This window comes from Eleutherodactylus coqui, chromosome 12 (genome assembly GCF_035609145.1).
Source record: "Eleutherodactylus coqui strain aEleCoq1 chromosome 12, aEleCoq1.hap1, whole genome shotgun sequence".
Classification (NCBI taxonomy): domain Eukaryota; kingdom Metazoa; phylum Chordata; class Amphibia; order Anura; family Eleutherodactylidae; genus Eleutherodactylus; species Eleutherodactylus coqui.
The window spans coordinates 99098753-99170841 of NC_089848.1; the positions used below are offsets into that span (position 1 = coordinate 99098753).

Here is a 72089-nt window from a genome sequence, read left to right on the forward strand (position 1 = left end):
ATCTCCCACAAGTTGGATTGGTTGGATGGGCACTTCTGGCGTACCATACGGTCAAGCTGCTCCCACAACAGCTCAATAGGGTTCAGATCTGGTGACTGCGCTGGCCACTCCATTACCGATAGAATACCAGCTGCCTGCTTCTGCTGTAAATAGTTCTTGCACAATTTGGAGGTGTGTTTAGGGTCATTGTCCTGTTGTAGGATGAAATTGGTTCCAATCAAGCGCTGTCCACTGGGTATGGCATGGCGTTGCAAAATGGAGTGATAGCCTTCCTTATTCAGAATCCCTTTTACCCTGTACAAATCTCCCACCTTACCAGCACCAAAGCAACCCCAGACCATCACATTACCTCCACCATGCTTAACAGATGGCGTCAGGCATTCTTCCAGCATCTTTTCATTTGTTCTGCGTCTCACAAACGTTCTTCTTTGTGATCCAAACACCTCAAACTTGGATTCATCCGTCCACAACACTTTTTTCCAGTCTTCCTCTGTCCAATGTCTGTGTTCTTTTGCCCATCTTAATCTTTTTCTTTTATTTGCCAGTCTCAGATATGGCTTTTTCTTTGCCACTCTGCCCTGAAGCCCAAAATCCCGCAGCCGGCTCTTCACTGTAGATGTTGACACTGGTGTTTTGCGGGTACTATTTAATGAAGATGCCAGTTGGGTACCTGTGAGGCGTCTGTTTCTCAAACTAGAGACTCTAATGTGCTTATCTTCTTGCTTAGTTGTGCAACGCGGCCTCCCACTTCTTTTTCTACTCTGGTTAGAGCCTGTTTGTGCTGTCCTCTGAAGGGAGTAGTACACACCGTTGTAGGAAATCTTCAATTTCTTAGCAATTTCTCGCATGGAATAGCCTTCATTTCTAAGAACAAGAATAGACTGTCGAGTTTCAGATGAAAGTTCTCTTTTTCTGGCCATTTTGAGCGTTTAATTGACCCCACAAATGTGATGCTCCAGAAACTCAATCTGCTCACAGGAAGGTCAGTTTTGTAGCTTCTGTAACGAGCTAGACTGTTTTCAGATGTGTGCACATGATTGCACAAGGGTTTTCTAATTATCAATTAGCCTTCTGAGCCAATGAGCAAACACATTGTACCATTAGAACACTGGAGTGATAATTGCTGGAAATGGGCCTCTATTCACCTTTGTAGATTTTGCACAAAAAACCAGACATTTGCAGCTAGAATAGTCATTTACCACATTAGCAATGTATAGAGTGCATTTGTTTAAAGTTAGGACTAGTTTAAAGTTATCTTCATTGAAAAGTACAGTGCTTTTCCTTCAAAAATAAGGACATTTCAATGTGACCCCAAACCTTTGAACGGTAGTGTATATACATGTATATATATATATACACTGTATGTGCAAATAGTTAACTGAGCTTGCTTTTAGATGAGAAGGCTTGTTTATGTAAAGCTAGAGCTTGTGTTTAGTTTTCAAGGTCAAGCGATAACAAAGCAGAGAAAGAATGCAATAATAACCCTGGATAATATCTCTGCTTGCTTAAAGGGTTGTCCCGCGCCGAAACGTTTTTTTTTTTTCAACACCCCCCCCCCCGTTCGGCGCGAGACAACCCCGATGCAGGGGTTAAAAAAGAACACCGGAGAGTGCTTACCTGAATCCCCGCTCTCCGGTGACTTCTTACTTACCTGCTGAAGATGGCCGCCGGGATCCTCTCCCTCCGTGGACCGCAGGGCTTCTGTGCGGTCCATTGCCAATTCCAGCCTCCTGATTGGCTGGAATCGGCACGTGACGGGGCGGAGCTACACGGAGCTACACGGAGCCCCATTGAGAACAGAAGAAGACCCGGACTGCGCAAGCGCGGCTAATTTGGCCATTAGATGGCGAAAATTAGTCGGCTCCATGGGAACGAGGACGCTAGCAACGGAGCAGGTAAGTGAAAAACGTCTTATAACTTCTGTATGGCTCATAATTAATGCACAATGTACATTACAAAGTGCATTAATATGGCCATACAGAAGTGTATAGACCCACTTGCTGCCGCGGGACAACCCCTTTAAATGGAATGGAGGCTTGAAATGAATTTAATTAATTATACCATCTTAGTAGGCAGGAAATATAGCAATTTCTAAGGTATATTCTTACTTATACAGGGGTTGAAAATGAATGTTGCAAGGTCCCAGCATATGTGTTAATTATGAGTTCAAATGCAGGCAATAGTTAAACTAAAACAACTCTATTCAGTCTGTGTTTCATATTCCTAGAGAGATAACAGATGTTTTGAAAAGGTGGGGGCTTTCAGACTTCACGTTTTGTTCAGGGTCAAATACAGAGGAAGAAAGACAAGGGGGGCTTAAAGATACCCACGCATTCTAAAATACTTCAGCGTTTAATATAACATATAATAGCTTCAGTAAATAAGAAAAATAGAATGTCTCAGTCACTCAGCAAATTTTTTTTCACATAATTTGTCAAAGATAGCGCTCATTCACAATCTCATCTCAATAGAATCATGTACTTTATAACATTATAGCACTCACCTCAATGTTTTTCAACTGATGTATGTTTGTTTGTCAAACTTTTTTTGTCTGTGCATCTGTATGTACTGGTACACCTTCAAAGGGGGTGACGGAGCAGACTTGAGCGCATGGATGGATGAGAGTTAATGACTGGGGATAAAAGTCCCCCCCCATGCATGGGACTTTGCTTGGTTGAGATGTGGACGTGTAGACTGTTAAGCTGAAATGAGCTGTGAAAAAAAGACGCACACAGCCAATATCGAAGGGGTGGAGCTAGATGATGTAAAGTACGTAATGTTTCATCTCTCTTCTCGACAAGGGAGGGGGTGAGGATCTTGAGCAGCTAGTAAAAGTTTTTGTTTTGTTTTTTCTCCTGTTTCAAATTTGATAAGACATTGCAGGCAGGATCAGACTAAGGGCTTAGTCACACGGGCGTTTATTGCCGCGATTTGCGCATGCGCATGCGTCCGGCGACTTTTTAAAACCATTGCTTTGCAATGGTATCGGACACATGAGCGCTTTTTATGCGCTCGTCCGATAAATTAGAGAACAGAAATCGCAGATCGCACCTATCTGCGATCTGCGATTCCTGTTCTCTTCTCTATATGCGCTCAACGGGGCCGGCGGCAGCAGCGCCGACCCCATTGAGAACATATAGAAGACAAATCATTCTTCTCTGCCACAGCTGGAACAGCTGTGGCAGAGAAGAACGATGTTTGCCCATTGAATTCAATGGAGCGGCAATACAGCCGCTCCATTGAAAGCAATGGGCTGCCGGCGTGCGCGGGGTTAATTGTCGGGAAGGGGTTAAATATATAACCCCTTACCTGCAATGCATCCTTAAATGTGAAAAAATAAAAAAAAAGGATGTTCTCACCTGCTCCCGGCAGCTGGAGATCCCGGCGGTCGGCCTGCAGTGGGTGTGAAGGAGGTGTGACTCAGGCTTGCCCCTGATTGGCTCAGCCTGAGCCAATCAGAGGCTGAGCTCAGTCACACCCATTCATGAATTCATGAATGGGTGTGACTGAGACTTGCTTCTGATTGGCTCAGCGCTGAGCCAATCAGTGGCAAGCCTGAGTCACACCTCCTTCACACCCACTGCAGGCCGACCGCCGGGATCTCCAGCTGCCGGGAGCAGGTGAGTACATCCTTTTTTTTTATTTTTTCACATTTAAGGATGCATTGCAGGTAAGGGGTTATATATTTAACCCCTTCCCGACAATTAACCCCGCGCACGCCCGCAGCGCTTGCATTCAATGGAGCCGCTGTATTGCCGGCTCCATTGAATGCAATGCGCTGGACAGCTCCAGCCCGTTTCTAATGAAACGCGGCTAGGAGCAGATTTTCGGGCGATTTTTGGGCCGATTTTTCGGCGCCGGTCACGCGATTTGCGCATGCGCATCCGTCATGCGATGCGCAAATCGCGTGAAAAAACGCCCGTGTGACTAAGGCCTAATAATGAATTCACTTAAAGGATCTCACATTTCAAATATGAATAGATATTTTGTAGGTTATTCTTCCCTGGTGTAACTCATGTCTCTGTTATTGGTGCTAACATTTTACAGGCCTTATCTGCATCCATCAAATCTTTTTACAATGTTGTACTAACTTGAACCCGGCTACTATTTCTTCAAATTGAGTACCCTGTTTCAAAGGGGGGGGAGGAGAAGGCATAGGTGATCTAGGTATTGCAAGTCAGCCATTTTTTAATTTTTTTTGCAAGCCATTTTTACATTTTTAAATATTTTGCAACAAGATTCTGATCTATTTGAAATAGAATATCAGCCTGATTGTCTAGCAGTGATGCAACAAGAAAATTTAAGTTTTAAAAAGTTAATGAAGCCCTTATTAACAATACATATTTTGAGTTGTTTTTTATAGATGGTACCCAGGGTGATTGACGACTCCACACTGGATATGCAGTCGTAACACAACATGACACGGTAAAAGCAGAATGTCTCCGCATGTCGCAGTACAAGAAGCGGAACTAAAAAAGCCCTCACTGAGGCGTGTAGAGTGGAGGAAGGTAAGGCGGCAAACATTTACACTGACTTCCGGTATGCATTTGGCATAGCTCATGATTACGGCCCAACATGGAAGGCCAGACAGTTTTTTACCTCAGCAGGACAGCCAATTAAGAATGATGCAGCGGTGCAGTCTCATGGAGGCCCTACTTCTACCTGACAAGGTGGAAAGCTCACACCAATACCTACACCGGAGAAGCAAGAGGCAACGCCATCACAGACCACACAGCAAAAGCAGCGGCCCTCAAGCCGTGGAAGAAAAGAAGAATTTAACAATAACTTTGGACTTTGACTAAACCTTGGACATTGATATGAACTTGGACTTTGATAATAACTTTAGACTTTGATAAAAACTTGGACTTTGATAAAAATTTGAACTTTGATATGCTAAAGACTTTACAGTTATGAGCCAGCAAGGAAGAAAAGGAAAAATGGACTAAAAAGGGACGGCATATGGTGAACAGTCAACAGCACTTGCCTACCACGGTCCCTGTGCCCCATGATGGCCCAGCTGACGCACGGAAAGACGCACCTCTCAAAGCAGCAATGATGTCAACGCTTGAACGAGGACGGGTGGCTCCTGGGTTTTCTGTAGCTGCTGCATCATTTGTCCAGTTTTGCATGATCTTTGCCGTAAAGCAACAGGGCAGAAGTAAATTTGCCACATCACACTTGCCTAGACCACTGTACCCATTTCAGAGATTGCAAATTGGCTACACTCAGCTCCCACTTGTTGGGAAGTATGAATATGTGCTTGTTGTTGTTGATGTCTTTTCAGGTTGGAGGCCTACCCTGTTACCAAAGTAAATAAGCAGGTAACAGCACAGAAGCTCATGAATGAGGTAATCTGCAGATATGGGGTGCCGGAAGTGATTGAGTCAAACAAAGGTAAACACTTCACAGGTGAAATAATGCAACACATCATGTCTGTTTTGGGTATATTCCAGGCTTTTCATACACCCTACCATCCACGGAGTTGTGGGAAAGTAGATACAAAAGGCAATGAAGAAAATGGGTAAATTTTGAATTGAGTGTCTTCCATTAGTTTTTCTTTTTCTTAGGAGGGTACATGCCACAGTAGCTGAGTTTGGGGAATGATTCTCTTGTTAATGTTGAAAGGAAGAACCAGGCAGCATTCACTAAAATCCTCTTCTTTATTGAATAGTCATGAGGAAGCAAGCAGCCACGTATCGACCCTGTGCTCAGGTCTTTATCAAGCTTGATTTTAGTGAATGCTGCCTGGTTCTTCCTTTCTACGTTGCTGATCAACGGTGGACCCAGGGAGTCGGGACCCTAACTGGGCTATTGCATAGTGCCTTGCACCAGCGGTGTGGCTGAATCTTTGGAGTGCTGCTGTGTTTCTTTTTCCTCTTGTTAATGTTGTCATAGGTCTCTCCAAGGAATTGTCAATAATGCATTCTGTAGTCTCTGCTTTTCTCCCAGGTCCTACAGATGAGTGTCACAATCTGAAACCAGGTGACAGGGTCTATGTAAAAAAGTTTGAGAGAGAGACCCAGTTTAAAGGTCTTTACCAGATGTTGTTCACCACCCCAACTGCAGTCAAGCTCGAAGGAAAGCCCACTTGGATCCACACCTCGCACTGCAAAACGGCCCTGTATATCCTTTACATGCTATAATGTGGTACAATTCCTCTAACACACACACCTTTGACTACTGTACACTAGCCCCCTGAACAGATTTTTTTCAGAACAAATTAGTACAATCAATAAGACTACACTGAGGGTGAGAATCCAACACCGCATTGTGCTAAGAGGGAAGTTGAGACACCAGGTGGTAACTTTGATCCACATGTATACATAGATGCAATAGGAGTGCCAAGGGGGGTGCGAGATTAATTTAATTCTAGAGATCAGGTTAAAGCAGGTTTTGAGTCCTTATTTGCTATTGTCACTGTTAATAATAATGTAGATTGGATGAATTATATCTATTACAATAAGCAGAGGTTTGTAAACTACACTAGAGATGCTTTGAAAGGGTTAACTGACCAGTTAGGGCCCACTGCATCCATGGCCCTAGAGTGGCCCTGGATATGATTTTAGCAGAAAGAGGTGGGGTATGTAATTTCCTGTATGTGTATTTTCCCTTTGATCAAAAAGAGTATGAGTAAGGGACTGGACAATGTGACACCAACGTTTCCCTTGTTTGAAAAAGATGAAGAGCCAGTTCCGATAATGCCAACCACGTACATTACCAGAAGAATGGAGAGATGTACTAGTACTGCGCCGCCTCGGTCTCATAAGATGGACTGTCAGTGGAATTCCCATTTGCCTAGGGTTAGTGCAGGAGACCTTAGGTTCCGGCAAGGGCACACCCTGCGGGGGGGTTAACTTGTACAGATAGAGGGTATGGATGCCCGGAAATAAGCCCAGGGAATCCATGGCCTCCTTCTGAGGTGAGGTAGGGATCCCCCCCCCTTTTAGGAGTAGGGACTTACGGGCAAGTGGAGAAACCCTGACGCAAGGGAGAGACGACAGAGGAAGAGTGCAAGGTCTGATGCTTGATCTCCATATAAGTTTTTAGGGGGGTTTGTGAGGGTATATGTATATATTGCCATATGTTCTTTATGCTTTTAGACCTGTATGCAAGTTCTATTCAAAGTTAAAATGAGAAAAACTTATATGTCGCCTTACATCAGATATTCCAAAGGCCTTGCAAGGCGAAGACAAAATGTATCTTGAACAAAATGTATTTTAAACACAGCAAAGAAGAATCGGACGAAGGACACGTACTTGGCTGTTTTCCCGGAGGCGCCAGTATTAAGATAACGACTGTTCAACTATGTACATAACTTTCACTGTCTCAGGCCGGAAATCCGGACTTCCCATATATGGTTATGAGCCCATCACCCATTCCTGGTGATGAGACAAAAGGGTATAAGAGCTCATGTAATCTGTAATAAAGCAGCAGCGCAGTCATATCCCCGTGTGAGAAACTATACCAGACCTCCGTGTGGTGTTTTCTTCTTTCCGCCGGCAGCGGGGCAAGTGGGGTGGGCCTGATTGGTGCTGTACTAAGAATTTTACCCTGACAGCAGCACGTCGCCAGCAGTCAGTGTCGCGCGGCACGGCAGCACAGCGGTGGGCAAGCGTCAGCAGGCCGTGCTGAAACTACTCAGCTTAGGAGAGAAGAGGCACACGGCCCACGAACTGCTGCAGGGTCTGACAGAGCAGACCGACCGCTGGCTTGCGCCGCTGAGCCTCCAACCGGGCATGGTCGTGTGTGACAACGGCCGTAACCTGGTGGCGGCTCTACAGCTCGGCAGCCTCACGCACGTGCCATGCCCGGCCCACGTCTTTAATTTGGTGGTTCAGCGCTTTTTGAAAAGCTACCCACGCTTGTCAGACCTGCTCGGAAAGGTGCGCCGGCTCTGCGCACATTTCCGCAAATCCCACACAGACGCTGCCACCCTGTGCACCCTGCAACATCGGTTTCATCTGCCAGTGCACCGACTGCTGTGCGACGTGCCCACACGGTGGAACTCTACGCTCCACATGCTGACCAGGCTCTATGAGCAGCGTAGAGCTATAGTGGAATACAAACTCCAACATGGGCGGCGCAGTGGGAGTCAGCCTCCTCAATTCTTTACAGAAGAGTGGGCCTGGTTGGCAGACATCTGCCAGGTCCTTGGAAACTTTGAGCAGTCTACCCAGATGGTGAGCGGCGATGCTGCAATCATTAGCGTCACCATTCCTCTGCTATGCCTCTTGAGAAGTTCCCTGCAAAGCATAAAGGCAGACGCTTTGCACTCGGAAACAGAGGCGGGGGAAGACAGTATGTCGCTGGATAGTCAGAGCACCCTCCTGTCTATATCATAACACAACATGACACGGTAAAAGCAGAATGCCTCCGCATGTCGCAGTACAAGAAGCGGAACTAAAAAAGCCCTCACTGAGGCATGTAGAGTGGCAGAAGGTAAGACGGCAAACATTTACACTGACTCCCGGTATGCATTTGGCATAGCTCATGATTACGGCCCAACATGGAAGGCCAGACAGTTTTTTACATCAACAGGACAGCCAATTAAGAATGGTGCAGCGGTGCAGAGTCTCAGGGAGGCCCTACTACTACCTGACAAAGTGGAGAGCTCACACCAATTCCTACACCGGAGAAGCAAGAGGCAATGCCATCACAGATCACACAGCAAAGGCAGCGGCCCTCAAACCGTGGAAGAAAGAAGAAAAGAAGATGCTGACAGCACAAGTCAGAGACAAACTTTGGACATTGACTAAATTTTGGACTTTGATAAAAACTTTGGACTTTGATAATAACTTTGGACTTTGATATGCTAAAGACTTTACAGTTACAAGCCAGAAAGGAAGAAAAAGACAAATGGACTAAATATGGGAGCAGCAGAAACAGGACAGCGTATGGTGAACAGTCAACAGAACTTGCCTACCACGGTCCCTGTGCCCCATGATGGCCCAGCTGACGCACGGAAAGACGCACCTCTCAAAGCAGCAATGATGTCAACGCTTGAACGAGGACGGGTGGCTCCTGGGTTTTCTGTAGCTGCTGCATCATTTGTCCAGTTTTGCATGATCTTTGCCGTAAAGCAACAGGGCAGAAGTAAATTTGCCACATCACACTTGCCTAGACCACTGTACCCATTTCAGAGATTGCAAATTGGCTACACTCAGCTCCCACTTGTTGGGAAGTATGAATATGTGCTTGTTGTTGTTGATGTCTTTTCAGGTTGGAGGCCTACCCTGTTACCAAAGTAAATAAGCAGGTAACAGCACAGAAGCTCATGAATGAGGTAATCTGCAGATATGGGGTGCCGGAAGTGATTGAGTCAAACAAAGGTAAACACTTCACAGGTGAAATAATGCAACACATCATGTCTGTTTTGGGTATATTCCAGGCTTTTCATACACCCTACCATCCACGGAGTTGTGGGAAAGTAGATACAAAAGGCAATGAAGAAAATGGGTAAATTTTGAATTGAGTGTCTTCCATTAGTTTTTCTTTTTCTTAGGAGGGTACATGCCACAGTAGCTGAGTTTGGGGAATGATTCTCTTGTTAATGTTGAAAGGAAGAACCAGGCAGCATTCACTAAAATCCTCTTCTTTATTGAATAGTCATGAGGAAGCAAGCAGCCACGTATCGACCCTGTGCTCAGGTCTTTATCAAGCTTGATTTTAGTGAATGCTGCCTGGTTCTTCCTTTCTACGTTGCTGATCAACGGTGGACCCAGGGAGTCGGGACCCTAACTGGGCTATTGCATAGTGCCTTGCACCAGCGGTGTGGCTGAATCTTTGGAGTGCTGCTGTGTTTCTTTTTCCTCTTGTTAATGTTGTCATAGGTCTCTCCAAGGAATTGTCAATAATGCATTCTGTAGTCTCTGCTTTTCTCCCAGGTCCTACAGATGAGTGTCACAATCTGAAACCAGGTGACAGGGTCTATGTAAAAAAGTTTGAGAGAGAGACCCAGTTTAAAGGTCTTTACCAGATGTTGTTCACCACCCCAACTGCAGTCAAGCTCGAAGGAAAGCCCACTTGGATCCACACCTCGCACTGCAAAACGGCCCTGTATATCCTTTACATGCTATAATGTGGTACAATTCCTCTAACACACACACCTTTGACTACTGTACACTAGCCCCCTGAACAGATTTTTTTCAGAACAAATTAGTACAATCAATAAGACTACACTGAGGGTGAGAATCCAACACCGCATTGTGCTAAGAGGGAAGTTGAGACACCAGGTGGTAACTTTGATCCACATGTATACATAGATGCAATAGGAGTGCCAAGGGGGGTGCGAGATTAATTTAATTCTAGAGATCAGGTTAAAGCAGGTTTTGAGTCCTTATTTGCTATTGTCACTGTTAATAATAATGTAGATTGGATGAATTATATCTATTACAATAAGCAGAGGTTTGTAAACTACACTAGAGATGCTTTGAAAGGGTTAACTGACCAGTTAGGGCCCACTGCATCCATGGCCCTAGAGTGGCCCTGGATATGATTTTAGCAGAAAGAGGTGGGGTATGTAATTTCCTGTATGTGTATTTTCCCTTTGATCAAAAAGAGTATGAGTAAGGGACTGGACAATGTGACACCAACGTTTCCCTTGTTTGAAAAAGATGAAGAGCCAGTTCCGATAATGCCAACCACGTACATTACCAGAAGAATGGAGAGATGTACTAGTACTGCGCCGCCTCGGTCTCATAAGATGGACTGTCAGTGGAATTCCCATTTGCCTAGGGTTAGTGCAGGAGACCTTAGGTTCCGGCAAGGGCACACCCTGCGGGGGGGTTAACTTGTACAGATAGAGGGTATGGATGCCCGGAAATAAGCCCAGGGAATCCATGGCCTCCTTCTGAGGTGAGGTAGGGATCCCCCCCCCCTTTTAGGAGTAGGGACTTACGGGCAAGTGGAGAAACCCTGACGCAAGGGAGAGACGACAGAGGAAGAGTGCAAGGTCTGATGCTTGATCTCCATATAAGTTTTTAGGGGGGTTTGTGAGGGTATATGTATATATTGCCATATGTTCTTTATGCTTTTAGACCTGTATGCAAGTTCTATTCAAAGTTAAAATGAGAAAAACTTATATGTCGCCTTACATCAGATATTCCAAAGGCCTTGCAAGGCGAAGACAAAATGTATCTTGAACAAAATGTATTTTAAACACAGCAAAGAAGAATCGGACGAAGGACACGTACTTGGCTGTTTTCCCGGAGGCGCCAGTATTAAGATAACGACTGTTCAACTATGTACATAACTTTCACTGTCTCAGGCCGGAAATCCGGACTTCCCATATATGGTTATGAGCCCATCACCCATTCCTGGTGATGAGACAAAAGGGTATAAGAGCTCATGTAATCTGTAATAAAGCAGCAGCGCAGTCATATCCCCGTGTGAGAAACTATACCAGACCTCCGTGTGGTGTTTTCTTCTTTCCGCCGGCAGCGGGGCAAGTGGGGTGGGCCTGATTGGTGCTGTACTAAGAATTTTACCCTGACAGCAGCACGTCGCCAGCAGTCAGTGTCGCGCGGCACGGCAGCACAGCGGTGGGCAAGCGTCAGCAGGCCGTGCTGAAACTACTCAGCTTAGGAGAGAAGAGGCACACGGCCCACGAACTGCTGCAGGGTCTGACAGAGCAGACCGACCGCTGGCTTGCGCCGCTGAGCCTCCAACCGGGCATGGTCGTGTGTGACAACGGCCGTAACCTGGTGGCGGCTCTACAGCTCGGCAGCCTCACGCACGTGCCATGCCCGGCCCACGTCTTTAATTTGGTGGTTCAGCGCTTTTTGAAAAGCTACCCACGCTTGTCAGACCTGCTCGGAAAGGTGCGCCGGCTCTGCGCACATTTCCGCAAATCCCACACAGACGCTGCCACCCTGTGCACCCTGCAACATCGGTTTCATCTGCCAGTGCACCGACTGCTGTGCGACGTGCCCACACGGTGGAACTCTACGCTCCACATGCTGACCAGGCTCTATGAGCAGCGTAGAGCTATAGTGGAATACAAACTCCAACATGGGCGGCGCAGTGGGAGTCAGCCTCCTCAATTCTTTACAGAAGAGTGGGCCTGGTTGGCAGACATCTGCCAGGTCCTTGGAAACTTTGAGCAGTCTACCCAGATGGTGAGCGGCGATGCTGCAATCATTAGCGTCACCATTCCTCTGCTATGCCTCTTGAGAAGTTCCCTGCAAAGCATAAAGGCAGACGCTTTGCACTCGGAAACAGAGGCGGGGGAAGACAGTATGTCGCTGGATAGTCAGAGCACCCTCCTGTCTATATCATAACACAACATGACACGGTAAAAGCAGAATGCCTCCGCATGTCGCAGTACAAGAAGCGGAACTAAAAAAGCCCTCACTGAGGCATGTAGAGTGGCAGAAGGTAAGACGGCAAACATTTACACTGACTCCCGGTATGCATTTGGCATAGCTCATGATTACGGCCCAACATGGAAGGCCAGACAGTTTTTTACATCAACAGGACAGCCAATTAAGAATGGTGCAGCGGTGCAGAGTCTCAGGGAGGCCCTACTACTACCTGACAAAGTGGAGAGCTCACACCAATTCCTACACTGGAGAAGCAAGAGGCAATGCCATCACAGATCACACAGCAAAGGCAGCGGCCCTCAAACCGTGGAAGAAAGAAGAAAAGAAGATGCTGACAGCACAAGTCAGAGACAAACTTTGGACATTGACTAAATTTTGGACTTTGATAAAAACTTTGGACTTTGATAATAACTTTGGACTTTGATATGCTAAAGACTTTACAGTTACAAGCCAGAAAGGAAGAAAAAGACAAATGGACTAAATATGGGAGCAGCAGAAACAGGACAGCGTATGGTGAACAGTCAACAGAACTTGCCTACCACGGTCCCTGTGCCCCATGATGGCCCAGCTGATGCACGGAAAGACGCACTTCTCAAAGCAACAATGATGTCGACGCTTGAACAAGGACGGGTGGCTCCTGGGTTTTCTGTAGCTGCTGCATCATTTGTCCAATTTTGCATGATCTTTGCCGTAAGCAACAGGGCAAAAGTAAATTTGCCACATCACACTTGCCGGGGCCACTCTACCCATTTCAGGGATTGCTAATTGGCTACATTCAGCTTCCACTTGTTGGGAAGTATGAATATGTGCTTGTTGTTGTTGATTTCTTTTCAGGTTGGAGAGACCTACCCTGTTACCAAAGTAAATAAGCAGGTAACCGCACAGAAGCTCATGAAGAGGTAATCTGCAGATACGGGGCACTGGAAGTGATTGAGTCAACAAAGGCACAAACTTCACAGGTGAAATAATGCAACACATCATGTCTGCTTTGGGTATATTCCAGGCTTTTCACACACCCTACCATCCGCGGAGTAGTGGGAAAGTAGATCCAAAAGGCAATGGAGGAAATGGGCAAATCTTGAATTGAGTGTCCTCCATTAGTTCTTTCCCAGGAGGGTACATGCCACAGTAGCTGAGTTTGGGGAATGATTTTCTTGTTAATTTTGTCATAGGTCTCTCCAAGGAATTGTCAATAATGCATTCTGCAGTCTCTGTTTTTCTCCCAGGTCCTACAGATGAGTGTCACAATCTGAAACCATGTGACAGGGTCTATGTAAAAAAGTTTGAGAGAGAAACCCGGTTTGAAGGTCCCTACCAGATGTTGCTCACCACCCCAACTGCAGTCAAGCTCGAAGGAAAGCCCACTTGGATCCACACTTCTCACTGCAAAAACTCATGATCCTGTATATCCTTTACATGCTATAATGTGGTACAATTCCTCTAACACACACAAGTAGCCACATACACCTGTAACTACTGTACACTAGGCCACCTGTTTCAGGGATCAGAACAAATTAATACCATCAAATGTGCAATATGAAGACTACACTGAGGGTGAGAATCCAACACCGCATCGTGCTAAGAGAGAAGTTGACGCTCCAGGTGGTAACTTTGATCCACATGTATACATAGATGCAATAGGAGTGCCAAGGGGGGTGCCAGATGAATTTAATTCTAGAGATCAGGTTAAAGCAGGTTTTGAGTCCTTATTTGCTATTGTCACTACGGTATTAACAAGAATGTAGACTGGATAAATTATTATCCCTTTAATCAAAAAGAGTATGAGTAAGGGACTGGACAATGTGAGACCAACATTTCCCTTGTTTGAAAAAGATGAAGAGCCAGTTCCGATAATGCCAACCACATATGTTACCAGAAGAATGGAGAAATGTACTAGTACTGCGCCTGCCCCGATCTCCTAAGATGGATTGTCAGTGGAATTCCCATTTGACTAGGGATAGTGCAGAAGACCTTAGGTTCCGGCGAGGGCGCACCCTGTGGGGTGTTAACTTGTACAGATAGAGGGTATGGATGCCCGGAAATGAGCCCAGGGAATCCATGGCCTCCTTCTGAGGTGAGGTAGGGATCCCCCCTCCTAGGAGTAGGGCCTTACGGGCAGTGGGGAAGCCCTGACGCAAGGGAGAGGCAACTGAGGAAGAGTGCAAGGTCTGGTGCTTGATCTCCATATTAAGTTTTTAGGGGGGTTTGTGAGGGTATATGTATATATTGCCATATGTTTTTTATGCTTTTATACCTGTATGCAAGTTCTATTCAATGCTAAAATGAGAAAAACTTAATGTCACTTTACATCAGATATTCCAAAGGCCTTGCAAGGCGAAGACAAAATGTATCTTAAACACCGCAAGGAAGATCCGAATATGAAGGCCGTGTGCTTGGCTGTTTTCCCAGATGCGCCGTATCTAGATAACGACTGTTCAACTACGTATATAAAACTTTCACTGTCTCAGGCGGAAATCCAGACTTCACATATATGGTTATGCGGTGAATTTGAGCCAATGAGACCATTACCCATTCCTAGTGATGTGACCAAAGGGTATAAGATCCCATGTAATCTGTAATAAAGCGCGCAGTTATGTCCCCGTGTGAGGAACTATACCAGACCTCCGTGTGTGGTGTCTCTTCTTTACCGCCGGCAGCGGGGCATTGGGGTGGGCCTGATTGGTACTGTACGCAGAAATTTCCCTGACAGATCCCCCTTTGTAGCTCTACAGTTATTCAGTTCCCCTTTGCTGGCTTAATTAGTAAAATAAAAAAATGTAGCATACTCACCTCTTTGGCTCCACCCAGCTGCTCCTGTCAACATCTCATGGGTCTTTGTTCACTGCTATGAAATGTGGTCACATGATCGGATCATATGACCACTGCAGTCAGGAAGTTGCCTCCATATTTGGCCCCAAAGCTATTAAGTCCCCCTGTTACGTTTGTGTGAGCAAATAAGCACAAGGCCCACACGAACGTGACAAAGACAAGGACCTAAAACGGATTACAGACTGGACATGCTGACAAAAACACCAACTGGACAGTGAACTGCATTCCGCGGACTGGACTCATGGACAGACATAACTTAGGACAAACGGCCAACACATTCGCCAAACATCCATGCACGCTAAAGCAGATGCAATAGCTGAAATATAAATACAAGCGATTAGTTCATGAATTGGCCAAGTCACTTAAGCCGCGAGCCCAGCGATCAAGTGTCTTCGTATCTTGCGATCCCTACTCTAATGAGACGCATGGTCCAGTAGCACCATACACAGCTCACACAGCAAGCAGCAACAGCAAAGACAGCAGGACACAAGTCACACAGCAAGCTGCAAGACAGAAGGAAATATGACTGCTCACCCTGGACACCAAACGGACACTGACAGGAGCTGGGTATGTATGTGAGCAAAGACTCGGGGAATTGGCTAGCAGGAGATCTCCAGACCCAGCCAGCACAATCATGCCACACCTGTGGAAATGTGCTCCTAGAAACCATAGTACTACAGGTCCCAGCAGCACAACCTAACAGTATCTTCCCTTTAAAAAAGGGGCCTCTGGACCCTTTGAGCATAAAAAAAAATTATGCAACACTTTCAAACTGTGCACGTGTACAGGATTTATCTATAAAGCCCCTGACACTAAGCAAAGATGGTAAAATGGGAGAGAGTAACAAATAGTGCACTTTGCTTTAAACTACTGGCCTTAGTTACAGAAGCCTGCAAGGAAAAAAAAAAACGTGCACTAGTCCAGAGGGGAAAACATGACAACCCTCCTCTTGACACACCGACTCATAGGACTTAACCATACGGGCCTATTACTGGATATACAGCAGGAGAGGGCCAAAAATACAGATACATACAACAGGGTTCTGCAGCAAACTGTTAGGCTGGCCATTTATTATGTCCGCTGGGCGCACCTCGCCACAGCACGGTCATCGGGACAGAATTCAGACTGCAAAACGCAGGACATGTAACAGACAGAGCTGGAACTCAGAACACAGAATTGGATACTGACCCTAGGCTGCAGGGAGAATGGCAAGGCCCTACCTAAAGGCGGAGTGAGTGTCTCGATAAAGGCGGTCCCGTGCTGAAACCTCGTACCTGACGATCCCTGAAAGGGAGGTAAACGGAACCAGGCGGAAACTGACCGCAAAACAAAAACAAGACAGGCAAAACAGACCAAACAAAGCCCTAACATCCATCTACCAACGGACTAGGGGACAGGTTACGGATCAGGCGTCAGACAACCAATGGATGGGTGGATCAGACATAGGCCACAACACACACAAAATAGTGCAACACACAACATAATAATTCATACTAACACAATGAACACCTAACATAATGCCCCCCAGTTTCACAAGAGGGACATTCTGTTATGTTCCTGTGGGCAAATAAGCACAATGCCCACACAAACATGCCCAAAAACAGGGATATCACAAACACAGGGACCTAACATGGATTACAGACTAGACGTGCTGAAAAAAACACCGACTGGACACAGAACTGCATACCACGGACTGGACTCACAGACAGACATAACTTAGAACAACCTGGGGATTGGCTAGCAGGAGATCACCACACCTAGCCAGCTCAATCATGCCACACCTGTGGGCTTGTGCTGCTAAAAACCATAGTACTACAGGTCCCAGCAGCACAACCTAACAACCCTTTTGTGGACCCACAGCATATAAGGTTCGCTTTGTGGCCTCAAAGCTATTAGGTTCCTCTTTAAGGCCCTGTAATGGGTCAAGGGAAAATCACACTTAACACCAGGAAAGCAAATGAATAGTACAGCTAATTATAAATACCTACTGACTACCAGCTACTTGTATCACTACCTTACTCCAAAGTCAGCAATAACGTCACGTTAATACTGGGTACCTTTGTACTCAGAAGTAAATATCACACCTCAAAAGATTATCATAAAAATAAAAAATGTCACCATAATAAATTTTAAACTGCCAAGAAAGTCCACAATTTAGTAGCCATGAACGACAACTTCCAAATGGTATGTTAGCCACAGTCATTTGGAAGAGATACTCCCATATCATCACAGTCCAGAGTAATCATGTCACTGTGAGCTGTACAGTCCGTAAAACAATTGTCCCTCTTAGTGTGACCCAACTAGCTAATTGGAGACTGGTCTCTTACTTGTCTCAGTTGCTATATAGCTCAAGGTGGTGGAAGTCTTAACCTGGTTATTATCCTCCTCAGTAGTCACTGGGAGTCCCTGTCTGTGGCAGGTTCCTGAACTTGGGTGATCTGACAGCCTGTTAAACCAAAAATATTTGACTGCTGCAGTTCTCAGCTTTAGCAGTAGAGATGAGCGAGCATACGCGCTAAGGACAATTACTCGATCGAGCATTGTCCTTAGCGAGTAGCTCCCCGCTCGGGAGAAAAGGTTCGGGTGCCGGCGCGGGTGACAGGTGAGTTGCGGCAGTGAGCAGGGGGGAGCCGGGGGGGAGAGAGGGAGAGAGAGATCTTCCCTCCGTTCCTCCCCACTCTCCCCTGCAGCTCCCTGCCTGCCACCGGCAGCCAAATCTTTGCTCTCAAGTGGGCAGGTACTCTCTAAGGGCAATGCTCGATGCTCGCTCATCAATATTTAGCAGTCATTAACAATCAGCACAGCAGACCTGTTTCCTCAAAAGTCTTAATCAGCAAAAACCACTGCTGCTCTGGTCAGCCTCCCTATATAGATACTCAGAGCCACCTTCTAGAAGTTTCCAGTACATTCCTATTGAGCATGCTCTGTAAAATCCATAGAATATAATGCCTCCATTGGTCTTTATTGACCATAGTCACTGCCTGTACTGGAGATCTTTCTAGTAACCAACTTTAATATTGCAGTCTATCCATTGACTTTCATAGGGTTGGATTTACACTAATTGTAGCAGGAATAGCCCCTTTTGTGGCCCACACCTATTAGATCCCCTTATGTGGCCCCACAGTTATTAGGTCCCCCTTTGCTGATAAAATAAAAAAAATGGACCATACTCATTTTTTTTGGCTCTACTGGCTACTCCAGTCACCTCCGCACCAGTCTCATCTCTCCTCACAGCACCAGATCACATGCCATGTCTAGGAATAGGCTGCAGTGGTCACATGGTTAGACTACACTTTCATAAAGGGAATGGAAACCCAAGGGTCTCAAACAGGAGTGACCGGGGTGGAGTTAAAGAGGTAAGTATAGTACTTTTTTGAAAATTTTATTTACTACTTAGATGATATTTCCAATTGGCAGGCCAGGTATTGGGCAACCGGGAAAGGAGGGCCAAAACGCATAGGAAATGTAGGGGACTTGACATGTCTGTTTGAAGTACTGCTTTCAAAGTATTTCTCTACAAAGTGACACACCTGGATGCCTAATTTGCAGGGAACTTCAACACAGCCTCATTTACTTAAAGGGTTTTTTCCGAACCTAGGCTATTGATGAGCTATTCTCTGGATAGGTCATGAATAAATGATCAGTAAGGTGGGCCCCCTGGGACCCTTTCTGACCAGCTGTTTAAAAAGTCCATGGTGCTCAGGCAAGTTCTACAGCCTAGTTACTACTTATCAGGTACAGTGCTGTACATTTTGTAGCAGCTGTTGTGGCTATAGCAGTTCAATCCCATTCACTTGAATGGGACTGAGCGGCTCTCAGACCATGTGACGAAGAGAGCTACAGTCTCTTCAAATAACTGATCTATGGAAATCTCAGTCAGCGGACCGACACCAATCAGATACCGATGATCTATGCTGACGACAGCTAATCACTTTCCTAGTCCCAGAAAACCCCTTTAAGTAGAGTTGAGTTACAATTACCAGCACCATGAGTTGCTTAGAGCATCCTATTAGGGTTCCCCCACCATGAGGCAACCTGAACCTGTTGCCTCAAGCGGCAGTCAGCAGGACCTCAGAGTGGCGGCATCAGAATTAACCCCCAGCTGGTAAGTCACTGGCCTGGCAGGTAATTAAGTCTAAAGGCTGGTGCTGGTATTTAATTTTTCCTATTCATATTAATGGCCTCTAAAAGATAATTGTCAGCTGCCAGGCGGCTGGGCAGCGACCCAAGATCATAAAGCATTCAACTCACTCCATCTGTAGCTCTGGTCTGGTAGTTGCTGCTGCTGTAATCAGTCTGTGCCCCCTGATCTCTCCCCTCGACATCTGCTTTACTACATTCAGTTGTCATCCTGTACCAAGTGCAGATGCCAAGAGAGAGGTCAGGGGTCACAAACTGATTACAGTAGCAGTGGCTGCTGGTCCAGAGCTACTATTGAGTGAGTTACATGCTTAATGGTGTTGGGTTGCTGCTTGACTGGAAGTTAACTAAAGGGGACGCTATTAATAGTTGGGCCACTAAGAAGTCACTATTACTACTAGGGTCACTGTGGGGGTCACGGTTACTACTTGGACCACTAAAGAGGCCCTATTACTACTGTGGCAACTATGGGGGTCACTATCACCACTGGGGCCACTAATGAGGTAATTATAACTACTTGGATCACTGTGAGGGGCACTATTACTACTGGAGCCATTATAGAGTCACTATTAACCCTTTCCAACCCACTGTCTGACGTCTGAAGACATGGTGATTTAAGGCCGTACAGCTCCAATGTTGGAAGACGTCCGTCGAGGTTCTCTTACTGTATATTGCCAGCCTCTTTGCTGTCGGAGCCTATCCAACGTGTCACCTTATGCAGTACTGGCTTTAGCCAGCATATGGCGCCGTTGTATAATGGCAGAAAAGGAATAAGCCCCCTAGGAAAACCAGGATACAAACTGGATTGGAAAGGGTTAATACTAAGACCACTAAGGGGGACACTATTACTAGTAGAGCCACTATGAAGGTAACTATTACTATTCAGACCGCAATGGGGGATTACTATTACTTTTTTCTTGCAAGGACAGGCGGCATTTTACTCTCTGCCGTAGGCATCAGAAAGGGGCACTCCTGCACCCTCTGCAGGAAGTGAGCCAAAGGAACATCTGTGCAGACGTCAGACTGATCGTAATATCCTAGTGAAATGCCATAATGTTGGAAGAAAGGGAATACCCCTTTAAATGGTAGAATTTCACTGAAAAGCAAATAAAAATAAGACACAAATACAAACTGATGAATAAATGATCATCGCTGAGCACCTCGGTCCCCAAACAGACAGCAGGTACAGGTGAGCGGATATTAACAATGAGCTCCAAACTTCCAAAATCTTGTAATAAAATGAAATATTTTACATTACCGGCTTCCACTTTGTGTTTCCTGCAGCTTTGCATTTTTCATACAGTTCTCAGTGGAAATGTACAGAATCTATATTTGATGTGTGCCTCCTGGTAGACAAATGGCACTCGACGCCGACGCCGTTGACGCTGCTTCTTTCTTGTCATTTTATTAAAAATAAATTACAGCAGCAAAGAGATTACTCTTATGTGGAGGATGTTCTTTGTCTGAAGTGGAACACAATGAATCTAGGGGTGACAAAGACGAGTTCTTTAATAAGCAAACTTTTGGAGTCCAGCTGAGATCTAGGGAGACAGCGGGGTGCAGAAAAATCCAAAAACATAAGAGCATTTGTTTTATCCCCTTAATTTTGTTTCTTAAAGCCAAAGCCTTGATGTTCTGCTTTTATCTCGGTGTATGGTTTATGCTGATAATAGAACCAATATCCCAGGGTACATTTAAAAACAACCCTTAATCCATAGAGCGTATTATAATTGTGTTACTATGAAAATAAAGTTAATTTGTTAAGTTTTAATAACCCAATAGGCACTTGTAAAAGCCTTAAAGTGAGTGTCTTCATGTTAACACCATTTCACTCTCTATTCACCCCCTAGTGGTGGATGGAGGCAGACAACATTTTGTCAGTTGGAGAAAAGGGAATTCATCCATGCTCCGTCGTGCCCTTACTTTCAAAGAGCACATGAAAGCCCTTATTACCTCTTGCCAGCTCTAATTCATAAACATTTCCCACATATCAACTTTCCTCAATTTCATGCCAACAAAAATGGTAGTGTATGCCCTCATTATCTGCCACGTAGACTACGGCAACATTATCCTCTAAGGCCTCCCTCACACAGGGCGCTTTCAGCAGCGTTTACAGCCCTGTTCTAAATGCTGTACAAGGCTCCCATTCATTTCAATGGGGCTGCTCACACAGGGCTGAAAACGCTGCTTTAAAAAACACTGGGTTTGAAAGCGCTGCATATTCTATCTTTGGCCATTTTCAGCTGAGTCTCCCATTGAAATGAATGGGCAGCGTTTTCAGCTGGGCTGAAAACACAGCTGAAAAGGCAGCGTTTTGCAAACGCCCTGTGTGAGGGAGGCCTACCGCCTTCCATCTAACACTCTTGCAACACTCAAACCCAACCTCATCTTATGACCCCTCTGCTAATAACTTTGCTGGTTGTCTATCCCGTTGTGCAAAGAATCCAATTCAAGACATAATCAATGAATGCAAGGCTGTCCACAACCCGTCTATGATACTGTGATATTAGATCTATGATCTAATATCACAATGCCTCCCAACATGTAATCTCCTATATTAAACCTGTCCCCTCCATACATCTCTGACCTAATATCCCGATACCCCAACATTTAATTTATATACAGCCTGTCCCCCCATACATCTCTGACCTAATATCCTCATACCTCCCCACATGTAATCTATATACAACCTGTCCCCCCATACATCTCTGACCTAATATCCTGATACCCCCCACATGTAATTTATATACAACCTGTCCCTCCATACATCTCTGACCTAATATCCTGACACCCCCACATGTAATCTATATATAACCTGTCCCCCATACAGCTCTGCCCTAATATACCGATACCTGCCACATGTAAACTCGTATATACAACCTGTCCCCTTCATACATCTCTGACCTAATATCCCAATACCTCCCCACATGTAATCTTTATACAGCCTGTCCCTCCATACATCTCTGACCTAATATCCTGATACCTCCCCAGATGTAATCTTTATACAAACTGTCCCTCCATACATCTCTGACTAAATATCCTGATACCCCCCAGATGTAATGTATATACAACCTGTCCCCCCATACATCTCAGGCCTTATATTCTGATATCTCCCACATGTCATCTCCTATATACAACCTGTTCCTCCATACATCTCTGACCTAATATCCTGATACCCCCTACATGTAATCTATACACAACCTGTCCCTCCATACATCTCTGACCTAATATCCTGATACCTCTACATGTAATCTATATACATACTGTCCCCCCATACATCTCAGACCTAATATCCTGATACCCCCCCACATGTAATCTATATACAACCTGTCCCTCCATACATCTCTGACCCAATATCCTGATACCTCTACATGTAATCTATATACAACCTGTCCCCCCATACATCTCTGACCTAATATCCTGATACCTCCCCACATGTAATCTATATACAACCTGTCCCTCCATACATCTCTGAACTAATATCCCGATACTTCCCCACATGTAATCTATATACAACCTGTCCCCTCCATACATCTCTGACCTAATATCCTAATACCTCCCCAAACGTAATCTATATACAACCTGTCCCTCCATACATGTCTGACCTAATATCCTGATACCTCCCACATTTAATCTATATACAACCTGTCCCTCCATACATCTCTGACCTAATATCCTGATACCTCTACATGTAATGTATATACATACTGTCCCCCCATACATCTCAGACCTAATATCCTGATACCCCCCCCCCACTTGTAATCTATATACAACCTGTCCCTCCATACATCTCTGACCTAATATCCTGATACCTCTACATGTAATCTATATACAACCTGTCCCCCATACACCTCTGACCTAATATCCTGATACCTCCCCACATGAAATCTATATACAACCTGTCCCTCCATACATCTCTGAACTAATATCGCGATACCTCCCCACATGTAATCTATATACAACCTGTCCCCCCATACATCTCTGACCTAATATTCTGATACCTCCCACATGTAATCTATATACAACCTGTCCCTCCATACATCTCTGACCTAATATCCCGACACCTCCCCACATGTATTCTCCTATATACTACCTGTCCCCTCCATACATCTCTGACCTAATATCCTGATACCTCCCCAGATGTGATCTATATGCAACCTGTTCCCCCATACATCTCTGACCTAATATCCCAATACCTCCCCACATGTAATCTCCTATATACAACCTGCCCCCTCCATACATCTCTGACCTAATATCCCAATACCTCCCCACATGTAATCTTTATACAGCCTGTCCCTCCATACATCTCTGACCTAATATCCTGATACCTCCCCAGATGTAATCTTTATACAAACTGTCCCTCCATACATCTCAGACTAAATATCCTGATACCCCCCAGATGTAATGTATATACAACCTGTCCCCCCATACATCTCAGTCCTAATATTCTGATATCTCCCACATGTCATCTCCTATATACAACCTGTTCCTCCATACATCTCTGACCTAATATCCTGATACCCCCTACATGTAATCTATATACAACCTGTCCCCTCCATATATCTCTGACTTAATATCCTGATACCTCCCACATGTAATCTTTATATAAACTGTCCCTCCATACATCTCTGACCTAATATCCTGATACCCCCACATGTAATGTATATACATCCTGTTCCCCCATACATCTCAGACCTAATATCCTGATATCTCCCACATGTAATTTATATACAGCCTGTCCCCCCATACATCTCTGACCTAATATCCTGATACCTCCCCACATGTAATCTTTATACAGCCTGTCCCTCCATACATCTCTGACCTAATATCCTGATACCCCCCACACGTAATGTATATACAACCTGTCCCCCCATACATCTCTGACCTAATATCCTGATACCCCCCACACGTAATGTATATACAACCTGTCCCCCCATACATCTCTGACCTAATATCCTGATACCCCCACACCTAATCTATATACAGCCTGTCCCTCCATACATCTCTGACCTAATATCCTGATACCCCCACACGTAATCTATATACAGCCTGTCCCTCCATACATCTCTGACCTAATATCCTGATACCTCCCCAGGTGTAATCTTTATATAAACTGTCCCTCCATACATCTCTGACTAAATATCCTGATACCCCCCAGATGTAATGTATATACAACCTGTCCCCCCATACATCTCAGGCCTTATATTCTGATATCTCCCACATGTCATCTCCTATATACAACCTGTTCCTCCATACATGTCTGACCTAATATCCTGATACCCCCTACATGTAATCTATATACAACCTGTCCCCTCCATACATCTCTGACCTAATATCCTGATACCTCCCACATGTAATCTTTATATAAACTGTCCCTCCATACATCTCTGACCTAATATCCTGATACCCCCACATGTAATGTTTATACATCCTGTACCCCCATACATCTCAGACCTAATATCCTGATATCTCCCACATGTAATTTATATACAGCCTGTCCCCCCATACATCTCTGACCTAATATCCTGATACCTCCCCACATGTAATCTATATACATACTGTCCCCCCATACATCTCTGACCTAATATCCTGATACCTCCCCACATGTAATCTATATACAACCTGTCCCTCCATACATCTCTGACCTAATATCCTGATACCTCCCCACATGTAATCTATATACAACCTGTCCCTCCATACATCTCTGACCTAATATCCCGATACCTCCCCACATGTAATCTCCTATATACTACCTGTCCCCTCCATACATCTCTGACCTAATATCCTAATACCTCCCCACACGTAATCTATATACAACTTGTCCCTCCATACATCTCTGACCTAATATCCCGATATCTCCCCACATGTTATCTCCTATATACAACCTGTCCTCTCCATACATCTCTGACCTAATATCCTGATCCTTCCCCACATGTAATTTATATGTAACCTGTCTTTCCATACATCTCTGACCTAATATCCTGATCCTTCCCCACATGTTATCTATATGCAACCTGTCCCTCCAAAGTTCACCAACTCGTAGGGCCATGTTGGTAGAGGCCATGTAAAAGACGTCAGACTGGTCTGACCGGAGTTTGAGTTTATTTTGTGGTGCCAAACTCGGCCTTGTGTCTATAGCCGCGAGTAAGAGGCATTGGTGGAGCCTATACCGATTTATGGTCACCCATTCCTATTAGCTGCCTGTAGTCTGGTCACTGTTAAAGACGGGAGAGTCCAGATCCTTCTGATCATTATTGGCAACATCCCCATCCCGTTTAAAAAGTACACAGCCGTGGCTCAGGTGTCCTTGCTTTTGCCTGATGACGTACTAGAGGCAGACCACATTCAGCAGGGGGGCCCAGTCTATCCAACCAGAGGTCAGTAATCTACCTCCCTGGTTATAGGAACTCCACATGTGGGATGATCAGATCTCTTCGGGTGACATTTAAGGGGTCAGAGACGTAGCCTTGGAGAAACAAGCGGCCTCTAGTCAGCACAGTATGGACTTTGGGAAAGTAAAAGGTATACCCCTTTCCATCCCAACTAATGGCCATGCTCCCATAAAGGAGAGATATTCCCCCTTCATCTTATCAGCAAGTAAAAAAGATGATTCAAGAGATGTAGGATAGTCAGGTCATTAGAGACAGCTATAGTCCCTGGGCTGCTCGTGCTATTAAAAAAGAAAGATGGAGGCATCCGCTTCTGTGTGGATTTCCGCAAACTAAATAATGTGACCCATAAAGATGCCTACCCACTGCCATCTATTGAGGAATCTTTAACGGCCTTAGGCACTGCTTTCTATTCTAGATACCTGCTACTGGCAGGTACCTATGAATGAGCAAGACAGAGAAAAGACTGCTTTCACCGCCCCCCATGGCGCTGTTCGAGTTTAACTGTATGCCCTTCGGTCTTTGTAATGCCCCTGGAACCTTCCAACGACTAATGGAAAGGTGCTTAGGCCACAAGAACTTCAAATTAGTTTTCCTATACCTTGACAACGTCATAGTGTGCTTTAAGAATTAAGGAGAACACCTTCAACACCTCGGAGAAGTGTTCCAAATCCTTGTTGACCATGGTCTAAAAATTAAACCTTCTAAGTGCCATCTACTTCAGACCAAGGTATGCTATCTTGGGCACATTGTCAGTGCTGAGGGAGTGTATCCAGACCCCAACAAAGCTGACACCCTCCGAAACTAGCCTATGCCAAAAACCCTCAAAGACGTCAAAAGTTTCCTAGGTTTTGCGGGGTATTACCACAAATTTATTTCAAAATTTGCCCAAATAGCTGCTTCTTTACAAGATGTCCTAAGAGGGCACTTTAAAGAAGTCCACAGGAGACCCATGTCTATAAATTGGGAGATAGAGAGGAACAAGCATTTCAAACCCTGAAAGAAAAACTAACCACTCCCCCTATTCTTGCATATCTAGACTACACCCTTCCATTTAATCTCTATACTGACACTAGTTTCAAGGGATTAGGCGCAGTGCTCAGCCAAGTACAGGAAGGTAAAGAGAGAGTAGTTGCGTATGCAAGTCGCTCATTGTGATGCTCAGAGAGGAACGACCAGAATTACAGTTCTTTTAAACTAGAATTGCTTGCACTAGTATGGGCAGTAACAGAGAGATTCAAGGACTATTTAGCTGCTACTACATTCACCGTGTATACAGACAGCACCCCAGTCGCACACCTCGACTCCGTTAAACCAGGAGCCCTACAACAAAAATAGCGTTCAACACTCGCGAACTTTAATTTCAACGTGAAGTACTGAGCAGGCAAAACAAATGCTGACACTCTCTCTCGATCACCTGAAACAATAAACTATTCCCTAGAAACGGATCAATGGGAAGACAATGAGATACCCAATTTCACGGCTCATCAAACCCAACAGAACTGCTACCTGACCAAAAATTGTTTTAATTCCTCACTTTAATCTATAGATTCTCTGCAATGATGGTTCAAACTCCAACAGTATAGCAGAATTGTTGGTGAATTACAGGAACATTTATTATCAGGAGACATTTTTGCGCAGTTCTACTGATCCAAAGTTACAAAGGTTATGGAAACAGAGAAAGAGACTTTTCCTCAAACAGAATTTGATATTTCGAAGTTCTACTGATCCCGCCTCCGACAATAGAGTTCACCAAATTCTGATCCCTCGTAGAGATGCAGGTCAAGTGCTTCCAGCCTATCACGATCAATCAGGTTACTTTGTAGTTCATAAGACTGAAGCCATCATACACTAAAGATTCAATTGGATTGGAATGTGCAACGACAATGAGAAGTGTTGTCAAGAATGTACTGTTTGTGAGACCCGCAGGAGGACTAAAAATGATCAAAAAGCCGCTTTACACCCTATTGTTTCCCTCAAACCCCTTGAACGCTAAACCATTGATCACCTCAAAATCGAAACTAGGAAGTCCGGGTTCAGTTATGTACTCACTCTCATTGACCATTACACCAAATTCACCATAGTCGTGCCAGTTAAAGACTTGATTGCCAAAACGACAGATGCAGTTGTGTGGAAGCATTTTGTTCGAAGTTATGGATGTCCAGACCAAATACTATCTCACAGAGTTCTCACCTTTGAGTCACAACTTTTCCAGGAATTATGTGATGTCTACGACTGTAAACAATTGACAAACACAACAAATTATCCCCAAGGAAATGGCTTATGTGAGAAAGCAAATCAAACATCCTTGAACAGTTGAGGACTATCCCACAGAAACAAAGGTCCCACCTTGTTGCCTGAATTAGTCTACACATACAATAATACACCTCATTGTCCTACATTACCTAATGTTTGAACGCCAAGGAAAACTACATTTGACCTCAAACTTGGAGTATATGTCTCAGTCAACCATAATTCGCTACCTAAAGACAGAATGGGTGCAAGATCACCAGTATCGCCTCAAGAAAGCTCAAGAAATTGTAGACACCCATTTATTAGAAGTTAAAAAGAAACAGTACAGAGACTTTAATAAGAATGCCCATGCTACTGAATTTCAAGTAGGAGATAGAGATAAGCGAACGTACTCGGATAAGCACTACTCGTCCGAGTAATGTGCTTTATCCGAGTATCGCTGTGCTCGTCTTGAAAGATTCGGGGAGCGCCGCTGCTGACAGGTGAGTTGCGGCGGGGAGCAGGGGAGAGCGGGCGGGAGAGAAGGAGAGAAAGATCTCCCCTCCGTTCCTCCCGGCTCTCCCCTGCAGCTCCCCGCTCCGCGGCGCTCCCTGAATCTTTCAAGACGAGTACAGCGATACTCGGATAAAGCACATTACTCGGACGAGTAGTGCTTATCTGAGTACGTTCGCTCATCTCTAGTAGGAGACCAAGTTTGGTTGAAGAAGGAACACTGTTCAGGAAAATTAGACCTTGGATGGGAGTTACAACCCTATCATCTCAGCTGAAAAAAGACTATATCGTATAGCTCATCCAAGTGGAAAAGTTCAAATTGTACATAGAAATCGCTTAAAAATTTGTGTGGCCCCACCTTCATCTGTATCAACAGACTCAGGAACAGAAGATATTGAAAGAGACTCAAAGACTGAGATAGATAGAAGCCAAAGTGTTGAATGTCCTAACCCTTATGATTGGGAAAGCCAAATAATGTGGTACCAAAATCCTTTTACCCGACTGTTATACCAAACACCAGCACCTGTACCACTAACGTCAAGTGGATCCCAAACCCCAACAAATATATGATCACCAGTATTATCACCAACCCATTCCATTTCTCCATCATCGTCTTCACCAGCATCCCGAAGAAAATTCCAAGTTCTTCATCTTCATCACAAGTGCCATTTGCACCAACGCCATCAATCTCAAGAAGAAGATCATCTGGAATCCCAGTTCTATGAAGGTTCACCAGATCTACCTGTGGACAATTACCCTTATGTCTACAAGATTAACTTTGCGCTACAAAGAACATCTAAATCCTATGGATTCTACCGAATGTGTTTCATTTATTGCAACATTTCCAGTAACCAAGATTTGTACCCTGAGAGACCTCCCAGTGTGTTCTAAAAGTTATGCAATGTTTGAGTATAAGTGCCTCAAGAGACTACTTGATGATCCTACGAGTTATTGTGTTGTTTCTACTGTTTATATGTTCACCTTTGCCCTGTTGTTACAGAGACGCTAGACTTGGTGCGCCACACTACTACATTCAGTACTTTGTGTTTTCCTGCTCATCTTCTGGACTCATGCCTACCCCTTGTGGCAAGGAGGCCACCAGTAAAGGTATGCCAAGGAAGCTACTGTCTTTATTGCATGTTTCTATTTTCAGCTGGGATCTAAGGTTCTGCTTTAGCCCCATGCAACTTACATAAAATACCTGCAAGTACTCAAAACTCAAAAAATGTATGTGCTGACACATATATTCAGTAGTTACAGCCTTCTGACCCTCACAGCTCAGTACAGCTGAGGGCGGCTGTGTGTTACCATACAGCGGTTGCTGGTCCTCCTGGGGCGGTAGTGTGCGGGGTCCCGAGGTCAGGGCGCGTCCCCCCGGCTTGTTGTCCGGTTGCCGGGGCGGAGGTGCCTGGCCGGCATGAGCGTTGTGGTGCTGGTGGCGCGCTGCACCGTGCGCGTGCGCACCTGTGAGTGCAGCTGCCGTGCACGAGCTCCACTTTATTATGTTCTGTTGGGAGTTGGCTGTCTCCCTCTCTCTGCCCCTGGATGGAGGCTTTTGTTTAAAGATCAGGCAGAGACTTGCAATCACTACCAGTTATTGGTTTTCCTCAGTATGCTAGCTAGTCTGCTAGTGAGAGTAGGGACCGCCGCCCAGTTGCCCGCCTGGGGTTAGCCATAAATGGAGGTAAGCAGGCAGGGACAGGGGTTGTGGGTGAGATCTAGGGCACCCGGGCTGGCGTATCAAGAGTAGTATACCGTAACAGTGTGTTTTTAAGTTGGGGAAAACTGTAGTGGCCCAGAGAGTCCTCCAGAATAGCTACACTATCATTGTCCTGTCAGACTTTGCTATATACTTGTAGGAAGGTGTTTTACGAGGACATGTGGGGAGGAGGTCTGCAGAGCGAGCAGCAGAATCAAACATTCATCTTCATGGAAGCCAGGATTTACCAGCTCCCAGTTGTTACCAGCAGTGTGGAGGAGTGAGGTTACAGCCATTCCACTGAACAAGGAATTACATAAACCTGGTGAATTGAAAGCCAGAAGTAGTAAAGCGGCCATCTCATCTAGAAGCTCCAACACTTGCATAATCCACTTTCAGTAGCCCAACAGATAACTAAGCCTGTGGGAAGTCATACTGAGTAATTTTCTCAAGTTCCAAATAGAGAGTGAGAGTGCTGAAGAGGATAATTGTGTTTTACCAGTGATTCAACTATATTTCATAACTGTTTGATCTGCTATCAGCTTGCAAGACTGTGATTGTGAACTGTACTGTATTTCAACTCTTTTCAAATACTGAAGTAAACTGTGCACTTCCAGTTTGCTAACAAAACAGTACCAGGACTCGTGTCAATTTTTTTCCCACTATTGACTACCTTGTGTCACTGTGCTGCAACCGAGTGGGACACCTTTGCTGCCAATGTCGGGAGAGATTACAGAGCCACCCGTGACATCCATCTTGCAATCCCCATGGTCTTACCCCCTTTAGCGCATCTCGCCCGCCACTGCACAACCTGTCCCCTCCATACATCTCTAACCTAATATCCTGATACCTCCCCACATGTAATCTATATATAACCTGTCCCCCATACAGCTCTGACCTATTATCCTGATACCTCTCTACATGTAATCTCCTATATACAACCTGTCCTCTTCATACATCTTTGACCTAATTTCCCGATACGTCCCACAATGAGCTAAGCAGCACATGTGAAAAAGAAACGCTGGTCTATGCAAATCCGCCCGAATGTTCTTTGTAAAAATTTAATCAGACTTGGAAAGTAATTTGCCTGGCTCTTGTACGTGGTCAAATTGAACTTTTAGACCATCAAAGCGTACTTCAGTGGGCCCACAAATACTTGCATATACCTTTTTGAGGAGTGGTGCACATACTTTTCAGAGATGATCACATACTTCTTGGTCGGCACATATTTTTCAGAAGTGAGTAATTGCCAATACGCCTTGGAGTTATATAGAAGGATATGGCCGGTTTCACACGGACATATTTGTGTGCGCAAAATATGCCTGCTTAATACACAAAACACAGAACCCATTGATTTCCATGGGTTCATTCACATTTCCGTATTTTGTGCATGTATTTCGATTGCGGAAAAAATAATGTAGCATGCTTTACTTTTTCACGCATTTGTACACCAAAGGTCCCAATAGAATTCAATGGGTGGGGTGAAAAAATGAGCATTCAATGTGTAAGGAGATACGTAACACGCTGCATAATTCTGATTGAAAAAGAACATTAGACAAATTAGTTTTTAAATCAGTGCATCTTTATTTGCTGTGCGCAAATGAACATGCCCGGCGGTGGAAAAAAGTATTGTTTAAAATGCTGATACGTGCGCACAAATCCTCGTTCAATGCACAAAAAAGTGTCACTGAGGTGTGCACAAATACGGATATGCCTGTGTGATGCTGGCCTAATTGTATGTCTAATTTACATGTATAAACGTATACTCAAGGTGCAACAGAAGCAGTACGTTAAAAAGTATACATTCAGGCATAAAAGTAACATAAAGCAGCAGCAGCATCAGAAACACGTGCAGCTTGTAACACTCTATCCCCGCACTACTAGAATTATTCATTCTTAGCATTGGCTGCGTAATAACAATAGTCAATAATACATCAGCAGGAGCGGTAATCACCAGAGACGTAAGAACCTGAAACTGCCTGACCTGGTCGCTGACTATGTCACATTATTTTTGGAAAATAAGCAAATTCTGTTTGAGAAAACACCCATTAAAATATAGAAAGAGTGTGGTTATTATACTGCTTGTTTCGGCTCCTGGTAACTGTGTGGGTGGCAATGCTGCACATATCCTGGCAGGATTTATTCAGTTTTCTGGGCAATCTGTATTTTATAGCCAGTGTGATGAAAGTCTTTTTGCATTAAGACATTCCCGCAGCGGAGTTCAACCCTATCCCCGGCCAGTGACCCCAGTGTACCTCTCCACTATCTTCTCCTTTGCTGCTGATGTGCCGGCTGACGCACCAGGACACATGGGCAGTACGGAGGATGCCGTGCCATCGCTATGGCAATTATATGGCTGCCGCAACGATTCTGCCGAATGGCCGCGGAACGGACGGCTTCTATTGACTTCAATGGAAGCCGGCTGTGCGTAGCCTACACAAAATCGCAGCATACTGCGATTTCTTCCCCGCAATTGGAAAATCACAATCTATTTCCACTCATGGGCAGGAAATCAAGTATTGTCATTGCATGCTATGGGTTCGATTTGCTGCAGAATCCGGAGGCAGAATCCCGTTCCGGATTTAGAAATACAAATTTGCCCTTGTGCAGGAGGCCTAACTAGACTGTAGCCTTAGCTATCTCAGCTAGGGTTGGTTGCCACCTTTGCACTGTACATATCATCTTAGTCAACAATGTGAAAATCAACGTTTTGGCTCAATAACTGTTAATAACCATTTGTTTGTTATCCAAATAATATGAAAATACCACTGATTTCCAGGACACAAAAAAAAAAAATTGGGCGGTTGCCTAGTGTTTCATTCCCACTCAGTACTTGGTGATTGGTGTCATAAATGCTGCTAGTTTGAGTTGTTTCCCTACCTTCCCTGAAGATGGTCTGGACACCTGATTTCCGTGTCTGCTTGTTCTATGGGCCCCTCCTCCTTCCCCTTTATCAGGCGCAGCCTATAGACATTTGATGTCCTGCACACTGTCAGATGGGTGATATCTGACACTGTTCCCTTTATGTCCATTTAGTTCTGATGCTCTTTCCCCTTTCTCAGAGTGGGGGCACTTGATCTAGCTCCTGTTTTACCTATACATGCATGAAGCTCTGAGTGGGTTTTCCTTCTGTCTTCGAGGTGAGCAGACTTTAGGTGTAAACAATGACTTGTCCACTGCATGTCTGAAGGTGTGGACTGCACTAAGTGTGAACAATGTCTTGTTCACTCTATGTTGCACTCACTTGGTTGGCTAACAAGGTTGTGTTCTGTGTATGTCTGCAGGTGTTGACTACACTAGCTGCGAATGGTCCTGTTCAGTGTCTATGTTGAATTACCCTTGTCTGGTGTCCCTGCTTATTACCATCTAGGGCAAGACAGCTGGCCCCTAGGTTCCAGCGTAGGACAGTCCCTGTTGGGCCGATCACCCCACTTGGTCCCCCTCTCCTTTGTTTCTGTTGTCTTGTTAGTGTAGGGACTAGAGATGAGCGAGCACCAAAATGCTCGGGTGCTCGTTACTCGAGTCGAACTTTCAGTGATGCTCGAGAGTTCGTTTTGAGTAACGAACCCCATTGAAGTCAATGGGTGACTCGAGCATTTTTGTATATCGCCGATGCTCGCTAAGGTTTTCATTTGTGAAAATCTGCAAAACACAAGAAAGTGATGGAAACGACACAGAAACGAATAGGGCAGGCGAGGAGCTACATTTTGGGCTGTATCTCAAGTTCCCAGGTCCCACTATTAAGCCACAATAGCGGCAAGAGTGAGACCCCCCCCCCCACTGTCAGCATAACGATCGTTCTCCTCTGCCACAGCTGTAACAGCTGTGGCAGAGAAGAACGATGTTAGCCCATTGAATTCAATGGAGCCGTTAATACAGCCGACTCCATTGAAAGCAATGGGCTGCCGGCGATCGCGGGATGAATTGTCGGAAAGGGGTTAAATATATAAGCCCTTCCCTGCAATTCATCCAGAAATGTGTAAAAATAAAAAATATATATATATACTTACCTGGTCCCGGCAGAGCGATGTTAGCCCATTGAATTCAATGGAGCCGTCAATACAGCCGACTCCATTGAAAGCAATGGGCTGCCGGCGATCGCGGGATGAATTGTCGGGAAAGGGTTAAATATATAAGCCCTTCCCTGCAATTCATCCAGAAATGTGTAAAAATAAAAAATATATATACTCACCTGGTGCCGGCAGACGGAGTTCAGCGCGGCAGGCTGCAGTTCTCCTGAACTGCTCTGAACAGCTGTGAGTAGTATTCAGCAGCCGGGGATTTAAAATCCCCGCCTGCTGAATAAGATGCCTCTGATTGGTCACAGCCTGACCAATCAGAGGCCAGCCCTCACTCACACCCATTCATGAATTCATGAATGGGTGAGTGAGGGCTGCCTCTGATTGGCTCAGGGGCAGGAGAGCTGTGACCAATCTTTTGGTGTGTACAGTTTTCATTTGTGTGAGCCTATATCCTTGCCTTCATTCCTCATCTCCCCTTTCAGTTTCCATCCAGCCCTTATTTAGATTGCAATCATGTAGCTCGCTGTTCACACTGTCTGCACGGATGTAACAGTCATGTTGTCTGTAGGCCATAGTCTACGGCTATGTGACAAACGGTATATTTTACATTCAGTTTAATTTCTGAAATGTCATAAATCTTCTGAGAACTATTTAGGTCAAGTCCCATTCTTTGTAATTCTCAAGAACAAAAGAAAATCCCAGGATAACTGCAGCTCATGTCAATTAACGGCAGGAGCTTTCCGCCTTGATTAAGAGAATAATGAATTAAGTACTCCAGTCTGCAGAGACAATGCAGCGCTCCTACTATTTTCTTCCAGGCACATTTCTCTATCCCTATGGGACTACAGACCATAGGACACATCTTATAGTTAAACAATTTGACAACATTTTGCATATTTAAATGAGACGATTATACTTGGATATGAATATTAATCAGGGGAAAAGACTGACAGTGACTGAGAGACGGGAGCTTTTCTACAATGGTAAACTTTATTAAGCCGATCATTAAAAATCAACACAGTTAATCGGCACAAAAGAGACGTTGACAAAGATGTATAAACTTAGAATAAACAGACTTTGCTCATAAAAAGAAATAGAACAATTAAAAGGATTTTCTGGGACTAAAAACAATTGGAGGGGTGGAGAATGCTGTAAAATAAAGACATGTGGCATATTCATTTCCTCAAAGAGGCTTTAGAGACCCCCAAAACTCTTTACATTGTTACATTAACCCCTTGTTACTGACCTCACTAATGGGCTTTAACCCTGCACATACATATTTTTCCAGTGGTAGCTTTACTGACTACTGACAGCCAGGCTTCTGCTCTGAGGCTTTATTCACACAGGCGTTTTATCCCGGCGATTATGCCACGATAAAATGCAGGCCAAAAATCGTGACCATCTGAAGCATTGGATTCCAATGCATTTGTTTAGATGGGCAATTTTGAGGGGGGGGTCGTAAAATCAACCAGCTGGAAAAAATAGGGCGCACAGTGCACATTCTGGCCGTCCACTTTTACGCTGTCTGGAAAAGATAGGTTTGGACCTATCCTTAGCCGAAATACGCCTATGGGAACTGCAGGAAAAGGGAGGTAGGAGGGAGTTTAGCAGCAGTTTTATTAGACTCCCTCCCCTTCCCTCCCTCTCTCCGCCCCTTGCCGGCTTCTGGCAAAGAGTGGGGGGTGAGGCAAGGCAGGAGATCAGCACACAAACTTCTGCCCCTTCCCGTAAAGGGGCTGCAGCCGACAAGGGGAGAAGAGGGAGAGGTATGTGGGAGGGAGTTTAGCAGAGCTAAACTCTCTCCCCCCGTCCGAGTGTATTCCGAGCTGCGACATATATGCGCCGTAGCCCCGGCCATCTGAACAGGCAACAAAACGAGAGATGCAGCCGCGACTTGGTCACGGCTGCCACTCGTCCTTGTGATTTTCCTCCATGATGTGGCCGTGACACGTGCTGCCGAGAATCTCATAGCCCGTGTGAAGGAACCCTAACAGTCAAGAACAGAGAAACCTCAGATCCTGGCAGTTTAACCCCTTGCATGCCACAGTCAGTAGCAACAACAGTATGTAGGCAGATGACAGGGGGTGGAAGCTCTTTTTGTCATTCATTTGGCAGGGGCGTAACTATAGGGGATGCAAGGGATGCGGTTGCACCTGGGTCTAGAAGCCTTAGGGGGCCCATAAGGCCTCTCTTCTCCATATAGGGAGCCCAGTACTATGAATAAAGCATTATAGTTGGGGGCCCTGTTACAGGTTTACATCTCTGTTTGCACCCCAAAGCTGAAAGCCTGACAAAGGCCATGTAACTCAGCCTTTTAAGCCCCACCTATTCTAATAATCGAATTATCCCATCTTCAAGTCCCCTTTGGAGATTAAAAAATAGCTTCACAAAAAGTTCAATAAAGTTCAAATTCAAAGAAAAAAACTTCAGGTTAAAAAAAACCTCTTTTAAGAAAACTAAGATACAAAAAAAGAATTAAATGGGTATTAGCTAGAGATGAGCGAACGTACTCGGTAAAGCACTACTCGTCCGAGTAATGTGCTTTATCCGAGTACCTCCCCGCTCGTCCTGAAAGATTCGGGACGCGCTGCGGAGCGGGGAGCTGCAGGGGAGAGCGGGGAGGAACGGAGGGGAGATCTTTCTCTCCTTCTCTCCCGCCCGCTCTGCCCCGCTCCCCGCTGCGACTCACCTATCAGCAGCGGAGCGCCCCGAACCTTTCAGGACGAGCGGCGAGATACTCGGATAAGGCACATTACTCGGACGAGTAGTGCTTATCCGAGTACGTTCGCTCATCTCTAGTATTAGCGCCTTCTTAATGACCTAGACAATGATAATTTGTTATTTATCTTGTATGGTAAACACTGCAAAAATGATGTTAAAAGTAATGGCAGAACTGCGCTTTCTTTTTTTTCACCTCCCAATAAACGTAATAAGAAGCGATCCAAAAGTCACATGTACCAATGGTACTAATAAAAACTACAACTTTTTGCACAAAAAACAATACCTTACATAACTCTGATGCAAGAAAAATAGAAATGTTTCAATTGTTTTTCCTTAAAAACATGTTTTTATTGTGCAACAGTAATTTTAAAAAACTCTATAAACTTGGTATCGCAGTAATCGTGTTGATCCAGGTAAGAAAGTTATCATATTATTTTTAGCGAATGGTGAATTTTGTTAAAAACAAACCCTTAAACAATGGCGGAATTTCTGAATGTTTTTTCAATCCTACCCCCCCCCCCAAAAAAAAAATGTAGTAAAAGTTATGCAACACATTATGTATACCCCAATGTTGTGCCATTAAAATATACAACTTGTCCCCAAAAAAGACAAGCCCTCAAATGGTTGTGCCAAAAAGTTATGGCTCTTGCAATGTGATAATGAATATCACTTGGTCCTTAAGGCAAAAAATAGGCCGGTCTATGTCTGTCCTAGCTGCGCGGAGTTTGTATATAGGGGAGCCCACTTCGTACATGGCTTTGATGCTGATCGTGTCTGGTATCCTTTAGGCCTCCTTCACACGGGCAACACCGCGATTTTCTCACAGCAATATCGCGATTTTGTAGCGCTACAAAATCGCATGTGATACTACAAAATCACGCGACTTTGTAGCATCACGTGCAAGGATTTTCAGGGGGGCTTGAAACATAAGCCCTACCTCGAAAATAAGCTATAACTAAAGGAGAAAAAAAAAGTATACATCAACTCTTCCACGCTGTCCGGGGCGCTACCAAAGTTTCTCCCAAGGTCTCGGCACTGATCTTCCTCATCTTCTGGCCAGGGATTGAAAAATCCCCAGCTGCTGGAAGCGCTGGCTGTGATTGGTTGACACTTAGCCAATCACAGCCAGTGCTCGAAGAATGGCTGTGATTGGTTCAGTCACTGCCATTCATCGAGCACTTCCTGTGATTGGCTAGGTGTCAGCCAATCACAGTCAGCGCTTCCAGGAGGCTGGGATTTCTGAATCCCCAGCAAAAAGAGAAGAAGAAGATCAGTGCCGGGACCTTGGGAGAAGCTACGGCCAGGCTGACAGCTCGTCTAAGGTGATGTATGTGTGTTTTGTTTTTTTTCCCGGCAGTTAGGGCGTAGATTGTAGCTTTGACAGTAGCATTTGCTACTGTCAAAGTTGCATCGCATTGCATGCAAACCGCGTTTTCATTTGCAACAGAGAAGAAGGCTCCATAGGGAAACATGGGCTACAAAACCTCGCGGGTCGCGGACATATCATCGGACCTGCAAGGTTTGTGTGTGGTTTAGTAGCATGCTACAAAACATCTCATGTGTGAAGGAACCCATAGGAAACCATGGGCTTCACATACATGCGATTTGTAGCATTGTAGCAATGCTACAAAATCGCGTGACTTTGTCGCCCGTGTGAAGGAGGCCTTAAATGCTGCTGTCATAGCCATGGCAAAAGCAAAATAGAAAAGTTATGGTTTTTGAAAAATGGAGATGAAAATTCCCCTCCAAAATTGTCAGGTCCTCGGGTACAAAATAGACCTTGTCACTAAGGGGTTAATGTAAGCTTCCGGCTCATGAACCTTTAATTGCAGCACTATATTAACTTGCACGAAAAAAGACAGCTAAAAACACAGCGCAATTTTCCAGCCAGTCAACCCAGAGCAAAACATTGCATTTTCCGGCGATATATCATTGCAGAAGGAAATATCGCCACACTTCTAAATACTAAAATCCATCATAAAACATGAAGGAAGTGAACCGGAATTAATTGTCTTCATGGAACGCCTTTCTGGCATTTTCTGCGAGAAGCTAGAAAGACGACCTAAACCCTCGGTGGAAGCTAATAATGCATTTCTCGTCCATTTACGTGTTCTGCCCTGTAATATAAAAGTTGGGTGAAATCTTGCAGAATGACACGAGGCGACTCAGAAAACGAGTCTTGTGAAATATGGTTCTCAGATCTGCTGCACGATGCTTAGTTATCTGAGATCACAAGCGTCACTTAAAAATGGGGAGTAAGGGAAAACTGTGCACAAAACCGACGAAAATGTCATCAGATCAGCCTTGTTGTTTTAATAACGAGGTAATAATAAAGGCCCATTTACACGGAATGACGATCACACAAAATTCACTCAAACAACAGTTTGAATGACAGTTTTGAGCAATCATCCTTGCAGAACTCTAAGTAGCTAATTAGCTACTTAAGAGTTCATCCTTTCCAATCCACAGTCTGACGTCTTCCTACATTCTAATTGAAGCTTCTACAGCTCCAATGTCAGAAAACGTCCGACAGGGTATTTTTACCATATATTGCCAGCCATTCCGCTGTTGGAGCCTCTCTGGCTCACACACACTGGCTTTAGCCAGCAGATGGCACCGTTGTATAACAGCAAAAAGAGAAAGCGTTTTGGGAAACCCTGAATCCAAAATTGGATTGGAAAGGATTAATGCAAGAGGAGAGGGATAGTTCAGAGAACAATGCAGCTTTTTTGTATATGCAAACAGCTGCATTGTTCTCAGAGCTTTCAGCTGGTGTCCCTCTGAGACCTGCCAGTGGGAAACCAGCTGAAAGAATACTATCAGCGCCACCTGCTGAGATTATCACTCAAAAGACAGCTTTCCAGAGAATTTTGAGTGATAATCGTTGTGTCTAAATGGACCTTAAAAGTTGTTTCATTTACATACAATTTTTTTTAATTGATTAACCCCTTCCTGGTGCCGCCAGTTTTTGTTTGCTTTTCTTCCTCACTTTCAAAAAATGTGAACATTTTCACTGTGGGATTAATTGCATTTTTCAGTGCAATGGCAGACAAGGCAATATTCCAATTTTTTGGAGGGGGCTACTTTTATGCGGTTTACGATTCAGTAAAGACAAGATGGCATGACTTTATTCTGTGGGTCAGTATGATTATGGTGATACCAAATCTATATTTGTAGATTCCCTGCATCTCCGTGGATGTGAGGCTGTTGTCACATGAAAACACCTCACATCCGCAGGGTTTTCACATGCATGGTGAAGGCGATATAGGGCCGTGGTTCACGGTCCCATATTGCCCTCGCCCATGTGAAAATAGCCTAAGGACCAAGCGCCGTAAATATAGAGCACTTGGTCCTGGGCTTTAATCCCGGCCAATAATAAATATACAACGCAGGATTAAAGCTCCAGCTTCTGCAATCTAGCAGGTGCAGGTTGGGTCCTTGGATGCCTGTGACAGTCGCAGACGCGGAGGAGAAGGCAGAAGTGGTTTTTAACAGTTTTTTCCTTCTTTTTTGAGGGCTATGTAGAGCGCAATGAGTGCTCTAGAGAAAGTATGAGGCTGCTTCCACACGGGCGACAAAATCGTGCGATTTTCGTACGATGTGACAGCGCTACAAATCGCATGCATGTGAAGCCCATGCTTTCCAATGGCTTCTTTCACATGAACGATGTTTTGTAGGCTGCTACATTGCAAGAATACATAATCGCAGCATGCTCTATACAGACACGATTTGTGATGTTTTGTAGCCGACGTTTCCCTATGGAGCCTTCTTTTGTGTTGCATCGCACAAAAATGCAGTTTTCGTGCAGTGCGAGGCAACTTTTACAGTTGGAAATCCTACGGTAAAAGCTCTTAAATAAGCCCTATCTGCATAAAAAAGTAGAATATTGTCAGAGCCATTCGTAATTTTTTCTTCTTTTGGGAGTAAATGAGTTGCCTATGTCATAAATGTAGTGTGCTGTTATTCAGGTCAGATTTACACCATGAGTCTGTCGGAAAAGGTGTCATAAATAAGCCCCAATGTGTTTTGCAAAGTTTTTATCGGACTCTAGAGGCAATTTACCTCGCTCTGGTCCATGGACAATTTTAACCTTTACATCGGATGCATTTTTTCCCCATACTTTTTTGGAGGGCACATAACTTTTGGGGAGCCTATTTTCCCGGGAAGGACATATTTTTAGAGGACTAACATGTTCTGTTTGGGGAGCACACACTTTCTAGGAGAGGCACATACTTTCCGAGGGGGCATGTACTTTTTGGGGGACACTAATTTTGTGGAGTGGGTCAAGTACTTTTTTGGTGGAGGGGACACATAATTTTTAGGTTGTTCTGAGTTGCCTTATGTTGTTGTATATGCAGTACGTTGTCTTGGGTGTTGGTCTGCCATGTTATCTGGATCATTAAACACATTTTAGTCGATTTCCATGTTGCTGCTGGAAGGCACAACAGGCTGCTGCCCGTTCACTGTCCTTTCCTCTAGCAGGGACATTGGAGATGGATGTATATGTATCTGGGCTCTCTGCTAGCAGGTACCACATTTTTTCCCGCAAACCATGCCAGCTTCAATTAACATCGGATACATTCAAATTTCTCAGTCTCTGGTACTCTGCATTCTGTACCGGCTGCTACCGAAAGATGAAGTGTCAGTGCAGATAAATATCCAGTAAGAGTGAAGTGTCATGGAGCAAGTCGCAACAAATAGTTCACAGAATGGAAGATATCTCAAAAATTATCTCAAGAGTTATCCTGCCCTGCTGAAGTTATTTGTGTCATCTTCTATGTTAAGGCAAATCCCTATTATCATTCGCTCATTTGTAACCAAATATGTCTACAATAAAAACTAATGTTTCTACGTTTCTGTGCTTTCTATTTTACTGTTGGAGAAAAGTTATGCAAATGAATGATGGAATAATCCCCCACAGTGCCACCTATTGGTAGGTAGCTACTCTATAAGTTAATAGGCTAACTACCTCCTAATAGGTGGTACTATAGAGGATTATTTCATCACTTGTTTGCATAGCTTTTTTCCAGGGAGCAGTGCATGGTCTATAAAACTCGACAAGGAGAAACATACAAAAGAATGGACACAACTTGTCAATGAAAAAAGTTAGAAGAGGATGTCAAGAATTGTTCTAAATAATGGCTCAGTCATAAGAGCGTTCTTTTTTGCGCACCTATGTGCGCAAAAAAACCACTCCACGCATGTTAAAAATGCGTGTGACCGTAGCTCCATGCCCATTGCTTTCAATTTTTCAATTTTCAATCTTTAAATCCTCGGCCATCAGAAAGTGCTTCGGCATGGAAGAGAGAAGATGCACCAAAGCCCCAACAGCGGCGAAAAGTGCTGTATATGTATATATTTTTTTACACCAGCTAAGGATGATTTTCAGGGAAGAGCTTATATTTCAAGCCCTTCCCCGAAAATCACTGTGGGGGTTGCCTGCCTCCCACTGCTTTCAATAGGGCAGCTGCAGTGCCGGCCCGCATTGAAAGTAATGGGAAAAGATCGCAATCCTCTGCCACAGCTGTGGCAGGGGATTCCTTCATGCCCACAGGGAGTCCACTTGTCACTGAACACTGACATCGCTGTCACAGTGCTCAGTGATGAGGAGACTCCCCGCGGGGAATCTTTACGCGCAGCACAGACTTTGCCACTGCATGGATGTCCTATCGTTTGCAGGTGCGAGTATTTTGAACCTGTAAAGGACAGACATGTAAATACTACATAGGGAATCAATGGTTCTACCTCCCTCCATACATGTCCTGCAACAGCAGGACGTAGTTTTACAATACGGCCGTCACTAAGGGGTTAAACCTGTTAGTCTCGTGGACTCTAGGAAGAAATCAATGTCATTCAGCTTGGAAAAATTTTATTATCTGAGCAGGAGATACTTTTTTGCTTTGGTGTTAAGGAAAAGAACTTGTGGAGGAGGAATTTTCAGCCTCATCATCAGATTCCATGTCTTGGCAGGCCGCATAGTATCGGATGTTGGGTAGACCAGGTACCACACAACAGCTTAAGGCACTGCGGTAGATGTTCATGCCTTGTACATCATGCCATCGATTTGTCTTTTCACTGTAGCATTCGACATTATATGTGGTGGTAAACCCATTGAAGCCCCCGACCACATAGAGATTGTCGTCTAGAACTTCTATGCCAAAATTGCTTCGTGGTGTAAACATGATTGGTAGAAGAACCCAAGTGTTGTTGATGGGGTTGTAAGTCTCGGCACTTCTCAGGCGATGAGAGCCATCAAAACCTCCAACCTGAAAAATAAAACATGGACAATGTAAATAGTGAGGCTAAAAATGGGTGAAAACTGCAGGTTTAATTGATGATCAGCCATTTGTTTGCGTTTTCATTGTCATTTTTTCGGGCCTACATTTTAATACCCATAACTATTTTTCCATTCTTCTCAATTGTACCATTTAATGTATTGAAAAGCTTTAAAATATTTGAGTAAGGTGAAATATGAAAGAAACACAATTGCACCATTTTTGAGAGGATCTTGTTTTATGGCATTCACGGCATAAAAATGACATTTTATCTTTGTTCTGCTAAATTTATATAATGTTTATCTATTACTACTTTAAAAAAACTTGGGCGTTTTGTTTCTTGAAGTGTTTATTGAACGTGATAAATAAAGTTATGTTTTGACTCAGGCCTTAGTCAGACGGGCGTTTTTTGCCGCGATTTGCGGATTGCATGACGGATGCGCATCCGCAAATCGCGTGACCGGTGCGCGCAAGTCGCCCGCAAATCGCCCGAAAATCTGCTCCTAGCCGCGTTTCATTAGAAACGGGCCGGAGCTGTCCAGCGCATTGCATTCAATGGAGACGGCAATACAGCCGTCTCCATTGAAAGCAATGCGCTGCGGGCGAGCCCGGGATGAATTGTCGGTAAGGGCTTAAATATATAAGCCCTTACCTGCAATCCATCCTAAAATGTGTTAAAATAAAAAAAAATTGCATTCTCACCTTCTGCCGGCAGCTCCGAGCGGCCGTCCTGCAGTGGGTGTGAAGGGGGTGTGAGTCAGACCTGCCCCCTGATTGGCTCAGCGCTGAGCCAATCAGAGGCATGCCTCACTCACACCCATTCATGAATTCATGAATGGATGTGAGTCAGACCTGCCCCTGATTGGCTCAGCGCTGAGAGGCAGCAGTCACTCACCCATTCATGAATTCATGAATGGGTGTGTGAGTGAAACCGGCCTCTGATTGGTCAGGCTGTGACCAATCAGAGCAGATCATTCAGCAGGCGGGGATTTTAAAGCCCCGCCGGCTGAATAGTGCCGAGAAGCAGTTCAGGAGAACTGACAGCGGCCGCGGCTGGACTCCGGCTGCAGCGGAAAGGTGAGTATACAATTTTTTTTTTATTTTAACACATTTTAGCATGAATTGCAGGGAAGGGTTTATATATTTAACCCCTTCCCGACAATTAACCCCGCGCACGCCGGCAGCCCATTGCTTTCAATGGAGCGGCTGTATTGCCGCTCCATTGAATTCAATGGGCAAACATCGTTCTTCTCTGCCACAGCTGTTACAGCTGTGGCAGAGAAGAATGATTTGTCTTCTATATGTTCTCAATGGGGTCGGCGCTGCTGCCGCCGGCCCCATTGAGCGCATATACAGAAGCGAACAGGAATCGCAGATCGCAGATAGGTGCGATCTGCGATTTTTTGTTCTATAATTGTTCGGACGAGCGCATAAAAAGCGCTCATGTGTCCGATACCATTGCGAAGCAATGGTTTTAAAAAATCGCCGGACGCATGCGCATGCGCAAATCGCGGCAAAAAACGCCCGTCTGACTAAGGCCTCAGGGAGCTCTATTACTAATTGGGGCATATAGTGGACACTATTGCTATATGGGTCAGGGGACACTATTACTAAACAGGAGGCACAATTACTAATTGCGGCACAAAGGGGGCACTATTCCTAATTGAGGCACAGAGGGAGCATTATTACTAAGTGGGGCACAGAGAGGTCACCATTACTAAGTGGGGCGCAAATGAGGTACTATTATTAAACGGGGCCACAGAGGGGGCACTATTACTAAGTGGGGTCACAGAGAGGGAACTATTACTAAGTGAGGCCATAATTGCTATCTGACTATTATCTGATGACTGCATTTTTTAGAGATACACAGCAACAGTGCCTCTATATCTAAGCCATATATATATGTGTATATATATATATATATATATATATATATATATATATATATATATATATATATATATATATCAGTTGTCTAATAGAATTTATATAAATACTTTTTAGGGGAGGAAGAAGCAATTTTGAGCTTTGCTATGTGTTCTATGAACATCACTTGTTGGGCCCTATAGCAAAGTCAAGATTTCTCCTTCATCTTGTAGAAACTAAGATCAACTTTTTGTGTTTCAGTTCAATTTTGCTCAATTCCTAATAATGGAAAAACTTTTTCTCATTTTTTAAGACAATCAAGGCAAAAATCTGGATCTGTCTTTAACCCTCCATTGTCTTCAAAGAGAGAAATAAGTCCTGACTGGCGAGTTGCTCAGCTTGCACATATTCAGGATTTGCCTTGTGCCTAATTACAGAGATTAAATCTGAGTCTCTTCTTACCACATAGATTTTTTCTCCATAGGCAATAACACCCACTCCGCTACGCCGGGTCCTCATCGGAGCGATTGTACTCCATTGCTGGGTATCCAGTCTATAAATCTCGGCGGTGAACAAGCACTGATTGCCATTGAATCCTCCGCATATGTAGATCTGTACAAAAAATAATAACGGACATAAATTTTATACTTCCAGTTGTTGTATATATAGTAGAAATACTGAGCGACGCGTCCTTGTAGCGCACTTCACTAGGAGAATTATAGAAGAGGGAGTAAGGAGTATTTTCTCCACTCACAGTCTGATAGGTGATGCAGAGGATGAGGACTAAGGCTGATGTCACATTACATTTTATGAAACCAGCGCTGGTTCCATCCTCCATTAAGAAATCTGAATGGACACAGAAACTAGAATGGAACTTGGACGGCACCATAATGGAAAATATGTGAGATGGAGACCTCCGAGCACGGCGCTCTTCTATCCAGTGTAAAAGACTGACAGGAATGGAAACTAGGTGAGGCAAAGACCAAAAAATTCCCCTATCACATTTTCTCCCCTATAGTACCATCCCCGTTCCGTCCCTGTGCAGTTTTCTGCATGGAGGCTGGAACCCAAGGCGGAACCAACGCTGGACTTGTTGTATTTGTGTGCTCGTTAAATGGAACAAAGAATGGATACAAACGCAAGGCTTTCTGTTTACATCCGTTTTCCACTGGCAATAAAGTACAAAGAAAATAAAGCGGGCGATGTTCCATCAGGTTTCTGAGTGTTTGGACAAGAAACATAGTGCAGCGCTCAACACTATTGTATCTGGGGGAAAATCAGGAAACCTGATAGAATAGACATCCCTAAAAACTAGACTGGAATCAATGGAAATGCATTTAATTTAATCACTTATTTGACACATACATACTCCGCAGTGCTGTACACAGATTGTCATCACTTACATGGGGGATGAAATCTAAATTCCCCTATTAGTATGTTTGGTGGAGGTATTGTAAAAATAATAATATAAATGTGTTTCTTAAATCAGCCTAGGCAAACATATATATATATATATATTATTTTTTTTTTCACATATCCACCTTCATAGGTAATAGCTAGCAGTTAAATGGTTAACGAGCTCAATATAATACCCTGGTATGTACAAGTACAATATTGACGCTAAACCTCCCACATATGGCTCCCAGTGTTAGCTATCAAGGGGAGTAACTTCTTATCCCTGACTGCATTCCTTCTCTTAGATTGGAATATTAATAAAGTCTATGCTACTTGGGTATATAGAAATTACATGTTCACATAGCGACATACACCTGGGGCGTAAACAAATGCTAACCATTAGAGTCATTACATACTAGACGGACAATCATGAGTTGTTATGATGTGAGGGGGGTGCATGTAATTGGTGTGTCATGGTCAATTATATTTGTATTGTACTTCCTTTGAATAAATCAGAAGAGTATTGGAGGCTGACGGATAACATCTATCAGTTCAAATACATATATTCATGCATGAAGCTTCTCATTATAATCAATCTTGAGCAGACCAGTGAAGTTTTCTGGAATATGATTTATTCCCATAACAGAGGATAGCCACTCAAACACATGAAGAACATACAAACTCCATCCAGATATTGTCTCCATTTTTCTATCCATATGACAGAACAGAAGAACAGACACTCAAAACGCAGATGTAAACAGAGCCTTATTCCCAGTTGTCAGGTTAGTCTAAATGAATATATGGCTGAAGAGAAGCCTTAAGCGGATGTACCAAAATCTATCCACAGGGTAGGGGATACATTTATGATCAGTGGGAATCTTACAGTTGGAACTCCCACAATCCTGAGCATGGGGTCCCGACAGTCAGACCCCCACGATCCTGAGAAAGAGGGTCCCGACAGTCAGACCCCACCAACCTATTTCAGTGAGGAGTGCTCAGCAATGTCTGACCCTGAATGGTGTGGTGGTGTTCATGTCGTCTACTGCATTCCTGCAGGGACTGTTGGGAGCTTTGTTCTTTGGATTGAGGGGTCTCAGCAGTCAGTCGATCATAAAGTTATCCCCTGTCCTGTGGATAGGAATTAACTTTAGATCTTCGTACAACCGGTAAAGAAAGTTTAAATCCTTGTTTAAATTCATAGGGTTTCTTATGTACTAATCAGGCTGTAACAGAGCTTCTGATAACTGCAGCTTGTGGTCTCCAATGTTTCCTGCTGACATCTGCTGCATTTTAGATAGATGACTTTGCAATCTGCACAGAAATATGAAACTGAGCTAAACTGCCAGAATCCAGACTGATACATTGTATCAATCAGTGAGATTTATGCAGCGGCCGCTCCTGTACCTACTGTATACTGTACCCACTATATACTGTATCCACTCGCCAGCTCAGAGCAGAGCTTGCTACTGTATCTACTAATTTGCAGCCTTTGAATGAAAACAAAAGTGATCTAATTTAGTGACAGCAAGCACATATCTTGAAAATGGTAAGAAATTCATGCACAAAGTGTCAGGGTGTGCTGCTGGGATCTGTAGTACTAAGGTTCCTAGCAGCAAACCTTCACAGTTTGGGGTTAATTGAGCTGCTGGGTGTGGTATTCTCTAGCAGCCAATCCCCTTTGGTCTGCAGCATATATAAACCCAGCTCCTCTCAGTACTTGAGGCTGGTCTTGTACTGTTTGGATGTATCTGTTTTGTATCCACTCAGATCTGTGTTTGCATGTAGGTCTGTTGTGGCCCTCTGCTTCCCAAAGACGGTTTGAACACCTGTAGTCCTAGTCTGCAGCACATGCAGCTTCTTTTCCCTTCCCCTGACAGGTGCAGCCTCCAAACATCTTATGTCTTGCTCTGTGTGTCAATTGGTGGATCCCTGACACAGTTCACTATGTCAGCATGGTGCTGCCTGTCTATTCCCCCTGGTATGAGGACACATAGACTTGCTGTGAGAAGTGAGCTCTGGGTGGAGTCTGTGCGGTTTGCACTATATGTTGTAATCTGCTGTGAGTCTGTACCAGTAGAGTCTGTGCTAGTAGAGTCCGTGTGACCTGTGCTCTGTTCCTGACCTGTTGCAGCTTGCTGTGTGACCTGTGTCCGGTGCTGGTGGACTCCTGGTTAGTGTAGGGACTAGCAGTATAGCCAGGAGCCTTGAAGTAGCCCGCTAGCTTCCACGTTTTGATCAAAATGTCAACTAATGCCTGGTATTTATATTCAGCTTATCACCTGTTACTAATGGTTGCATTTTGGCTGCTGTATGCTGTGTTTTCTGGCTCTGTGTGTCCTGTTGTTCTGTCCCTGTCATGTGGCATGTGTATGTATCTTGTTCTGGTGCGTGGATTCTAGGAGCAGCCAGGGCCCAGATCTGAAGACCGCTTGGGCCGCCCTTTATCAGGGCGATGTCCCGACTCAGGTAGGGCCATGTCATCCTCCCTATAGCACAAGGCCAGTTATTTGAAACCTGTGTGTATCCGTGTGGACCCCGTGCTTAGTATGCCCACATGATCGTAACTAGAGATGAGCGAACGTACTCGTCCGAGCTTGATATTCGTGCGAATATTAGGGTGTTCGGGATGCTCGGTACTCTTAACGAGCACCACGCGGTGTTCGGGTTACTTTCACTTTCCTCTGTGAGACGTTAGCGCGCTTTTCTGGCCAATTGAAAGACAGGGAAGGCATTACAACTTCCCCCTGCAACGTTTAAGCCCTATACCACCCCCCTGCTGTGAGTGGCTGGGGAGATAAGGTGTCACCCGAGTATTGAAATCTGCCGCGGCTCGCTACGGATGTATTCTGACATTAGTTCAGGGAAAGTGGTATCGTGTTGGAGCTGCTATAGGGAGAGTGTTAGGTGTATTGTAGACTTCAAGAACCCCAACGGTCCTTCTAAAGGCCATAAATCGTCTCTATATGCGCTCAGTGGGGCCGGCGGCAGCAGCGCCGACCCCATTGAGAACATATAGAAGACAAATCCTTCTTTTCTGCCACAGCTGTAACAGCTGTAGCAGAGAAGAACGATGTTTGCCCATTGAATTCAATGGAACCAGCAATACAGCAGGTTCCACTGAATGCAATGGGCTGCCGGCGATCGCAGGATGAATGGTCGGGAAGGGGTTAAATATATAACCCCTTCCCTGCAATTCATCCAGAAATGTGATACACTAAAAATATATACCGGCGTATAAGGCAACGGGGCGTATAAGACGACCCCACAACTGTCACCTTATACGCCGGCAATACAGTGGAGCAAAGAATAAAAAGCATTACTCACTTCTTCAGACGATCTGCGCCGCTCCTGTAGACTGTCACTCCTTCCTGGTGTTCTGCGGTGCTCCTGCAGGCTCTTGCTCCCTCCTGGTTCCCGGCAGAGCATTGCTTTCTCTACGAAAGGCTTTAAATCCACGCCTCCAGAAACACACGTGCCTTCAGCCAATCACAGCCAATGACAGTGATGTCATTGAATTGCTGTGATTGGCTGTGTTTCTGGAGGCGGGGATTTCAAGCCTTTCATAGAGAAAGCTTTAGTCCGTGGACCAGGAAGGAGTGACAGTCTGCAGGAGCGGCGCAGATCGTCTGAAGAAGTAAGTAATGCTTTTTATTCTTTGCTCCACTGTATTGCCGACGTATAAGGTGACAGTTGGGGGGTCGTCTTATACGCCCCGTCGCCTTATACGCCGGTATATATTTTTAGTGTATCACATTTCTGGATGAATTGCAGGGAAGGGGTTATATATTTAACCCCTTCCCGACCATTCATCCTGCGATCGCCGGCAGCCCATTGCATTCAGTGGAACCTGCTGTATTGCTGGTTCCATTGAATTCAATGGGCAAACATCGTTCTTCTCTGCTACAGCTGTTACAGCTGTGCCAGAGGATAACGATCTTTACGCTGACAGTGGGGGGGGGGCCCACTCTTGCCGCTATTGTGGCTTAATAGTGGGACCTGTGAACTTGAGATGCAGCCCAACATGTAGCCCCTCGCCTGCCCTATCCGCTTCTGTGTCGTTCCCATCACTTTCTTGAATTGCCCAGATTTTCACACATGAAAACCTTAGCGAGCATCGGCGAAATACAAAAATGCTCCGGTCGCCCATTGACTTCAATGGGGTTCGTTACTCGAAACGAACCCTCGAGCATTGCGAAAATTTCGTGCCGAGTAACGAGCACCCGAGCATTTTGGTGTTCGCTCATCTCTAATCGTAACACAAAGCATATTAGAAAGTAGAGTAATTTATCCCCTTTGAGTCTACAATCTAATTATTTCAACTCTCAGTTTGATGGCTGATTACTTTTACTAGAACACTTTATTTTACCGGTCTAGGCTTTCCTAGGAATAAGGTGACCTTAGCAACATGGTCAATAAATGAAATATTCATGAGGTTTCTACTAAAATGGTAAAAATTGTACCAAATGTAAGTGCCGGGTTCCCAAAGTTAGAAGCAATAATTTACTCCTTCCTATAAAAAGAAGAAACATAAAAACTCCCAAATTTTCCTGTGAAGTGCAGCACATTTATCGAATGTTCTGGATAACACAGATGCCCTATTAGAAAACCGCTGCCTGATGCCACAATGTGCCCATATCAGAGGCTTCCAAAATCCACAAAGTACTCCCTGTTCTCCATTTGTGCACTTGCTATCTTCTTCCCATCATTTCTTAATCTCAAAGGGAGTTTAAAAGTAGAAATGGTATTAATGATGCATCCTCAGGTGATCGGGCTCCTCCTATCAGAACCTGCTGCTCCAACCCTGGTGTAGTGACCGATGCTTGTAATTGTAGATGCAGTTCCCACTGATTTCAATAAGAGTTGTGCCTGCAATTACAAGCCCTGGCTTCCACTCTGACCTCTGTGTATAGCGGTGCTAACAGTTGGCGCCCAATCAGCTCATCACCTGGGAACCTGAGCATGGACCAATCGACTATTGATTACCTGTCTTTAGGATATATCACTGGTAATTATTAGGAAATTATAATACCAGTGTTTTTGGTGGCGCAATGCGCCACACACCTCTGCTACATGCACATCACACACACAGCTCTGGTACATGGGTGTGTGACAGACACAAACAGCTGTGCTACATTCCATGCACCTCACAGACACAGTGCTGCTATATGACATGAGTGGCACAGACCCAGCTCTGCTACATGACATGTGCATCACAGACACAGTTCTGCTACATGACATGTGTGTCACAAACACAGCTCTGCTACATTACATGCATGGCACAAACACAGCTCTGGTACATTACATGCTCAGCATAGACACAGCTCTGCTACATGACATGCGCAGCACAGACACAGCTCTGTTACATGACATGTGGGGCACAGACATAGCTCTGCTATATTACATGCGCAGCACAAACACAGCTCTGCTACATGACATGCGAGGCACAGACACAGCTCTGCTACATGACATGTGCGTCACAAATACAGCTATGTCACATGACATGCGCATCTTCAGACACAGTTCTGCTACTTGACATTTTATGTCACTCATAAACTATTTGCAGGCACTTCCAGGCTTCCTTGACAGACCAAAGATGGACTGTAACGAACTGTATTGAACAATGGCAAAATAATTCAAACGATTATCTGTGCAAGTAAACGGACATCATTTGAAAGCAAACAACTCACTCACTTCTTCAAATGATTAATTGCTCCATGGAAAGGAACCCTTGATGAGTCCCTGCAGAAGAAAATTATGCACCTATCTGTTCTTTGCATTGCTTTTTCCTGCTCAAGTATTTAGAAAGCCTCATACTTGGTTTATAGGTCTCCTACATGCCCAGCACTGATCAACTGGTCTCTCATGAATGTAGACAAGCACAGCTCCCCTCCCCTCTACTCTGTCAGAGGCTGTGTAGCATAAACACGCCCACACAATACTGCACAGCTATCTCTTATCCTCTCTCTAAATAGCTGCTGGTCCTATTCCCCCTCACTGCTGATAAGAGCAAAAAATTACAACCATTTGTCGTACAATGATTATCACCGGTACTCAATGGAACCCATTGGCTTACAATAGAGTATTTCAGATGCTGCTATGGGGTCCATGTTTTTGAGGGGTAAAAAAGTGCTGCAAGCAGGGCTATTCTTCCCATCAATAAAACAGAATTTGTAATGGAAGATCCAACTGGAACTTCCAACACACAGATCTGAACACAACCTAAAATCAAAGAAAGTAAAATGGGGTCATAACTATCAGTCCTTAAATGAATTGTTTCACCAATAAAATGCATGACCACTGGCAGTCTGACCACTGGGACTCCCAACACTCCCTAAATATACACAGCCTGGGTTTCCCATGTGAATGGAGTGGCAATGCACATGTATGATAACCAATCCATTTACTTCTATGGGATGGAAGGAAATTGCTGAGTGCTTTGATCTCTCCCTTTTGCATAGAAGTGAATGAAGCGATGGTCACGCATGTGCACCACTTTTCTGTTCACATGGACTGCACAAATGTTGGAATCACTGAGATTCCCAGCAATCAGACATTATTCTCCATCCAGTGGATGGGGGATAAATATCATTGGTTGGGAACACTCCTCTACTGATTATCAGTATGGTTGTTACCTTGTCATTGAGCGTGGTGGCACTAGCATCACTCCTCTGCTCATTCATGGGGGAGATCAAATTCCACTGGTTGGTTTCTGTCTCGTATCGTTCAGCAGTGTTCAGGCGAAATTGGCCATCAAAGCCTCCCATGGCATAGATATTATCATCCAGGACCGTGACGCTGACATAACATCTTTTTGCATGCATGGGTGCTACTTCCTGCCACGTCTTCTCAACTGGGTTAAAGCGTCTTACGCTATTAAAATAGTCCACACTGTCAAATCCACCGATGATGTACACGTAGCCATTTAAATATGCCGCTCCATGGTACGCTCTTGGTCTTTGCTCTTCGCCGGTAACGTTCCTCCATATATCGGCACGAGCATCATAGGACTCTATAGCATTGGTTGGTCCACCTCCACTCCAACCACCAATAGCTAACAGGATGGCAGAAGGAAGACGGGGTCTGCTTATCGGATTGTTAGGACTTGTGAGGCCACCCATATTGAGGTTGTAGAAAGCCTTGTAAGCATTAATGACGATGGGTTTACACTCTTGATTGTCTCTTATATAGCTGTGAGCTTTGATCCTGTTGTTAAAGTAATCCTCATCCAAAAGAGAAAAGCGAACCTAGCAAGAAAGATTAGAGAAATGACAAACCAAAAGAGAGAGAAGTCTGGGAGAATTGTGAAATTAATTACGGTACATCTACAGTGCAGCAAAATTATCTATCTATCTATCTATATCTCCTATCTATCTATCTATCTATCTATATCTCATATCTATCTATCTATCTATCTATCTATCTATCTATCTATCTATCTATCTATCTATCTATCTGTCTATCTATCTAACATCTATCTATATCATATCTATCTATCTATTTCATATCTATCTATCTACATACAGATTTAGCAAATGTTAACTTGACATTCAGTGCATTATAATAACTTAACTACAAAGTACTACATTGCTGTAAATCAAATTATTACAATGCGCCGATCATATTAACAATTGCTATATCTGTATGTTAAAGCAGTTGTCTTGTTACCGGACAACCCAGCTTCAATAGGGCTGTATGGTGTAAAATAATAAAATGAAGTATTCTTCCCCCTCCACAAACTCCGGGATTCAGTGCTGCAGCCCCGCTGTGGTCCCAATGATTGTTGTGACATATGATATCACAGGAAATCAGGTGACCACTGCAGCGAATGATACATCTTCATTTATTATTTGCACTGCAGCCGTTAACCCTTTAGGTGAACATTTCATGGCAAATAGTCAGCATTACCACTGGAAGAAGATGTGAGATGTCCTGTTTTCGGGTCGCTGGGTTATGATCAATCCACTGTATAATGGCTTCAAATGCAGCTTCCTCGTGTTTAATGTTCAGCTCATCTTTCTCTATAAGACCTTTAAGGTCTTCAGCTGACAGCTCAAAGAACTCCTCCGAGGTCTTCCTGATGTTCTCGAAGTTCTGTAAGATGTAGGTGTACGCCTTGTGCTGGAGCTCGGGGCAGTTATAATGCTCAGTGAACTTATAGATCCCAATACAATTTTCTGGGCATAGTTGGTTCATCAAGAATTCAGCACAAAGTTTTACAAGACCGAGAATGTTGAAGTAATCTGCTGCTATAAAAAGATTTTCTACATTGTCAGGGTTGATCAGGACCGTCCAGGTGTAGGCGTACTCTAGAATCAACCTCATTATGTCTGGGGAGACGTTGGGGATTTCATACACTTTCTTGTCACTGACGTTCAGGCTACTTGTGAACAATGCTCTGCAAATGGGTGAAAAAAAAGCATCATCTAACCATGATCAATGAGATCTCCATGAAAGGGTTAACTAGAACTAAATAGGTTAAAGGGAAAACAAAACATTTATGGCTTATCTCTAATGAGACCCTCAAGCAGGGAGTTATATTACCTGGTGCCATCCTATTACCCCATTCTATCACCGTTCTGCCTGTTCCTGGGGCCGTTCTTCATTCTTCCTCGATTCTTAGACTACCCAATGTACAAAGAGCACAGGTGGTACATCTGTACTGTAAGGCATCACACTCTGCTCTGGTTGGCCAACTCTAGCCAGCCCGAAAGCAGAATGCAGTATCTGACAACCAATGTGGAGAGTACATCGAAAAGTGACAGGAGCGCTGCAAACAACTTGGACCTACACAAAGAGGACCAGGAAGAAGCAGATCAGTGGCAGAATGGGGAGATAGTATGGCACCAGGTAATATAACTCCCCCTATGGTCCTTGGACAAATTGTATCCATGGGAGTGGAGGGTTGCTTTAAGATAGGATATTAATGCACGATTGGGAGATGGGAGGGGGGAGGCACTCAATAGATCTTTGAAATGATGGAGGCTTTCTTGAATGATGTAGTCCTGTTAATCTTTAACCAGGTGGAGTGCTTGTTCGTACATGCAGCTGGGACATATAGTGCGCCTCTTTCACTTGAATGGGGCGGAGCTGCAGTACCAGTTATAATAACTCCAAATATCAACAAGCACTGTGCCTGGATAAACAGTGGAAGGACCCCTTTTGATTGATGGGGTCTCTGGAGTCAAACACTGATGGATTCACATTGATGACCTATCCTTATATATCTGGAAAATCACTTTTATATCTATTGAGTGATAAATAGCTTTAAATATAGTTAATAGTCAGCAAAGGACGTTCTCCTTACAGAGCTTTCCCTTTAACCTCTTCACATGTATGTTTGGGAAAGAAGGGCTTCTCCTATAGGGATGGCACAGGCTCAGGAGCTGACCCTGTGCCATCTGCATTGGGAGCTGGCTGTGAGTGAGCCAGGGTCCTGCTGCAACAGCAAGCATCAGAGAGAATGCTGATCCCCACTGTTAACCGTTTACATGACACAGGGTTGATCACTGTGCAGCATCCGAGGAGTGGGGGGTTCATTCAAATGTGGGAGAGTAAAATGCAAGTGTTGGATTTTCCGTCCACAAACATTAACCCCACAAGGCCTAAATGAGTCATTAGAGAAAATCTAAATAATTTGATACTATAAAGATCAATTTTAGATAAAATATCTGTAATAATTCTTAAAAATTTTATTTATTTTTGTATAGACCTTGTATTATACAGACTTTGTATATTAATTCATATATGTTTTCCGATCGTAGTACTTGTTTATTGATGTCATTTATTGTATTAACAGAAATGTCTTATTGATTATATATCATTTTTATCTTTTGATATGTTTGTATTTTAATATTTACTTATAATCTGGTACATACTCATATATATGGGAGGCCAGGACTCGTGCTTATCTGTAGTGAATGAGTCGAATATTGTGATCTAGATATAGTTTGCACATTCAGGATATGGTAAGAATAGAATGCACACTTTGAGTTCCACGTAACCTCGTATTGGAACGCATGTTGCGTTCCATGGTAGTACGTGACTTACGCTCCCCCGTCAATGGACTACCTCCTCTGATGATGACGCCATATGCTATTGACCCTGGTGCTCAGCGTGTTCATCATGAGTCAGTACATTACATGTTCAATATGGGTTGGTGCTGTTTTATGTTTGAAATTGTATTGCTTGAAAAAGGCGTCTTCTGTGATACGCCGAAATGCGTTGCAGTGAAGAATGGTATAACATTATACCAGTCCTCGATCTTTTACCCGATCTTCCTGGACCCGGTAAGCGCGGAGTCTATTTTTTTTAATTTCCTGCCTATGGTGAGGCTTCCCTGTCGGTGAAGCCGTTGACGGACTCCTGGTTGTCTCTTCAGCTATCTAGTTGGATTGTGGAAAGGGATCTACGTGTTCTACATGCAGACCTGGATCTTAGGTGCGGGTGGATTCCCTCTAACAGGGTTACCCCACCTAGCACCAGGTGAGTGTTTGCACACTACTTTATTTTGTGCAATTTTCCCTTTTTTTGTTTAAAAAATGAATTACAAAACTATTTTTGGTGTTGCTGGATCTGTAATGACTGGTAGAATAAACTGAACACACATTTTATCCCAGATGACCAACAATCGAAAAAACAAAACACAGAAACAGAGCCAAAATTATTCATTTCACCTCTGGAAAAATTCCGTAAATATGATTTTAAAAATTGTATGTACTCAAAAGTGGTACCAATAAAAAATACAGGTCACCACAGAACTCACAAGCCCTAATATGGCCATGTGGACAGAAATATTTTTTTAAAAGTTATGGCTTTATGAAAATCCCCCAAAATGATCATGTCCTTATATACCAAACTAGAGCACATTGCCTATCCACTGCCACTTCAGCCACTTCTATGGAAAGTAGGGAGATTGTTGAGCGCATTGATCTCTGGCTGTCCTATAGTAGTGAATGGAGCGTTGGTCAAGCATGCACACTGTGGCTCTATTTACATGGGGCATTCTGGTGCTCCAGTCTCGGATTGCTGAGGGTGTCTGAAGCCCAGTGATCAGAATGGAATTCCCTATCCTATGCATATGTAGAAGATAAATATCATTAGTGGAAGACCTCTTAAAGGTAAACCCCTCTCTGAACCCGATCAGCACTGACCTAAAGTACGGACTGCAGCTACACAGGATGTTCTTATGAGCCTTGAACTCCACACCACCGGCTTTGATCACGACATCACACAGCTCGCCCTCCAATCTCAGCTCATTTAAAATAGTGTAGGCGGTTTGGATCATTTTGAGTTCCATGTCGCTGGAGGCGGAGCTTTCCTTGATAGTCACTACGTGTATACAGTGCCCTGTCACTGCCTTTTCTCCAAGCCTAACGGGACCAGAATCCGATGTCTGCTATGACATCACCATTTACATTGTATGTTGGAATACTGAATGGAATGGCCTGATAACCGATGCTGGGCAACCAGTCCCGAAACCCCTTTTTTGCGCAAGCACAACATAAACTCTAGGATTACTTCTAGGGTCACTTCCAAGCAAAGCCCAGACACATCCCACCCCTGAACTAAGGACAACCACTCCTCCTATGCCTTACCATTGGGCTGCCATGTGGCAGTAGAAATGGAGGACCTCAGCAATGCCATCACTCCAGCTCCACCAGTTTCCATAGATAGTCCGGGCATGTACAGCCTTTCATATCTGCCTCCAAACGAAGCTCCCAGAAATTCTGTCAATCAAACTGCAACAAAAATTAGCAACTTGCAAGCCTCCTTTTTGGGGACCACCCCGAGAGGCGACACACACTGGTTAGGAAAAGGTGGAGGGGGGAGGAGCCTATGATCCTTCCCTGAGATGCTTCCTTAGATATCGTCTCTTTGAGTACCTCTGGGGGCTCCCCAGTTGAATATATATAGGCTCGCTGCGGGGATAAAAAACATAACCAAAATGTAGCTGGACAGCCATCGCCTTTTCAGGGTATAGGTCTAACTGTGGCTCTATTTCTACCACACTCATTGGGGTATTTTTGCTCGTTGGGATCAAGGGTCTTAACTGACTGTTTTCTCATCGGACGGTTACAGTGGACTGAAGCATGGGCACCCGCACAAGAGGAGCACGCATATATCGCCATATAAATTAACAACTCTGATCAGCACTCGGAGTGTTTCTGACCCCAAATCAAAAAAGCCGAAAGCCAGTTGTTTATAGTCTTGGCTACTCAAAGCTTCCTATCAAACAGTTTATCTCCCAACGTACGCTGTCCCTTATCAATAATATACTGTTCAGTGGACACCAACTTGCATGTCTACTTAGGTGTTGCCCCCAACTTTTTCTTTTGTATCATTGTCCAAGAGTGTACCCAGAGGGCTAACCCCACAGTACAAAGTGTCACCGTATAAATTGGCAGAGGGGAAGGAGATGGCTTAGCAGTGGGAAAGAGTTTAAAGAGAAATGTTTCCAAAAAGGCTTTAGAAGCAGCAACCATCTCTGGCTCATACCCCACCCCAAGCCCTTGCATACTTAAACTCACCAGAAGATGCAGAATTCCCTAAATCAGCAGCAGGAGAACCCACAACCTCCATTGCCTGTGGAGCAGGAACCAAGCTAGCCGCCCTGCATGGAAGAGAAAGCATTTAGCCTTGTTTAAAATGAAATAGTTATGGCTCTTGGAATGTGGCAACACAAACGCAAGTCTTTGAAAAAGAAAAGTGTTTTTAGTGTACAAAAGTAGCAAAAGATAAAAAACTGTATAAACGTGCTATTGCCGGAATCGTGCCAACCCAAAGAAAAGTGTTATCATCACATTATTTATTTTGCACACTGAATGCCATAAAAATGAAATCCAAAAAGCAAAAGGCAAAATTTCTTTTTTCCCCCAATCCCCTAAAAAATATAATAAAAATTATACAGTACATTACATATAACCCAAAATGATGCCAATAAAAAATCTAAATGATCCCGAACAAGACAAGCCCTCATATGGCTATGTCAACGGAAAATTTAAAAGTTATGGCTCCTGGAATGTGATGATGAGATGCCCCTCCTTTCTGTTGGAGTCAGCTGGCCATTCCCCAGTTTCTTATTTCACTGGCGCACATCATATGCACCTAAATTTGTGACTTTTACCTTTTATTGCCACTCTTCTAAGGAAAAGCTTAGTGGAAGCCACCTATGGTCCATCAGATCTACTATAATTTACACCAGACAATGTGATGATGAGATGCCCCTCCTTTGTGTTGGAGTCAGCTGGCCATTCCCCAGTTTCTTATTTCACTGGCGCACATCATATGCACCTAAATTTGTGACTTTTACCTTTTATTGCCACTCTTCTAAGGAAAAGCTTAGTGGAAGCCACCTATGGTCCATCAGATCTACTATAATTTACACCAGACATTGGTTGGATTTCTATCTCAGGTGCACGGAGGCCACAAATGCACTTAATCAATTAAGAGGTGCATCGTACTCCAGCGCCCTGTTTATTAAAGGGGTTGTCCCGCGAAAGCAAGTGGGGTTATACACTTCTGTATGGCTATATTAATGCACTTTGTAATGTACATCGTGCATTAATTATGAGCCATACAGAAGTTATTCACTTACCCACTTCGTTGCTGGCGACCCCGTCTCCATGGCTCCGTCTAATTTCAGCATCTAATCGCCCGCGTCTAGACGTGCTTGCACAGAAGGGTCTTCTCTCTTCTGGTCGGTCCAGGCACGAGCGGCGTTCTGGCTCTGCCCCGTTCTACGCATCATCGCGTAGCTCCGCCCCATCACGTGTGCCGATTCCAGCCAATCAGGAGGCTGGAATCGGCAATGGACCGCACAGAGCCCATGGTGCACCATGGGAGAAGACCCGCGGTGCACCATGGGAGAAAACCGCGGTGCATCATTGGGAAAGGACCGGCGGCCATCTTTAAAAAAAGAAAAGAAGATACTGTGCGAACTGGGAAGGAGGTAAGCGTTTTTTTTTTTTTTTAAATTACAAACGGTATTGATTTAAAGCCCCATTCTTCATAAATATACTCCATTTTGTGCATTGAAAGTGTTAAGCTTACGGTACCAGTTCTCTGGAAAGAATAGGTAAAGACCTTGCTGTTCTCTCTATAGCTGCTTGTATCTGCGTCTTTAATCACAGGGGAAAACTGGAAACACGACCTTCCAATCTGCTTCACAGGTCAGTCACGTACAAAACAGGCAGCTTCCTTGATTGGTCACAGGGGAAACACAAGCGCAAGCAATGAGCAGTTAACCGTATAGAGTAACCAGCTGGCTACGGAGCTGAGGGCAACATGTGAGGACTCCACAAAATACCAAAAAATGCCATAAGAGCAACTGTCCGGTAGCTGTACTGATGGTCTGTGGGATTAGAGGGTTCATCTGTGGTAAAAGACACTGTAATTATGGTGGATACGAGTAGTGTTGTGCGCACTGAAGCAGCAGAACCATGATTCGGGTTGAACTTTGCTAAAAATTTGGTTTAAGCAAACCTGAATCCTGGGGAAGTGCATCACATTTGAACCTAGAAAGAAGACAAAAGGCAAAAGAAAGAGGAAGGAAGATGAAGGAGAGGGAAGAAGAAAAAAGAAGAAGGAAGGGGAAAAAAGGAAAACAGTAGGAAGAAAGAAGAAGGAAAGAGGAAAAAGAAGGTAAAAATAGGATGGAAGAAGGAAGAATAAGGAAGGAGGAAGGGGAAGAAAGAAGAAGAAGATGGAAGAAGTAAGGAGGAAGAAGGAGGAAGATAATAGAAGGAGGTAGGAGGAATGAAGAAGAAAGGAGGAAGAAGAAGGAAAAGGGAGAAGTAGAAGGGTGAAGAAGGAAGACAAAGGAAGAAGAAGAAAAAGAAGGAAGAAAAAGGAAGAAGAAACTTCCTAATACCTTTTTCTTCCTTCTTCGGTGTTTTATATCAGTTTTAGTCATATTGGTGAAGTTCAGATTCAGTTCGATCTAATTCGGACCAATGCAAACTTTTTAGCCAAATTTAATGAACCGGCCAAACCAAACTTTTACAAAGTTCACTCTTTACTAGACAAGAGCATTGAATAGTGGAGTAAGCAAATAATAGAGTATAAAGCAAGTAAGCAAATGCTGGAGAATGTCAAAATTATCAGCAGAGAGAGAATCCAGGGAGCTAACACAAGCTTACTAGGCACACAAGGCAAGGGCTTTTGGAATGTACCCATCCACTGTCGATTAGTGAGGTTCACCATGATAGCTGCCGGATGGGCAATCATTTATTTAATCGTAATCTCCCATCCATCTTCACAGATCCCTAATGTTTTTACTTATGCTACAAATTCTCCATGTTCCTCCGCCTTAACCCCCTACACAAATGTTCCATCCTCAATGCAGGACTAGGGTCACCCTACCACATATGTAGTAGAGTCCATACTGTATATATAACGAATTGACACTTCATTTGAGACACCGTTGCTTTAACGATTGGAGCTTCCCTGTATGGAAATTATCCCTGTGACCCCGGAGTGCAGCAAAACATCACATGACAAATTTCAGTGTGGCTCCACATTGGATGAGGAAATCCAGAGATCTAAGGGACATCCATTAAGGTCTGGTCATCGGTGCTAGACTAGCTGGGGCCAGCCTTGGGGTTTTTCTTGTATAATGGTGTGGAGAGTATACTAAGAATGGTGTGATCAAGGAAGAACACTGGGTGATTCTGTGGACAGAAACAACATACGGTCAAAAGGGGTCAAAAGAGGGTTCAAGAATCATTCTGACCAACAGGCGCTGCACAATCAAGAGCAGGCAAATACAACACTAGTGCTCCAACTAATTTGCCTAAACGCACCTTTCGTCTTTCCTTGTCCATATGATAATGCTGCAGCATCATTCATAATCGGCGCAAGGACTTTTTCTTTGTAGGTCCATTGAAGTGACCCTGCACATATTGTATGAAGTATCAGGAAATTGATCCAGAAGTTCAGGACAAATTGAGAACTAGTGGTCTGAGCAGTGTTTCCGAACCCCAGGTGTCAACAACTGTGCCGCCTTTTTTCAAGAAGAGTCCACATACAATAAAATCACCAGGAGACCGACATAGGAGCATGCTGTAAGTCAACCAACTGTCGTAAGGATCCTCAAGACACGCAAGTGGCACCGATACACACTGCAGCTGCAACAGACGTTGTGTGAAGATGACAAGATAAAGGTTCCTCACAATTGGTTGACTTACATCAGTTTTTGACCAGGTCTCGGTTTTCTCGACCAGCTCTTGGACGATCAGATCTCGGTTTGTCCTGGACACTACTAGATCCCCTGACCTTCTGTTTCCTGATAGTTCGTACTATTACTGGGTGTCTTCCTGGGTATTCTTGACAGAAAGTCTACGACCCTGAAACCCGCACTGTTATTAGACATAGTTTGGAGTCCATTCAGTTCTAGAAAACAATTTTAAGGCAGAGCATTGTTCTTTAATCCAAAAATGATCAATTGTCACCGGCTTATCCGCTACTGCAGGTCCTGGCTCTGAGGGGGCGCTACAACCTACAGTATATTTACAACTACATACATACATACATGGCCTCATTTAACAAAACCGGTCAAGAGAAAAATATGTCCTGGTTACCAAAGAGCACGGCTTTCAATTCTTAAACTGCTCTGGTGAATTGAAAGCTGCGCTGTGATTGGTTGCTAGGGGCAGCAAAGATAGTTTTTCACAAACAATTTTGATAAATGAGGCCCCTTATGTACACAGTATGGTTATATAAGATATAATGACGCGGCCCTTTCTTCTTTTTCAATTCTTGTTTTTTTCTCCCACTTTCAAAAAATCACAACTTTTATTTTTCATAGCTGAGTTGTAGTTTTCCATGTTACTATTTAAGGCACCATGTAATGTACTTAAAAACTGTAAAAAAAAAAAAAAAATCTAAGGCCACGCCCAAACACAAGAATTGAATTGGGTAATTTTGCGGCACTTTTCCATCTTTTTTGGTTTTTAACGCACCCTATCGTGGTGGGTGATGAGGTGCATTAATTGTGGTAAAATAGCGCAGACAGTGCTTGAAATGCCGCGAGGCCCAACTGAAATCAATGGGAGCGTTAGAACGCTGCAGTAATCACGGCCTCCGCCACATAGGCCTTTGTCAAGTACAATAAATTAAAAGTGCACACAAATATATATATATATATATATATATATATGTATACACACAAAATAACATTACCTAATGCCCCGTATGCGCCAGTATGTGCTGGAAGTAGACATGGCGGTTCGCTAGGACGGGGCATTAGGTAATGTTTACAGATGAGCGAACGTACTCGGTTCGGGTGTTTTTGCACTCGAGCACCGCTTTTTCCGAGTAACTGACTACTCGGACGAAAAGATTCGGGGGGCGCCGGGGGTGAGCGGGGAGAGAGAGCTCCCCCCTGTTCCCCACTGCTACCCCCCGCTCCACCACGCCGCCCCCGGCGCCGCCCGAATCTTTTGTCCGAGTAACCAGTTACTTGGAAAAAGCGGTGCTCGAGTGCAAAAACACCCGAACCGAGTACGCTCGCTCATCTCTAGTAATGTTATTTTGTGTGTGTATATATATATATATATATTTGTGTGCACTTTTAATTTATTGTACTTGAGAAAGGCCTATGTGGCGGAGGCCGATAACGTGTTGTACTAATAAAGTCGTGGAAATTGGAACATCCTCGTGTTTAGCGATTTCCTTACGCTGTCTGGGATTGGGGGTGCCTAGGATCGGGCACCCCTGTGAAGTAAGTTCTTTGCCTGGTTATTCTTTCTTTGACTAATATTACACCGCTGGAGCGCTGAGTTTTTTTCTCTTTTGTAACATGTTATTTTGATAGACTTGGAATGGACCTTTAGGGACGCGATAATACCAAATATGGCTGTGGTGTTTCGATTTTTTATTTTAAATACAGAAAAATGTAGATTTTTTTTAAAACTGTAAATTTTCTTAATTTTTTTAAACATTAAAAACCTTTTTTACCAATTTATTTTTGCTTATTACTAAACAGTCAGCGGGGGGGAAGTCCCCCGATGCGATCGTGAGTTGTCAACGGGCTAGCATGGCAGCCCGCATCCTACTTGAGGATCCCAGGGCTACCATGCAAAAATGCCAAAGATGTGGAAGGGCTTCATAGGTAACGTTCAAATTAAGTATATGTTGCAATACTGAAGTGCTGCAGTATATACCATAGTACAAGCAACCAAATGGTTGTAAGTTCAATCCTCTGTGGTACTAAAAAAATGTTCAATACAGTTTAGTAAAGTTTTTTCAACAGTAATAAAAAATTTAAAATATTAAAAGTTTGAAACATCGCTTTTCATTTGTTTCCCTGAAAAATCTAAAAAAAAATGTTAAAAACTCACATATTTGATATTGCCATATACGTAAATGTCCAAACTATTAAAATATCACAAACTTTATCCTACACAGAGAAGGCTGTAAAAAAATGGAATGCCAGAATTGCATCATGGGGTCCAAAGAATCTTAATAATGTAGAACATTAAAAAACACTTGTCCGGAAAAAAAAACAAGCCCCCACATGGCTTTGTCAGTGGATAAAATCTATCCTAGTACAACTCCTTTAAGGTTGGACATTATCTATAAGTACCATTGTGGAATAAGCCGCTAGCGTTTAGTCGGGACCCCGATGATCTGTGATGCCATGAAAAAAAAGTCACATTTCACTTCCATTAGGTGAAAGGCCCGGAGAGGAGAGGATCCGTGATGGGACACTACTTATATAAAATGGACATTGAGGAAAGCTTCCCCTACTACAACATGGAACGTAAGATGAGCGTAACGGTGCACGCTATTTTTACTGAGCTGAGGTTGGCGGGCGAGCTGTGTGACGTCACGATCAAAGCCGGCGGTGTGGAGTTCAAGGCTCATAGGAGCATCCTGCGCGGCTGCAGTCCGTACTTTAGGTCAGTGCTGATCATGGTATTGATATACTCATCTAAGGGCTCATTCTCACGGGGGTATTCAGCTTCAGCCTGTGAAATATGCAGTGTTTTCATGGACCGAAACTGCGCGGATTCCCCGCTTATTGCGGGTTTTTTTGTGTATTTTTTACATACAAAAAGACCCGCAAGAAGGATCAATTGATTCGATGTGTAAATACTAGAGATGAGCGAGCGTACTCGGATAAGCGGTACTCGCTCGAGTAATTGGCTTTATCCGAGTATCGCTGTGCTCGTCCCTGAAGATTCGGGTGCCGCTGCGGCTGACAGGTGAGTCGTAGCCGGGAGCAGGGGAGAGCGGGCGGGAGAGGGGGAGAGAAAGATCTTACCTCCGTTCCTCCCCGCTCTCCCCTGCAGCTCCCCGCTCCGTGCCGGCAGCCGAATCTTTAGCCCCGAGCACAGCGGTACTCGGATAAAGCCAATTACTCGAGCGAGTACCGCTTATCCGAGTACGCTCGCTCATCTCTAGTAAATACATAGTGAATATGCATGCATTATAGCATGCGTGAGCCCATTGACATTAATGGCTATTTTGGCTGGCAATGCAGACTAAAATACAGCATGCTGTGGGGGGGGGGCGTTTGTGTGCACGAAAAAACACGTCAAAACCCCCCAATGCAGCAGAAATATCACACATGAGCGGCTTAGAAACAGCATCTCAGCAGACGTATCTAAGCCGATCATGTGTGATATATCTGCTGAGACACGGTATCTAAGCAGATCCTGGGTGGTGCTGTATCTAATCCAAGTGTGGGGGTAGTGTCTCTAATCCGAGTGTGGGGAGTGTGGGGTCGTGTATCTAAACTGAGTGGGAGGGGAAGGGGTAGTGTATTTATGCCTCTTGAGGGCGAGCACCCACTGGCGTTTTTTTACCTGCGTTTTGCGTTTTGCGTTTTTCCTGCACAGGCATAGAGATAACATGTGTTCCTGTCCACTGGCGTTTTTTTTGCGTTGCGTTTGAGTTTTTAACATAGGAACTGTCAGTTGCATATGTGTCCTTATTTTTCTCCTAATGCACCCATGAAAAAGCCGCGAAAACGCCGCGAAAAACGCGCGGAAAAATCGCGGGAAATGCGGCGAAAACGCAAACGCCAGTGGGTGCTCGCCCTAAGTGTGATACTGTCTGCAGAGATGCCGTATCGATACAGCATCTCAGCAGACAGTATCAAACCTGAGCAGTTTAGATACACAGCTCAGCAGACAGTCACAGTGAAACTAGAAAGGGCGGGAGCAGGAGAATGTCCCATTCAGTGGAGCAGGAGAACATTAGTGAAATTAGAGAGGGTGGGGCCTGGGTAGGAGCAGGGCGTGGTTTGGGCGGGGCCAGGTAAGACTGCTTTTGACCTCACTGCATCCAGTGGTCATCGGGAGCGCACACACAGAGGGGGGGCATTGTGGGATTGCAGCACAATGGCGCCATCTTTGAAATCTGCTTACAATGTCAGTTTACAAAGTAAGAAAAAGACAGAACAGGTAATATCCATGGCGTTTTGCACCCATGTATGCTGTATTTTACAGTGGTTAGGGAAAAGAAAGCATTATTATAAAAAAAAAATTCCGCCCTGCGTGGCCATCAACCCCTTTAAGTATTTATTGCAATACTGAAGTACTGCAGTATACGGTACAAGCAATCAAATGGTTGTAAGTTCAAGGCCTCTGTGGTACTAAAGAAAAGTGTTAAAAACAGTATGATAAAGTTTTTTCAACAGTAATAAGAAATATTAGTTTGAAAGTTTGAAACATCCTTTTTTTCCATTTGTTTCTTCGAAAAATCTAGAAATGTTAAAAACCCACACATTTGGTATTGCCGTATATGTAAATGGCCAAACAATTATAATGTCACAAAATTTGTCCCACACATAGAAGGCTGTAAAAAATGGAATGCCAGAATTGCAGACTGGAGGGGGGAGGGGGAGGGGTGAGATTGTTATAATGGAACAGTAAATGGTAGCTTTAAAAAACTCTGGTCCTGCAAAAAAACAAGCCTTCATACGCAGGGGCATAGTTAAAGGCTCATGGGCCTGGGTGAAAAGGTTTATGTTGGGGCCGCCCAACTTGTTTTAACCCCTTAACACAGAGGCATAACTTGAAGCTCCTGAGCCCTATTACAAAACCTGTAACAGGGCCTCCAACTATAATGCTTCATTCATAGTACTAGGCTCCCTATATGGAGAAGAGAGGCCTTATGGGCCCCCTAAGGCTCCAGGGCCCGGGTGCAACCGCATCCCCTGCATCCTCTATAGTTACACCAGTGTTCATGCGGCTTTGTCACTGGATAAATAAGTAGTTCTGGCTCTTGGTAGACAGGGATGAAAAAAAACAAAATAAAAAGTGAAAAATCTCAGGTCAGGTGCCGTAAACAGCATTGTGACGGAGACCATAAACAGAAACGAATACAACCATTCACTGTCATTAGTGGTATGGATATCACTTTGATGTCCGTTTTACAGGGTTTTGTACATTTCCGGTATATTTGTGGTATAATATAACGTAGTCCAATCATGTAACGGAGTTGACTACGAATTAATTTGGACCAAACTGAACTTTTTGCTAAAGTTCAACAAACCGGCCAAACTTTTCAAAAGTTCACTCAGCATTGGCCGTTGTGCACCCAAAAATGGTGCAGATAGAAAGTAAATCTCACTAAGTCCTCACACTGCCCCATCAAGAGTAAAAAGGAAAGAGAGAAAAAGAAAATTGTTTAAAGGCATTTCATTTATTTTAGGTAGTACAACAAAGAAGTATATCATTTGCTCTCGGTGTAAGGGCTCACTCACACATAATACACGCATGACAAAAACTGCAGGCATGAGCAGCCCAATAGAAATCAATGGGCTTTTTGTACCACGTATTACACGCATTAAGAACACCCAGGTAATATGTGGGCGACATGCGTCCGTGTGAGTGACCCCCTAGGCCCGTGTCACATGGACTTAAGCACATTTACACGTGCATCTGCCCAATCGGTGTTGCGTTTTAGTGTACTTTTTGCACGCACAAAAAAACAATCAACGACGCTCCCATTCATTGAAAAGGGCAATTAAGTTAATTAGTTCAATATGTGCTGTTTTTGTGCGCAAATGTACAGGAAAACAGAGCATGCTGCGTATTTTCTTGCGTGAATGAAATTAGCTTGAAAAACATGCGCAAATACATGCGTGTGACACGGGATTTAGGCCACTTTCACACAGCCAAGAAAATGGCATGAGATGTGTGTGTTACAAGACCAACAAATCTCGCACGAGTATGAACCCAATTCTTTTGAATGAGATCACATACATTAGTGAATTCTTCCCGCATTGCGGTGCGGGGAAAGAATCTTGGCATGTCCTATCTTTGGGCGTTTCCTTGGAACGCCTTGTCCACTATCTTCAATGGGGCTGGAAAACACATTGCACGGCGTGCGGTGTGTACGGGAATGAGATACGAGGTTTCCCATTGAAAACCACGCCGGAGGATCGCAAATGTACAGAAGTGATGTGAGGCATTTTTGACACAAACACACCTTGCATCTGCTGCGATATCGCATGTGCACGGCCCGATATCGCACTCGGTCATGTAAAACTAGTCTTAGGGTATTGATTAGAGATGAGCGAGCGTACTCGGTTCGGGTGTTTTTGCACTCGAGCATCGCTTTTTCCGAGTAACTGACTACTCGGACGAAAAGATTTGGGGGGGCGCCGGGGGTGAGCGGGGGGTTGCAGAGGGGAGTGGGGGGGGGGGAGAGAGAGAGCTCCCCCCTGTTCCCCACTGCTACCCACTGCGCCACCACGCCGCCCCCGGCGCCCCCCGAATCTTTTCGTCCGAGTAGTCAGTTACTCAGAAAAAGCGGTGCTCGAGTGCAAAAACACCCAAACCGAGTACGTTCGGTCATCTCTAGTATTGAACTTGACAATACAGAGGGTCAATTTACTGCTCTGGGAATGTTGTAAAAATAACTCCCCCCTACCCAAAAAGAAAAAAAAGGATGTTATCAATAATTATTAATTGACTGGGGTCCGCTACTGGGGGCCCTGATGGAGCGGAAGCAGATTGCTCCCAACTAGAGATGAGCGAGCATACTCGGTAAGGCGATTTACTCAAGAGAGCATCCCCTTTTTCGAGTAACTGCTGGCTCGTCCCTGAAGATTCGGGGGGACCGCGGGGGGAGCGAGAGGGAGAGGGAGAGAGATCTCTCTCTCCCTCCCGATCCCCTCCACAACCCCCCGCGCACCCCCGTGGCCCCCCGAATCTTCAGGGACGAGCCAGCAGTTACTCGAAAAAGGTGATGCTCGCTCGAGTAAACCGCCTTACTGAGTATGCTCGCTCATTTCTACTCCCTACCCCTTGTTTTGGCTGACGTGGTAATTGAAGGTGCAGCTGACATGGATGTTAATGAGAGCTATGCCTATAATTACCGGCATCAGCCACTACACAGGGGTTGGATCTATCTACTTCCGCTCTTTGCCCTGTGTGTTTTGCTGGTGTCAGCAGGCGCCTGAATAGATGGTTGGTCGGGGTTGCAAGCGGTGGAACGCAGCCGATAACTGATGACTTATCCTGAGGATAGATCATCATAGTAACATAGTTTGTTAGGCTGAAAAAAAGACACATGTCCATCCAGTGCAGCCTATTACTCACTCCCCCCTAAAATTGATCCAGGGGAAGGCAATGAGATAGAAGCCTATTTTCCTCATTTAAGGGGAAAAGAATTCCTTCCCGACTCCAAATCTGGTAATCAGAATAACTCCTCGATCACCGACCCTTCTGAGTAATCAGTGACTATAACATTTATTATTGTATCGCTCAAGAAAGATGACCAGGCTTCTCTTGAACTCATAAAATATGTCATCACCACATCCTCAGGCAGAATGTTCCATTGTCTCACTACTCTTACAGTAAAGAACCCCCTTCCATCTCGTCTATATAGCCCAGAAAATCCTTTTAATGAGCCCCATTTTCTTCTTCCAGAGCATTGTTCATAAGCAGCTGGAACAAAAGTAACAAGAAAGTGTATGAGATCCCCGGCGTCTCTCCGGACATAATGAGGATGATTCTAGAGTACGCCTACACCTGGACGGTCCCTATTAATACTGACAATGTAGAGACTCTCTTCATTGCTGCTGACTACTTGAACATCCTGGGCCTTGTACAACTTTGCTCAGATTTCCTTAGAAGCCAACTGTGTCCTCAGAATTGTATTGGTATCTTTAGGTTCACAGAGTATTATTACTGCCCCACGCTCCACCGGGAGGCCTACATGTATGTACTGCCAACTTAGAGAATATCATGAAGACCTCGGATGAGTTCTCTGAGCTGTCGGCCGAAGACCTTAAAGGGCTTATGGAGAAAGATGAACTAAACACTAAACTGAAGGAAATTGCGTTTAAAGCCATTTTGAAGCAGATCAGTGACAGTAGAGAAAGTCAGAAATAGTAAATCTCATCACTGAAAAAGACGGATTGCGAGACTTGACTTTTATTCTTGTTACAATAAAACCATTACAAAACAAAATCTCAATTGTCTACAGCACTGAATGGCCACTTTATTATAGACGCCCATCCAATAGCGTTGGGCCTCCTTTGTCCTTGAGAACCGCAGCAATTCATCATGAAGTAGTTCCCACTAGGTGATGAAATCATTTTGCTGAACTATCGGCCCCTGCGGACAGGAAGCTTCTTGTAGTTGCTGCAGATTAGATGGAGGTGCTGACATGTTCTGACCAGCTGACAGGAAGGGGTCATCGATTCATGCTGCTTGTGCCAAATTCTGACCTCCCATCAGCACAGTGCAACAGAAATCTGGATTCATCTGACAAGCAGATGTTTCTCTGCTGCTCAGTGATACAATTTTTGCGCTCTTTTGTCTACTGGAGGCTCGTCTTTCTGTTTCTCTTACTAGTCATCCGCTGTTGAACTCCATTGGTGCTAAGGAATATTGAGCTGTGCATTGAAACATTTTAGTTGGAGCTCCAGTATATTATTTGGCTACAATTTGCTTGACTGCGCAGCACATGTTGGTCAAAACAATTCCTGACATCCTCCACTGACCCCTTTGGTGATGAATTGTTTGCATCCACAGGATCTCCTTTCACTGGATGTTTTTTCTTGCTCATGCCATTCTCAGTATACTCTCCACACTGCTGTACAAGTAAACCCTACAAGGCTAGTAGTAAGATCCTGGCACCGGATAGTCTAGGACATCATATCTTTGCCATTACAGGCAGGATTGCAATGAAAGATGGCACCTATATATAAATAATACAGGATCCACCATTCAAAATAGGTGATGTCACAGCTCACCTCCTCCCCCTCTCTACACTTGTCATGGAGCATGTTCACTACACTCTCTCATAAAAGTCAGTGAGTCAGCTCCTGACCATTGTGAATGTCCCATGAGAATGCTGTCAAGAATATCTATAAGTGCTGTTAGGGTCTTATTCACACGGGCTACAAAAACGCATGTATGTGAAGCCATTGTTACCAATGGGTTATTTCAGGCTACAAAACATCTTTCGTGTGAAAGAACTAGAGATGAGCGAGCATACTCGCTAAGGTCAATTGCTCGATCGAGCATTGTCCTTAGCGAGTATCTCCCCGCTCGAAAGAAAAGGTTCGGCTGCCGGCGCGGGTGAGAGGTGAGTTGCGGCAGTGAGCAGGGAGGAGCGGGGGGAAGAGAGGGAGAGAGAGATCTCTCCTCCGTTCCTCCCAGCTCTCCCCCGCTGCTCTCTGCCCGCCGGCAGCTGAATCTTTTCTTCTGAGCGGGCAGGTACTC

At 44.4% G+C, this 72089-nt stretch overlaps 1 protein-coding gene and 1 pseudogene across 1 annotated transcript; one reads left to right on the plus strand and one right to left on the minus strand.

The window, feature by feature from the left end:
• Positions 1-42771: 42771 nt before the first annotated feature.
• On the minus strand, positions 42772-57697 carry LOC136586572 (kelch-like protein 10). Its single transcript, XM_066584706.1, has 5 exons — positions 57552-57697; positions 54307-54796; positions 53034-53645; positions 45469-45618; positions 42772-43131 (listed from the first exon to the last, which is right to left on the minus strand). Exons 1-5 carry the CDS (start codon positions 57695-57697, stop codon positions 42772-42774), a joined length of 1758 nt encoding a protein of 585 aa, XP_066440803.1.
• A 7403-nt stretch (positions 57698-65100) lies between these two features.
• Positions 65101-70751, plus strand: LOC136586573 (kelch-like protein 10; annotated as a pseudogene).
• Positions 70752-72089: the final 1338 nt, after the last annotated feature.

Coding starts and splice junctions, on each gene's coding strand:
- LOC136586572 (XM_066584706.1), bottom strand. CDS start 57,697: ATGGAACTCAAAATGATCCAAACCGCCTACACTATTTTAAATGAGCTG. Junction 54,797..57,551: donor AGCTGCAGTCCGTACTTTAG/GTCAGTGCTGAT, acceptor ACCCATTTGCAG/AGCATTGTTCACAAGTAGCC. Junction 45,619..53,033: donor CCACCACGCTCAATGACAAG/GTAACAACCATA, acceptor TTTTTTGTACAG/ATCTACATATGCGGAGGATT.